At 42.2% G+C, this 60,948-nt stretch overlaps 3 protein-coding genes across 4 annotated transcripts; all 3 read right to left on the bottom strand.

Annotated features, from left to right (window-relative positions):
- Positions 1 to 3,613: 3,613 nt before the first annotated feature.
- On the bottom strand, positions 3,614 to 28,929 carry trim36 (tripartite motif containing 36). Of its 2 annotated transcripts, none has more exons than XM_036527040.1 (10): positions 28,822 to 28,929; positions 23,572 to 23,812; positions 17,924 to 18,267; positions 17,318 to 17,464; positions 16,688 to 16,783; positions 13,348 to 13,601; positions 12,472 to 12,593; positions 8,502 to 8,795; positions 4,472 to 4,769; positions 3,614 to 4,021 (listed from the first exon to the last, which is right to left on the bottom strand). In XM_036527040.1, exons 1-10 carry the CDS (start codon positions 28,882 to 28,884, stop codon positions 3,655 to 3,657), a joined length of 2,226 nt encoding a protein of 741 aa, XP_036382933.1. In that variant the 5' UTR covers positions 28,885 to 28,929; the 3' UTR covers positions 3,614 to 3,654. The 2 variants fall into 2 exon arrangements, with proteins under 2 accessions (XP_036382933.1, XP_036382934.1); XM_036527041.1 differs by lacking the exon at positions 28,822 to 28,929 and adding an exon at positions 24,478 to 24,639.
- Positions 28,930 to 34,323: 5,394 nt separating this feature from the next.
- Positions 34,324 to 52,752, bottom strand: pggt1b (protein geranylgeranyltransferase type I, beta subunit). Its single transcript, XM_036527483.1, has 9 exons — positions 52,625 to 52,752; positions 47,825 to 47,943; positions 44,029 to 44,096; positions 43,102 to 43,253; positions 42,073 to 42,205; positions 38,569 to 38,614; positions 37,373 to 37,557; positions 36,354 to 36,462; positions 34,324 to 34,799 (listed from the first exon to the last, which is right to left on the bottom strand). Exons 1-9 carry the CDS (start codon positions 52,750 to 52,752, stop codon positions 34,651 to 34,653), a joined length of 1,089 nt encoding a protein of 362 aa, XP_036383376.1. The 3' UTR covers positions 34,324 to 34,650.
- Positions 52,753 to 53,849: 1,097 nt separating this feature from the next.
- Positions 53,850 to 60,169, bottom strand: LOC118776490 (coiled-coil domain-containing protein 112). Its single transcript, XM_036526851.1, has 10 exons — positions 60,125 to 60,169; positions 59,413 to 59,525; positions 58,983 to 59,101; positions 56,896 to 56,985; positions 56,510 to 56,585; positions 55,880 to 56,276; positions 54,756 to 55,172; positions 54,273 to 54,374; positions 53,992 to 54,104; positions 53,850 to 53,907 (listed from the first exon to the last, which is right to left on the bottom strand). The coding sequence occupies exons 1-10, from the start codon at positions 60,167 to 60,169 to the stop codon at positions 53,877 to 53,879; spliced, it is 1,503 nt and encodes a 500-aa protein (XP_036382744.1). The 3' UTR covers positions 53,850 to 53,876.
- Positions 60,170 to 60,948: the final 779 nt, after the last annotated feature.

The following is a 60,948-nucleotide window of genomic DNA, read 5'->3' as shown; positions in this document are numbered from 1 at the left end:
AGGAAGGCTTCATTTGCATTAGTTTGATCGTGTAGGTGGCAGCTTCCCCCTTTGAACAATACACAGCAACAAAGCCCTCGCACAGCAACCTGTATTTCTAATTTTGACCACTCTCCATCTTTTTGGTTCAATGAATGAAACCTTGACAACCTGTATTTGAATGACTTCATTATGCAGTTGTTGTTTTGCCCTGTAAGGGTTTAGCAAGTCTGAGTGGAAAATACGTAAACACTGGACAGTACTGTATAGCATGAGTATGATAATATTATGAGAGCTTGAAGTTTGTCTTAAATCCATTAGTATTGGACAAAAATACAGACACACTGTATAAAAAGCCACACTGAAATATATTTGTAGTTTATTTTATATAAAAACCCCAAACAGCAAATTAAAAAAGCTTAGTATTACAAGAAACAGATTACTGAGACAGCCCATTTTCAATTAAAACATTACACTCACAGAAAGCCATGTTACATCCCATTTCCATTTTCAAAATACAGTACTTCTTGTAGTCTAAGTTATATTGCACACCAATCCACACAGTACTGCACAGCGCAAAGTGTACATGCTATAAAGTGCTAGCTTGAAAAAAATGTAACAGAGAGAAAGTCCTTAAATATTTGGTTTGAAATTACTGCCCGGACACAAACCATTTTAACCAGCCAAAGTACTGCAACTAAGAAAAGCATCTACAGCACCCATGTCTACCCAGTGTTTACTACAAAAGATGCTTCCCAGCCCATGACCTGAAGTGGCGTCATGAGTACGTATACCAGACAAATTAAACATTCTACCATTTATACCCCAAAATTATTTTACATTCAATGAAACCTATGTGTAAGATGAAGTAACAGGCTTGATGAAGCAACACTACCTGTAAAGCTGCATATCTCATGCATGGACTCTAAGAATCCAAGCCAAAATATAGCTTGACATCAGACAAATATACGCAGGTCTCTCTAAGGAAGTGTTATATCCAAGTAACAGAATGGTGTAGAGTATTACTCTGTTTAGTTTTATTCACCCATCAGGAACAAAAATATCCATTACTTTCAACCCAAATACCATTAATGATTATTTCAATATTCACAGAACAAAAAATAAAAAAACACCACAAAAAAGGAACTTGAGACACACAAAACTGAGACACTCAAAACATACCTAGGACACAGAGGTGATGAACCTATTTTGAAAAGGTCACTGATAACAGCAGTCTCATACAATTAGATCTCATGTTCTCATTGGTCTTGTTTCAGAATTTGTTTCAAAATGAATATAACATTTCTTATAGGTGTTGACTGAAAAGGGCCATTTTCAAACAAAGCAAAAGCAAATGATGGTTTAAGTCTTGTGTCAGCATTTTTGTGTTTTGTAAAAGAATAGCACCAGGAACAGCAGATAACTATTGGTTTGATCGAGTTCAACTCTTTCTTGGTCAATTCTCCAACAGATGCATTCAAGAGGGATCAAGTGTTGTTATTATTTTTTTTTTTTTTTGGAAAATAATGTCTCCCTTATTTTGCTGCATGCCAATTAAATATATTTATTCTTTAGATATGCACACTGAAAAGGCTAAAATACAAAAATAATAGAAGTCTTGCTCAATATTAAAAGAGGTGCATCTTTTCACTCCAGTGATTTTTTTTTTATTATTCATGTATAACCAGAGAGGCTCCTGATTGTACACAAGAAAAAAGAAACCATTTGGCCTCGTCTTACCGCCTCTGTTGAACTGACATGTGGAAATAAGATATGCACACACTAGAAGTCACACAAAGCAACTTTTCTTTTTTGTCAAGTGAAGACCTGTTCAGCCGAGAATATTACATGACATATGCCAGGGAACATAGTAAGGAGGTAGGTAGCAAGAGGCCAACAGGGCCAGAACCTGAGGTAACACGCACAGTTATTACACTACTACACCCTGACCAGACCGACAAATATTCCATTCTCTGTAAAATACATCCCTTTGGGGGTGTGACAAAAGTGACCTGCTTGCTGTGTAGCCCCAAAATTTCGGCCCTGTTCCACAAGGGCCAATCGACATTTGACTGGTCTGAACCTGTTCTGCTGAAACACCCTCACTCTCCATGGTTCACTACATTCGTTACACTACATTGCTTCCTAAGATGGACTACAATAAGAGACAAGTCCAGCTTGAGGCTTAAGTAGCAGCACTTGTGTAGTTAAAACCTGCTTTATGGACCAGCTTTGTCTTACAGAAACACATTCGTGGTGTAAGAGACCCATCAAAAGAAGTAGAGGAGTAGTTTCCACTAAACACATTTCAAGATTTCCAAGATCATACAAGACAGTTACAAAATTACAGCTCATCATCACTCTCTACATCCTCCAGATAGGCAAAGACACCAGATGATTAAAGTGTATTCCTACAATCAGATCCTCAGTACTGACATTACATTTTAATTTCATGATCAACATCAACATAGTGCAACTGAATTTAATCGAGTGGAACAGTTAATGAACGAATCTCTGCATACCTCCTGTTGACTTAGTGAAAATGTGTTTCTATCTATGTGATATTCAATTCAGAATTCTTAAATAATTATCATGTGACAAAGTGAATGGGAAAGGTGATCAGTTATAAATTAGTGTTTGGTGCAGGTAAGTGCCGTTGTGGATGTGAATTTTGTGCAAGGTGCTTGGAGTCCCAGATCGCCATTTACTTTGAACTGAACGTACTTATGTTATCCATGGATATCATTACGAGACATCACACTAACAGATTATATTACAATCTTAGTGACCATAATTACAGACAATGTGCAAGATGGTGCATTTTTATAAGAAATAACTGTCAAAAGCACTATTGCACTGAACATGTAACTTGTGATTACTGTACATAACTACTGTAAACAACACTTACTTTTCAAAAGGTAATATTTTGCTTTAATAATTTCCATGTAATCAGTTCAATCTGTGACATCTGCTGTGAAGAAATTTCCCTATATTTTGTACTGAATCAGCAAGCAGCAGTACTGCTATCTGTATAGAGTGACATGTAATTTTTTTAATAACTCTGGTGAGTAGGTGATTATTTTTAGATTAGTCTGATAGTGTTCCTGTCAAACCTCCTCTTAACCACGTTATTATTCTTTAAGGGACTTAGAGACTACATCTGACACACATTTGTGCAGGTCACTCATACGTGTGTGGACATTGGCTGTGACACCTTGTGTGGATGTTGGTCATGAATTTCTGCGTCTTCCACCAATTTCGGGAATGAGCTCTTATGCCCCTGTGTGGATGAGGGCCATAAGGCTCATTTCGTAACGCCAGTTGTACTGCAAGCTAGAGCATCCGCAAAATGGAATCATTACCATAACCATGATTATTAGAACCATAATCATCGCAATCCATCTTAAAAGGGTCAAAGGCACACCAGTGGTCATATGCAAGGTTTCCCAGGTATCACTTGGCTTAGTAGTACTGGACTTGTAGTGCTACATAAAAAGGTATTCGTAAAAACCCGCGAGCAACATGATTCGAGCCAACTGAAATGTGGAGCAGGGACAGAGAGCATTGCTAATTGCTAGGACAGAGATCCCCTTAGACCAGAGACCAGACAGACGGACAGACAGACAGGCCAGCTGGAGGGCAGGGCGCCGAGAGCGTACGGACGCGGGCGGGCGCCTACTGCTCATCAGGCGGGTACGCCAGCCGCTTGGCGGTGATGCGCTCCTCCAGGTGCACCCCGCCGCTGCCCATCAGCCCGAAGGCGGGGTACATGGTACCCGAGCAGTCCACTGGCCGCTCGTAAAGGCACCGCATGGTGTCGGCGTCGTAGAAGTAGACCCGGCCTCCCTCGTAGTCCAGGCAGACGCCGATGCGCTGGGGCATGGGCAGCACGCGGCCGCCCTGGTCGCCCGCCGCGGCAGCCGCCGCGGAGCCCTTGGGGATGAACAGCTTGCCCATCCCCACGGTGACCAGGGTGAAGGGCTGGGACAGCTCGTAGCAGGTGTCCTCGCTGCCGCTGTCATGGCCGCTGTCATGGTCGTACCTGTGCGTTGGGGGAGCCAGCAAAGCGTGTGTTATCAGCACCTGTTGTAGTGTAAATCACATTCAGCATCTGTCCACTTCATCTCGTTAGTGTAATTTAAACACGTTGTCTTTCCTGCCGCTGTGCATGTTCACATCTGTCTCTGTGGCTACAAACAATGCAGGCTTCGCACCTTTGCACACATCGCCTCGAATGGATCTTTCCGGTCCTTCAGCTCTAGCTAATCAGGCAAACGCATTTAATGCTTTCTGACGCGCTCAAAGTCTCTCCTTCCCTTTCCTTGCTCTCTACACAACCATCCACCTGCCTTGCGTTTGCCCTAGAGATACGTCACAGTGCAATCTCGCTGCGGTGCCATTCATCCCTCTCAAACCTGGCACTGCGTCAGCCCGCGACGCGAACGTGACAGCCCGTCGCCAAGACTGCAGAAACGGCCAGAGTCAGCCTTACCTGGGGCTGCTGGTGTCGCGGGGGTTGTGGAACCACTCCTGCAGCTTGGAGTCGGAGGCCACGCCCACTTTCACCATGTAGGAGTGCGAGTCCACGTGGAAGGCCCAGAAGTGCCTGCCCTGGGAGATGCCCGTGTCGCCGATGATGTAGTCCAGGCAGACGTAGCTGCCGGTCTGCACGCGCTCGGAGGCCAGCAGGAAGGGCAGGCCGGCCACGCTCTCCACCGAGTCGCGCTGCTTGCTCAGGATCAGCCGCTCGGGGCTGAAACCGCACTTGTCGTTGAACAGGAAGCTGAAAACTGAAAAGAACACAGACGCAAACGGGTGTGCTCAGACGACGTCCCTCTTCGCAGGCCCTGTGGCGTTTGAAGAAAACGCAAACTGATGTTGTGTAACGGGCCAAGCAGTCAGTGTGTCAGAACAATATTCCGGCCTTTGACTGATTGATTTCGACAAGCAGCTATCCCTTCAACCAACGACACAAGCAAATCCTATACAGCTCTACTAAAAAAACTTCCAGCCTAGAGGTTAGTTTTAGAATTTTTCAAAAAAAAAAAAAAAAAAACTTAAGCATTAAGGGGGCATCTACTGAACTGAGACTATCACAATCTATGTTCAAAGACCTTGAAGTTCAGACTTCCATGAGCTGTATAATCTAGGAGCAAAGAAGTAATGATGAAGTCAGCTGAAAATTAATTCAACTGAAATACACTTTTCACTGGATTACCTGATAGCCACTACTATTCAACTGAATCATCCACTTTCACATTTGCAGTAGTTTACATTGTACAATATTCAGCAGATATTCACTTTCACATATTCACAGCATCAGCACATCAATACATATGTTGATTCTCTGTACATTTGGTTTGCCCTTACCTTACTTCTCAGGCTTAGAATCTGTCAGACTCTAAAATAGAGTTCCTTCTTGCTTATGTAAGACAGTTCTACATACCAAAGCCATGTAGAAATAGCAACTCTTAAATCGCTATCGTTAATCCCATTTTTAAACGTTGTTTCCCCGTTTAGTCAGATGAGGGCGCTGTTGTCAAAAAAGCAAAAGGACAGGCTCATAACCTCAACGGTAATAATATTGCAGTTTTTGATTATGTGTAAAAGGGTATAAATTTGGATCAGGGGAATTGTATTTGAAACGTTGTGACATTTGATTTGAAGATAATTTGAACTTCTTCAGATTCACCTCACCTACTCAACAATTACTAGAAGCTCTAAACTACTCAACTCTAGTACATTACTAATCCCCGTTTTAATTTGGACTAATAATTGATCATGAAATTATGAAACAGTATTTTATGAAACTGATTCAGAGCTACTTGATTTGAAAAAGTTCTTTAATTAAATATGTTGTAACCTCAGCATCCTCAATCAAGAACTCCACAACACAAAAATACTGCTGGAAAATCGGTAAATATTACCATAATTCTATATTTTAAAAATCTCATTTACCTGGGCAAAACTACATGGAAATAAACAACCACAAAACATTTTGCTGATATTTTGCAAATGTTTAAAAAAAACAGGGCAAACAACTAACTGGTAAATTGACTCTGACCAGATTAAACTACTGCCGTCTGGGATGTTACAAAAACGGTGAGAGGTACAAATGAAGTAACCTTCTTATAACATGTCAACATAGTTTTTGGCCACTCTCACAAAACAGTTCAGTGGTCGACCATGAATTTCTTTTTTCTTCTAGCTGTGATCACCATTATCACATCACCCACAAAAAAACCTGAGTGTTTAGTAAGACTAAAAAAATGTGCAATACATTCCGGCTCTTAAACCTTCTTAATGTGTCCCATTTTGTATGGTATTTGGGTCCGAGTGTATTCACCCATGACCTGGTCATGGCAGTTTGTGGCCCTTGGAGCTGACGCAGTCTTGGGGGGTGGAGAAGGGGGGGGGGGGGGCAGTGGGACGACGAAGGTCCAGATCACCCATTTGCCGCTGCTTTGTGGAGATTGGGAATTCCGGCTCATTAATAACGCACAGCTCAATCGCTCCTACACGTCCCAAAGAGCAGAGGAATGTGGATTCGCTTCTGTATTAATTTACACTGGGCTGGACGCCAGCTGGGGTTTTGGTGAGAGAGACCAGCGAGGCATGCAGATGAGACAAAAATACATCAAATCGCACCAAAGGGCCCCGTTTTCTCATTTCCTGTATGCTAAGAGACCTGTGATTTTATTCATTTCGGAGCTCTTCCATGACATTCGGAGCGTTCCGTCGGGCCAGTCAGATGATCTCTGCCCTTGAGATCTGATTCAGGGCCAGATCACTTAACCCTAATGCACACCCTAACAGTATGTGGGGAGGGGGCATAACTGATCCAGGGTCAGTGGTTGAGGGCAGACCTTCTACACCACACACGGTGTGAATGACAGTGGTGTCCACATGCACCAGTTCTGCAGTGCCTATTCTCTCATTGCAGTCAAGACTAAAACATTAAGGCCACTCATGGAAAAAAGACAATACAGGGAAACAAACACTCACTCACAGTCTGTGTTTAATCCAAAATATGAGCCTGCTGGCTTAATCTCCCAATCTCTGCTCTAAATACCCAAACAGCTTTTCAAAGGGGCGACATACTACCTTCACTTTCACCTACAAACTCATGGCTTGTATTTTCACAACAATAGAAAATATTAATGTTGTGATCCTTATCCGGTTTGATTATCTGTGCTTATAGTGCCATATCAGCACAGAGAACAGAAGGTAATTAGGAAAAACCTTTTACAAACTTTTACTTTCACAAACCATCTGCCAAATACTATAGCCCTGCAGGTCCCCTTGAGTCACACACACATACAGTCAATAGTAATACCTTGCAAATGGGCTGTGGTTTCACTATAAAAGGAAATTATGGTATATATTGGCCTTTTAAGAAACCTTAAGCAGAGAGATGCCTTCTCCTTTTCACGCCTGCTGTTCTACACCACTTGCTCCTCATTGTTCATGTTTCGATGGGCCAACTGAATCACCACTGTGGACGTTTTACCAAATAATGGCCCATGTAGGCAGCTGTGAGCTCGTTCACGAAAGATCAACAGTAAACAATGACTATGTGCTATTAACCCACTTAATCTGCTCTGAACCCACTTGCCACTGATTTCCACCAGTAACTGACAAACAAATCAGGAACTGATTCAATAATAGCAATCTCTACTTCAGCCCTGCAGTAGTGTTAATGTATGCCAATATAAACTGGTTGCACAAAAACATAAAGTAAGTAAAACACTAATTATGCATGCTGCCGTTAGTGCCGGCTTGCCCTGAATGTGCACAAAGGCAGCATGAATAGAGGGGTCAAAGGTCATCTGGGGGGGAGCTCTCTATGACGTCAGTTTTTGTATGACTAAAATATCTATGATAAATCATGTAAAGGAAAACTGAAGGACCCCACTGTGAGTTCAAGTACACAGTCAAAAGCAGAAAGAGCTTAAGGTAACAACAAAAAAAATGAGAAAATATTGAACTGAGGCCCAGAGATTCCATACAATTATGGCAATTGATTCAGCGTTCTCCCATTCCTGATGGATGGTTGTTTTGAAAAGGCCTTGAAATCCTTGCCTTTCCCAAATCAGGACTTTGCCAGAGTTGGAATGTTAATTTTAGAAATACCAGGCTTTTATGGGCCTAAGAATGCTTGATTTCTATAAAAAGCACACTGTAGACTTTTTTTAGCCTTATGTCATAACTACATAATATGTAAGGAAACAAAGGGCATACAAGAGTAACTGTTGTGAACCAATATGCTGTCATTAATTTTGTCACCTGACATTAAATGGAACATGTTTTGCAGTGATCCCAAATGACCAGAGATCACCTTGCTACTCACCTTGGGTCCCAAAAGCCTCAAGTCACCTGTCATTTGATCTAAAATGTCAGTAAAGTTATCACTGTGTCCAACAGGGCTGGCAATCAAAGGAGGGGATGGGGTTAGCAGCTGTATGGAGGTATGGAGCTGTATGAAGTCCCCCCTTCCCTCGAGCATTGGCCTGCGTACGTACCTGGAGCTGGGGGCGTGTAAAAGGTCACCTCCGGGCTGTAGCAGCTGAACAAGGAGTTGCGGCAGGTCCGCACCCGGAAGGAGTAGACGCTGTCGCTGTCGAGGTCGCACACCACTGTGCTGGAGCCGAACACCTTGTCCCGCACCTCCCAGCCGCTCTCCTCCTCCGCCCCGTGCTTCCTGTACTCCAGCACCTGCTGGTCTGTGGGGCAGCTGTCCTCCGGAAGCTCCCACCAGATCAGCCCCTCGTTGTAGATCCGGCTTCGGAACTTATCGATGATGGGCGGGTCTGGCACTGGTGGGGGGAGAGAAGAAACGGACCGTGGTACGCGTCTGTCTGAAGGGAAGGGTGAGGGGAAGCCGACCCCACTCCTCTGTGTGGCAGAAAGAGCTGACGCATATGGGCAAGATGAACACGACTGACACTGTCAGGGCGAACAGGCTATAAAGTATTTCTGTGTCCACAGTGAGGGCTGAGCACGAGGGAGTGAGCAGAGGCTGTGGAGGAGAACTTCACTTCTGACCTTCCACCTCATCACTCCAGAACTAGATCACGCTATGGCACGTGACACAGTCTGACTGTTAATACAACTGGCAACTCTAAGAAAACTCTAAGAAAAACTGTAATTGTACTCTTTGTTAAACATCATATACTTTTATGAGGGCATGATCGGGGGTAGGCAATGAATGGACATCATTTTTTAGACTTTAACTACAGTATCAATGTGTCACAATATTTTTACACTGAATGACATTAAGGCTGAGTACATGAATCAATTAGTGAAATTACTGGAATATATAAAATAATTTTAAATGTCCGCTGTGCTTGAGAAAAGCTGAAATATAGAAAAATAAGGATACAATTCAACATCACATAATACCTGTAATATGGAGGTTTGATACAAAATTTGAAGTTTTGAAACATTGTTGGTTTATTAAAACACTGCTGCAATGAATTAAAAACAAGCATTAGCTGCCAAACTTTATTTTGCTTCTCAAATGTGTTTTTGTCAAAATAATGGCAAAAGCAAAAGGGATTATGACATTGGTGAAATGATGCAATACCAGATATAGTTCAATAATAGGGTTGACGTTATTTTTAAAATAAAATGTTTTTCCATGGCAAAGCCACAATATGTAATGGCTGCAAATAAACCTTCATAAACACTCCTCTAATATCACCAGGAGACAAACACTTGGGAGAGACATGACGTGACTATGTTTGTGTAAATGCTGGAAACCCTTTTTTCCCCCCCATCTCCCTATGGGCAGGGTCATACCGCAGTGGGAGTTCACAAGCCTTTGCAGGCAATAAAGACTTTCTCAAATGACGTGCTAACGGTTTTATAGGGAGGGATGGGTGGGAGAAAGTACATCACTCACAAAAATCAATGCTTCCTCTGGCAATGGGAGGAAAGGGCCAATTTGCATTTTGCAATTGCATTAATGGAACGTTTTGGGAACTCGGGCCGGAGCTTTTTGTCCAACTCCCGGCAAAAGCACTCAGTGCATACCCATTTCCTTCCCTTCTGTTAGGGAGATACAACAGTTCCCATAACGAGTGGACCGGGCCCGGGACGATGCACGGCCTCGCTGAGGAGACAGGAAGGCTGCCAAGGCGCCGGGCACGGAGCCTAAGAGCTCCGCTCCGCATCGCAAACTATCGATCGGCCTGAGAGACGCATTAAGAAGCACCTTCTCTGCAGCAGCCCCGCGGCAGCGAGATGACACAGCGTGGGGAGAAAGCCGGAGGTTTCTGCACGCGTCCGGAATGCGAAAGCTCCCGTTCGTCATTTGCCGCGAGACGTTTTGAGTAATCAAAGGTAGGCACACACAACACGAAAGCGAGGACTGGAATGACATCAGTGCGGCGTAAGCAGCAGAGCTGCTGTGATCCGCCACGCATCACCGAGGTCAATTTATAAAGCGGGCGGGAGACAGATTTGCAGCGTTCCGTTTTCTCTCGTAATCAATTCGATTAATTCTGGACATTAATCCAGACGGGTTCCTCTCCCAGGACTGAATGCGGCACTTCCCTGCTCGGCCATTAAGGCCATGCGCATCAATCCTCGGCGTCTGCTTTAAGTAGGGCTGTTTGGAGTTTTTTCCATTTTCGTCAAGTGAAGTAACAGGATTGGAACGGATTTAAGCCATGCTTAAATGTGAGGGAGCAGTTGTACAAGTAACAGAAATGCCTTGGCTGCTCTGTGCTAAAAGTGGAAATTGCTCAAGTGCAGGTGCATCTTGGACAACAGCAAAGTTTTGTTGAAATTCCCAGCAGGTCATTATTATCATTAAACATATACACATTAGGTGTAGTGTATTAAAAAAAAACAAAGCTTTCAACAAAGTACTATAAAGGCAACTAAACGTTTCTCTGGGTTTTACTTCACTATAGAAGAGCACAATGTGCTCTTTAAAATGATCCTGTATAAAGGATGTGGACAGTTGCAGTCTGTATATTTCCTTCAGTACACACATTGAGAGAATCAGGAAATAGATCTTCAAGCAGTACCAAGAAAAGCACTGGAATGCAATGTAGGCAGTAAATAAGGCTGAAGTTTTCCTCCTATTCATATGCACAAACACACACACACACACACCCACACCCACCATCACCTCTATGAAAGCATGATCTTCCTCGCATGCTTCAAAGTGGTTAGTAAGATGACTAACCGGTTTGGTTTTGTTGAATTTCTCCATCTGAACTGCTCAGCCTTGCTGAGAATTAAACAAGGCACAGAGCAGAAGAAAGAACAACCTGGAACATTTGCGGCTCACCATCAGAGCAAAACAATTTATTGTCTTAAATAAAAGAGTTTTCCTCTCTTTTCTCCAGAAGTTCAGAGAAGCGGAGGAGAGGTGAAATAAAGGACAGAGAGCAAGCGAGACTCGCTCATGGGAAAGTGTCGATAAATTTTCCCCCGGATTTATGAGCCACGTCTAAAAGTAGAGGGGAGGCAGAAGTGAACCCAAATTTATTTTGGAGGTCCTTTGAAATGACAACAGCTAAACTTAAATCTGGAGAGAATTTTTCTGTTTTCTGAACAGAGTGCTCAAGCAAAAAATTCCAGTAATACAAACTGGGACTTTAAATTCATTTCCTGTTTGCTAGAAACAAAATATCAAAGAGCATTTACATTTGCATACTATGCAAACACACTGTCAGAGTACTATGTACTATGTAAACTCAATGAGCTGATTCATACATGCTCGGTACTACTGACCAAACACTTTCCCTGGGTTTGCTCTCTGACAGAGCCACTGGAGATGACTATGTACCGTTTATGGCCACTCTGAAAAGCTTCTCAGCCTTGTGCCACTCTTATGCGGTCAGTTTTTAACAGGGATAAAAACCTTATGGTTCTTGTCATTGGACAGCTGAACTGTTCCTTCCAACAGCCCAGACCCCTGTCTTTTAGCAGGGCAACCCACAAATGCAGATCATCCCATCTCAGGGTGGGACTCGTAGGAATGACGCCACTTGGTGCCAGTAATAGTGTGAGAACAAGCCCGTTTATTAAGCTGATTAAATGTCCACTGCATGGCATTAGCATTTAGGAGAGGTTTGGTATATGTAACTGATCATTACTTCAAAACAACTATTCTGTTTGCTCCCTTAAATTACGAACAGTTCCGTTTACGGCTTTCTACTAATCTATTTATTTATTTTGGGAAGTTTATTTAGGTGGCCAGCTTGGTCAAAGTGAAGGTGACAGAGAATTACCTTGGGAAGCACTTAATAGAATGTTTTTTTTGCTGCCCATATTCCCATTATTATCAAAACAGATGCCAGAAACAGCGCTTTGCAGTGCTGTGAACGGAGAACACTTCGTGTTCTCAGTGCCACAGTCCCACAGGCATCCAGGGGGTAAACAGCTTATGCAATTAAGCAGCCTCCGGGAAGAGCCGCGCAGCCGAAAGCGTCTTCATGCAAGCGAGAGTGACTGTCGGGGATTAGTGACCCTCACCTCCTCCGAAGCTAAGCTCCTTCAGGAGGGTCTCCTCTCTGGACACGTCCAAAGTGAACTCGTCAAAGGTGGGGACAGCTGCTGGGTGGAAGGTCCTCAGAGACTCTGTGGCTTTCTGGATCCTGGACCAGACAGATATTTAAAATAAAAAAATAAATTAAAAAAACCTTTGGGCGGGTTATCTTTATGTGGACATGAGGCATTATAAGGACAATGATGACATGGGACATGGAGGCAATATCAGTGATACACATACATTTTAAAAGTCTTTGGAAATTAATATTTGTTTAGAAGATACCTCAGAGAGTGAATCACCCAGATTACATTTTTACATCTTATCAAAGTATGGCATTGAATATTGTACTATAGAAAGTCTGGTTAAACACCATGCAAAGTCTGGTTAAACATCAAGCATACAACAGCAGAGACACCAAGACAACACTGCTGTGCGAATGTAAGTAATGCGTGCAGGCTGGTCACTGTAACGGTAAAAAGGGCAAAGCAGCCGCTACAGCTAAAAGTATCCTGACATTTTTGTGAATGTCTTAAGCTGCTTTGTATCTAATGGAGATCAATTATCAGGATTAAGGGGAAGAACGTGAGGGCTGTTAAATAGAATCTCCCCCACAAATCCACCCACACGTGTCACTTTAAAAGGCTCAAAGCCTAAAAGCACATGGTCAGACACTCGCCAAAACACTAACAGGAATGTACTTCCCTGAGACAGAGGCCTGTGTAAGCAGATTGATTCTAACTTTTACCGCAAGAAATAACTTGAACCTGATCCCCATTAAGCTCAAAGAATAGCCTTCTGCTGGAGGTGGGAGGTGGTGCTCGACTGGGGAAAGGTTATAGGTCAAAGGAGGAGGCCCGCACCTGGTGTGCAGCTGCTTGGCAGTCTGGACGAAGCAGGACTGGTCGGTCTCCTTCAGCACTTCCTGGGCGTAGCCCACCAGCCCGCTGTTCTCCAGCATGCCCTGGTACTCCTCCACCTGCCCCCGGAGCTTCTCCAGGCGGCGGGTCTTCGACTGCTCGATGGACCTCAGCATCTCCACCTTCTTCTCCTGCAGGATCTCGAAGAGGTGGTCGAAATGGTCGTGGGCCTGCCTCTCCGCCAGCTCTCCGTTTTCCTGTCGCCAGGCAACAGAGAGCACACGCTCATTCAGGGAGACGTCACGCAGAGAAGTATATTAGACTGGACTCTAACATTCCGGAGTCTCCAGGCAATTGACTCGTATTGTGGGGCTCCCTAAGAGTCTATGACAGCAACGCCAGATGAACCTCACCATTTTTAAGTGAACGTAACATAAGTAATCAAAAAGAATATTGAATGCCATTGGAAGTGTGTTGGTTCATGGCATTTTTCTGGTGAATTTCAGGTCAGTCTAGCCAACTTTGATATGAGTCGCAACATTTTGGCCGGCTTGGATTTTGTCTCATATGACATCAAAGTGGCATACAGACTACTTCAACGATACAGCCAACAGTCTGCCATTCTCAAGAGTCCACACCAAGGAGGCTAACACAGGCTAGCAGTAATGTTCCACTCAAATAAAATCTGCATTTTATCCAAAGGTCAAATCTGACCAATTATTTTCCATACCCATTATGTATAACCTCTTAACAGGATGTCCTATAAATCCCCTGTTGGGGAGATTCACACTGTAACAAAAAAGGGGTAATATGTAATCACTTGCAATGGTTAAGGTGAGTGAAGTTACACCCACTGGAAAAAAAAACATAATTTAATCTTTTGTTTACTTATGGTCTCACCCAAAGACAGAGAGCTTAAGAATTTCACCGCTGTCATCTCAATAAACCATACCCTCATCAGCGATCAGTTACTCAAATGCTTTTGGTCTTCGGAATGTGATTATTTAACTCTGGAATATCAACAAGGGCCAACATGTCTTAATATGTTACTTTAATGAATTTCAATTAAAATCGATATACTCCTGACACCAAACTTATAGGACAACTCGTAGACAGAAAATGTCTGCCTACACTTTAGATTACATTTACAAACCTTTCACCTAAACAATCTTACAATTTACAACCTCTTACGATTTTCATGAGATAAAGCTGTTTTGAATCATCATCTTACTGTTCTGTTTGTCCCCATGAACACTTTTAACTGGAGATGTTCTCAGACGAAGGGAACAGTAGCAGTTCTTTCAACAGCACTGAAGTTATTGATAGTTAGCCAACTCCAACCAACTCTATTTACATCACAAAGTGAGCAATGCAAGAGAGCACATTCCTTGTATTTAAAGTGAGTGAAAGCTGAAGTCTATTTATAGAGATGAAGCATGGCATTGGTATTGTAGATGTTACGTTCAGATAGAAGCTTGTTTTTTTTTCATACATTCATGTAACTTTTCTAGTTAATAAACACTAAATAACAATAAATTCCATATTTATTGACATTAGTCATTAATATGATTCCTTTTGAGTGTCGTGTTTCTAGAAAATATGCTAAAATCCTTATGTTTTCCATAAATTTAACTCAATTTACATATAGGGTTGGGCTACATACTGTATGTGGGTACAACATGTAAGGGTGTTAGGCCTCATTCTTTCCCCCCATAGGAAGACTGTTATAACATAACCACCATATTGTGTACTATCTGAATCCTGAACCCTGGTTGTCTTGTTTTTATACTGAAGTTGATCAGCAGTGAGCTGAGCAGAATTAGAGTCAGTTGCACACACCGGAGGGCCGCTAGCATGGACAAATGGCTTTGTTTAGCTAGCTGTTGTTTTGTCGTTGGCTCTTCCCACACCTCTTGCTGTGACATTGCACATTCCAGGCAGTATTGCCAAATATAGCAAAGACAAAATCTTAACATGAACAGGTTAAGATGAAGAGGTTTTATTTTTTGTCACTTAACCCAAAATTAAATCTGCCTGAGGACAAATGACTTGTACTCTCCTGAACATCACCCACTGGGCTGAGATTAACGAGCACTGTGTTAGAATGCCACTGCAACCCAGTTTTATGTCATCATATTTCAAGGTTACTGGATGTAGCCAAGCTGCCCTTGAAAGACTACTGTCCCTCACTCACTCAGAGGGAGTAGCTCCCCCAAAAGTAACCACAGTAACTTTGTTTACCACTAGATGGCAAAAAACTAGCAAAGGGATCTACCAAAGTAGACACAGCCCCTGAAGAGTGCCTGTTCTTGTATCTTCTTTGTTTATATCAACTGAGCAAGAAAATATAGTTACATTAGCAGTTCACATGACAATATTCCAAATTATGGGAAAACAAACAGAAACAGAGAGACTTCAGTATTATTTTACATGGTTTCTACCAATAACAGCCAAACATAATCGGGTACCCTTAGAGGATAATGTTACTTCATCATGCAGTGTGCTCTCATATTCTAACCTCAAGAAATGATGCAGTCACCTCAACAACCAATCAATACAGACAACTAAAAATATGCAGGCTGGATTTTTCTGCTGCCAGCATGTGAACCTAATGTCCTTGTCAGAGAACTCTCCTTTCAAGGCTTTTTACAGCCTTATATTATCAATTTCCATACACAAAGGCAGTACATGGGCAAGACACACTGTTACAAAATCGAGCAACAAGGTTTTATTCACATGGCCATTTGGATTATTATCAGGGTCCAAATACAATGTACCAGTCTCTCTATGAAAATAATTTAAGACAGCAAACTTTCCCCGGGATGTGTTTATAGAAATAAAACCCACAGATTTTAATGTATGCAAATGTGCCTGGGGAAGATACAATAAAGGGCAAGGGACAAAGAGTAAAGAGAAAGCACTGCTGTGTGCCAAGGCCATAATGATTCATAGGTTACACCATGCACACTAAAAACAAACAGGCTCATTTTTCTATGCTTGAATTATTTAAATAATATGCTGCTCCTTTATGGACAAACAAGGCCTGCCGTGTTGTTCTGCAAACCAGTACCTGGGTTTACATACATTTGATTAACAGAGCTTCCTCTGCTAAGATTAAGTCTTATTACAAAGGTTGGGGTTTACATTGTACTTTGAATATGACAACATCCCTATATACATAGCTTGAACAGCCCACCTTTGAAAAGATTTGCACACCGCAAAGTTATCGATTGAAATGAAAGATGATAAGATTTTCCATGCAAGCACAACACGTTCCTCTACATGCACACACGACAGAGAAAGTTACTCCTACTCTAGCGCTTGTATCAGACGAGATGCTTACCTCGGTTTGATTGATCAACACCTCAAGCTCAGAAATCTGAGTCCTCACTTGGTCCTCTTTGCTGATTAGGTAATGGATACTTTTTGAGAGCTTCTCCTGTTGGCATAATAATAAAGTGCATGAGGGCAGCAGTATCTGTGGGAGAAACCTGACCTCTTCCTGACAGATTCCGGTTATTTAGAACACCCAATATGCCTTGTTGTCCGAGCTCAAAGAGGGCAGAATGAAGTTTGATAGATTGCAATATAGCAACAAATGATTCCATTAAATATGGATGACCCAGCTGCCTGTGAGCAGGGTCGTCTTAAATTACTGACCAAGGGCAGAGTTCTCTGACCCTAATTTCACTGGGTGGCTGAACTCTCCCTGAAATTAGCTTCTTATTGCCCAGTCTAGCCCTAGACCACAGCTCTTGAGGACACCTGACACCTGTATATGTGCTAATAGATGCTATTCATCCATGGCGGCTTGCGTAAATTAATTTTTCAAAAGGAGTGATTACACCTGAGGCCTGGTCTTTAATGACCAGGTAAACATGAGAACAATGCACACATCATCACAATTTAACTTTCCCTTCAATGGTGAAATTACAACCATTAGCTCATGTTAAATAGTTCAAAGGTGGCATACCTTAAGAATCTTGTAAGCACTGCTCATAGATGTCACTTTGTGATTGGCGTGAGAGCCACCAAGCTTACAGAGGTGACAGACTGGACGTCTGCACACCTCACAGTACATGTTGACTTTCTCCATCTCGTGTTCTGGACACATCAGAACCTGAAACAAAACAGCATCAGCAGACAGTCAGCCCCCATCAGGGTCATTATCAGGGTCCAAACACCTTTTCATGGACCCTTTCACAGAAAACACAGCACAAGAGTTGCTTATACTCTATAGAGCTTTGCAAAGGCTGCTCAATCAGCTTTTCTCTATCAATTCAAGAATATGACACTTGAGTTACAGTGTCTCTGATTACTAAACACTAAGCTTACAAACCAGAGGTGCTTTCCCCTGTAAGCACAATATACCACTATGAGCTCCGGTGAGGAGTAGTCTTCACCAAAAAAGCCAGTGGAAAAATAATCACTCTTAGCAAGAAAGTGCACGTCTGAGGCCCTGACTCATCTGTGGCTTGGTCCTTTAAGCAACACCCACTGTGACTCAACACTGGCATTTCATGCAAAGACATCCCATATATGAAGAGCGATGGACCCCAGCTGGACCTAGGTACAGTACCTTTGGTCTGAAGTTGGTGGTGGGGCCCACATACTCGTGCTGGGCCTTGGGGGTGCCCCAGGGGTGGTAGAGCTTGAAGCACTCATTGCAGTAGCTGGCCTTGCAGTCCATGCAGCTCTTGGTGGCCTCCTGGATGGGCGGCTTGCACATGTTGCACATGATGGCCACGGCGGCGCGGGCCGCCTGCCGGTAGCGCTCCACGATGGACTCCAGGGTGAAGTTGCGGAAGAGCATGCTGATGCCCCGCTCGCCCAGGTCGATGTCGTGCTGGCAGCCCGGGCAGGGGAACGTCGTGATGCGGGGCGTGATCGAGCCTCGCCTCCACCCCGGCGAGGAGATCGACCCTGGCGTGGCACAACGGCAACAGGACAAAAAAAAAAAAAAAAAGTCAAAAGGAAGGGTGGAGGCCCACTGACAGTTCCAACACTGGGAGCGAACAGAGACTATACGCAAGTCATTCCCAGGCTGCTAAAGTTACAGGGTCATTCACACAAAGGATCACACACACAGACAGAAAAGAGAGTGTTTTAAGTGTTCACAATGATCTGGACACAACAATGAAAACAAGGCTTTACAGTGTTTTCAGAGAGTACCTTTTTTCAAGAAAGAGACGGTATGCATGTTATCTGAAACATTTAATGGCACTTCTAATATAATCGTTTAAATATCCGTTTTCATTTATCAGAGTAGAATCACTAACGGAACTGGTTCTCATTCAGAGCCTTCACCTCTTCATTTGCTACACTTGCATGGCTGTCTTAGTGTCCTTTACAAAACACATGTTCAGTCAGTAGACTACAAAGCTGACTCTCTACACAACCATGGTTTTGGGTTTCATTACCTCAATAACCAAATGAAAATTTTATGATTGACTTTTCAGGCTTTTTGGCCACCAGTAGCAAAGTTTCTGCACACCATGTTCAAAGACAAAGGTCAGAGATTTCAGAAGCAAGGCATGACTTCTCTTTAGGTGCCACAGATTGATATAGTCCCCTATGATTAAGTGGTGGCTGCATGCTGGTTAACAAAGTACCTGTGGAAACTGCTTTCCTGCTTTCAGGAACAGCATCTCAAATAGCTCTGAAAGCTACACCGCAAAAACCACGCAAGTGATGGACTTTAAGGGATCTAATCTGACTTGGCTGTTACAAGCATATGGAGCATGCTTCAGGGAAAATGTGCATATTCCATGCTTACATCCCCTTCACATGCAAGGATATCCACAAAAGACAAAAAGGACTGGGTTTAGTTTGCGCTGTTCTTATGTTGTATGTTTCAGCCATATAATGATGTGCATTAGACATATGGCAGGGGTTAGGGGAGCACAGCATTGCTGCCAATAGGACAGGAAATCTGATGAGAATCTTCCCGGAAATATGGATGACCTACATTCATACTATGCTCTCCCGCGACTGAAAGCTACACAGACGTTACAGCGGGATAGTGCCTTTGCATGGCTGACCGGTGAAGCGGAACTGCAGCGAGAGATTCGTTTCTTCTCCACCAGAGGATCACTGTAACATGCGGCGGCCATATTTGTCAACACTGGCACCTGCGACAATTAGGTCATTACGCACTTTATGCAATTGCGGAAGTATCGCGTAACGAGAACTCGAGAAACGCGTTCAGTTAACCAAGTCAGAAGAGATCCCTAAAGTGACACAGTAAAAAAGAAAAAAAAAAAAGAAACAGTTGGGTTTCAGCAATCCATCACCTGCAGATGTAATGCCTCACTTATTTGAAAGGAGTAGTCCAGTTCAATGTAAAAAACACTCGTTTACACAGATATTGGGCAACCATAGCTTGTTGCGCCTTCACAACCACACCATCTAGAGCTCTAGAGGGACAGAGAGAGAGTCATTACAGGTAACCAAATTAGTCACAGGAAAAGAGGGAGCATTCGTGACACTCGATGGCATGACAGGAGCAAGCTGAATATGAAAGTGGGCAGGCAAAAACAAAGCAAACGATGCATTTGCACAGGACAAACATACAGATGCAAAGACAAACAAGCATCTAACACACATGCTGTGAACACATAAAAACCACGCAAGTGACTGTGTGACAGAGTGTTGTGATGGGGAGCTAGAGTCATGGGCGTGTCAGTGACTAATGGATGGAGAGATGGCCTGTCTAAGAGTGACTGCTGTGATGGATGGGGGGGTACGGGGTTGGAGGGCAGCACCCTGACATTGGAGGGGGGATGCAGGGGGGGCATGTGTGATTTAAAGAGAACAAACGGTGTACTTAGACTCCGGGCGTTCGGCTCAGGGAAAGGATGTGGCAGGTGGGGCCTTCTGCAAGGCACGCTGGGGCTTGCCGCCTCAGCGAGGCTTGGGGGGGGAGGGGGGGGGGGGGTTTGTGATTGACAGTGCGGAGAGAGAGAGCTTGGATCAGAAACAGACGTGTCATCGCACGGCCACTCTGGGGCACGGCGTACCTTCCTTATGGAACCACACCACCAGCAACACGGATTCAAGTCATAACAACGCCACGGTATAGCCAATGGGGATTTCAGTGCCAAGAGCAATATCCACTCTTAATTACAATGGCTTTACATTTAATATTGGAACTGAAGACCAAAAAAATACCACATAAAAAGAGAGCAATATTAATTAATAAATGACACTGTCTGTCCATCTGGTTGGTTCAGATGTCATTTCAGCACAAATACATGTTATGCAACAACTCAAACTTTGCAGCTTTCATGAGGTTTTTTTGGACTGAATATCACTTGAAAATAGACAATATATTAATATCTGGCAAAAGAAAGAAACCCCATTGCAACCGGAGGTCTGAACTAATTAATTAGTAGGGAGGGGTAAGGAGTGGGTATAAGATGGAAGGGACTTTATAGAAATAATAAGGGGATAAACCTAGACTGACTCCAAAGTTTCCTTAAATGTCTACTGAGCAATATATAAATGTACACACTTAAATCAGCGGTAAGACCGCACTGTCCATTTAGCCATTCTGTTGCAAATACTTCATTCAAAATGTTAATAGACTTAAGTATCCTGCTTACTTGCTTTTAGTCAAAGTGGGACTGAGCAAACTTCTCCCAGAGAATCTCCATTAGCCCCCCCCCCCCCCCCCACACACACACACACACGCACATCACCTCCCCTAAAGCCCCAGTCTCACACATACATACACATACAAGCAAACACATACAAAAACACTCCCAGGCATCCATCTGCCCCAAAGCCCCAGACCTCCACACACAAACACACATATCACTCCAAGGCTTCCTCCACAGCTCTACCAGCACAGTGCACTGCCTTGTCCTCTCTGACTTCCACCATTAATCTGAGTCTCTGAGATAACAGTACAGTTGGTTCAGGAGAGATGTGAGCATATGCCCATAAGAATGATGTCACCCCATGAGGCAGCATTAACCTCAGTCTCGGTCAGCAAGCAGAATATGCCTATGTGTAATAGGTGGGCAACTTCCCTCCTTCTCTCACCAGTAAGAGCAACACCAGGACAGGAGGCAACAAAGAAGCACTTATGACTGACTAAAACATGGAGTGCTACACCAATAAAAGGTCTTGCTCAGCAGACATTTAATGTACCCTAAACATTTGAATCTTCCACCCATGGCTTCAACACTATTAGTTTTAAAACAGCTTGGTTTGACAGTTGTGTGGTGATATAAAAGAGTAGATATTTAAGTTATGTAGGTGTTCACAGGGGATCTAAGAACACTATACTCACTACAGCTATATAAAAAAAATGGAACCCACGTCTACCTCTCATTCCAAATGACCTTCTCAGAGAGGCTGCAAGCAATGGACAGAGAAGTGAAGTGAGACCAACACATCACACAGGCGGACTGAAGTGGAGTGAGACCTCGTTCACACTGACTAAGAGAAGTGGAGTGACAACAGTGTAATGATTAAAGAGGCTCCCCACTGCCACTTGAACACAGAACAAAGGTGAACAGCTGCTGTAATCACAGAGTACTGCTTACACGTCACTGGTCTTCTGCCTTCTAGCTTCATGTTGAGGAAAGAGGTCTGGACCCCTGGCCATTGCAAACACAGGCCTGTTTAATGTATGTTTTTCAAGCATTGTCTGCATACTGCTATGCACACAGAGACCTACCGCTCTGTGAATCGTTACTTTTTTTTTCGCTGTTCAAGTGTCACCCTCAAAATCAATGCGAACCTCCACGTAGGTTACATGGGAGTTTAACATAATATTGATTCATCTCGAGTCTATTTAGGAGCGCCGATAGTCTAAACGCAAAAGAAAGGGCTTGGTGGTGTGTTAATGCATGGCTGGTGATATATGGCCCCGGGTGCTCTGTGCAGTCACATTAATCGCCCTCACTGACTCCGGGTTCCACCATAGGCCCATCAGGAGACAAGTATGCGGAAGTATCACAACTGCTCAACTTCTATAAGATGCCCAGGAGTGATGAGCATTTTCTAAGGACTTAACCACAAACACAATCATTCATGACATGACCAACAATGATCAACTTCTAAGGATTCAAATTAAAGAACTGTGTTGCACCCTTTTAAATGTGTGTAGGTGAACCTGCTTAGACATTTTGCTGGAAACAACCCCATTGTCAGAGGACAATACACTTCCATACTTACTACTAGTCCCCGCTACCTTGCAATTTCTAATTTCAAAGAGCCCACTGTTTCCAGGATTTCCACTTCTTTCCAACACATTTCAGCCCTTTCACTTTGCTGTTGATATTTAGTTTCCATTTATGACAAAAATACCTCCGTGAGAAAAAAAACAAAGTAAGCCCCCAATGACTACTTTGCTTCTCTCCCAGCAAGCAAGAAGCCCGCCTGATTACCAGCATGTACGCAAATAATGGGCACATTCAGGCTGAGTAAACGTAGACCGATCTTTCCTGCGCGCTCCGCAGCTGTGGTTTGGAGTGGTGGAGGCAAACTCTCGGCTCACAGAAAGACTGCCTTGTCTAGCGCCATGCTGTTTCCAGCATGGATTTAGACGCTGAAATTTCAGCGCTAGGTACCGTTTGTTTGCTTTTCGACATCAAATGAATCAAATGATTGTACAGTTCCAACACATCCCCCCCAAGGTAACTTTATATGAGAATTTTTTAAATCATTTAATTGGGTGACAGACAGCTTTGTTCAGTCAAGTGCTGAAAAGTAAAATAATCTGAGACTTTTCCCAATCCAGCTGGTTTAAATGATAAATACTCATCATTCATTTTTTTTCACTTGTGGTTACCGAATTAAAACCTCATACACAATACATTTGATTAGAAGTCTCTGAGTTGGAAACCCTAAGGGCAAATGTGGAACAACCAATTATAACAGACTTGAAAGAGCTTGTTAGAGCTTCAAGGCTGTTTACTTTGCTTTAAAGTTGAGGTATGTGCTTCACAATGCCAGAAAACAATGAGAAAAACGAGGTTAGTAATGGCATTACTGTTGATGGCGTCCAGTGAGCAAAGATCTGAACACGGCACAATGGCATTAACCATACATCACACTTCACTTAAAAAGCATACTTTGGTTATCCGTGTAAACAGAAAATGTGCTACCTTAAGTACGTTAAATTAAATGCAAAATGCGTACAATGCACAAGTCACTGACAGACGAGCAATAAAAGTGGTTATTAATTATGAATGAACAGTCAAATCACAACCGCACCTGATCTCACGAGCCGGTCGAGTCTTTCCATACTAGGAGAGGGAACTCTGGAGCGAGGACTCCCGGGTAAGGACGACTCGGACCCCGCATCGGTACTGAGGGAATCTTCATGGTTCAGCAGGAGCAGCTCTTTGACACACTTGTGACAAACGCTGTGCTGGCAAGGTAGAATGAGGGGGTGCGTGAACAGTTCTTTGCAGATTGGGCAGAGGAGCTCCCGCTCGATGTTCTTGATTGGCACCTGCAAACAAAACAATAACTGATTGTGTGGACATTATACGACTGCGCTATGAACTAACCGAAACAAAAAGCGCAAACGGCTATGCCATCTGCTGCGTTACAGCAACTTGAGCGTACTCTGTATACACGGATTGTCAACTTGAGGAAATAATTGCTGATCAATGGACTGAAAACCAACTCACGGTAAAATGTGACACAGACAACCTGCAAACACGTCACGGGTCAAATTCCTACACATAAAAACATACCAAACTATGGATATATATTTGTACAAACACCTTAATGGAAACTGATGAATTCTGAAGTTGCGGTAAATTAACTATTCCAACAAGTTGGTTGAAAAGGGAAGTAACGTTAGCTGGCTAACGTTTTAACGGGAACAATAGACTAATGGCTAACTTCCAGTTCTACCCGAAACGCACAGAAAGAATGTTTGTAAAACAACAAATGTTTTCACGAAAATACTCTTAGCTTGCCAGCCATCGCAGGTTTTCTCCGCAGTATACGACGTAACTGACACGTCTCAAACAAGGATGAGACTGGTTAGGTCACCAGCGAGCTAGCATGCCATTTTGGAATAATTAATTCACTTCCCGGTTAGGGAGACTATTTAACATTTTTACCACCATAAAACCTAGAATCGTGTCTGTAGTTTTCTTCACTTACCAAGATTGAGCTGCGTCGTGAAACCGCCGACATTCTGAATAGGGGTAATCTGTAACTTTTACTAGCGTTAGCTAAAGATGCCGTGTGCAATCATTCGCTGTGCGACTTCACAATGAATTAAATACCGTGACCTGACGCTGCGGATGAAATCGCGGCGTGATTCAGCAGCTGCCGAGTGGCTACAGCTTTCTGCAAACTCAACGCCGGGGAGGCTCCTGCAGTATGTGGGGCTGGGTGGAGACAGTGCAATCTCCATAGAAACCAATCTGCAGCAGTCGAGCCTTCAAAAAAGGAGGGGGAGGGGGGTGTCGGATTCCAACGACAGCTAAACTTTGATTAAGCGTTATCTTCACTTCGTGGTACGTTATGTGTCAAACGTCTATCTGAGTGTCAATCTAATTGTTGTTGTTGTCGTCGTCATTATAGTAATAATTATTACTAGCAGTAGTAGTAGGCCTCGTAGAAGTAGTACTAGAAACTAATAGTGTAAACAGTAGTTGTCGTGATAGCATGGTAGTTCGAGGAACAACAGCATCAGTTGTTACATTGACATAATAATAACAAGAACAAGAATGCATGTTCAATAACTTTTATCAATTAGTAGATAGAATGAAAGCATTTAGCTTTCATGAACTGTATCAAAGGGAATTGTTACAGCTAGGGAGTTTTGTTTTTAAAAACATCTACAATATAAGAGGATACAATGTCCCATAGTCAATTTTCATGAAATGTCAACAGATAAGTCTTCAAAAGGCAGTAGAAGGAGGTGAGGGACCCAGGCATTCTGATAATGTAAGTTAATAACCACACAGCATACTGGGGAGGAGTGGAGAGGTGAGGGGCAGATAGTTTGGGAAGAGGGAGGGGCTACAGTTAAGGAAGTCACATTGTAGGACTATGACTCTGAAATGAATCTTCACAAGTTCTCTTCACACACCAGAACTGATCTTGACGCCCCCAAGGTGTTTCTTGAGGTTTTACTCACCTTGGGAGGTGGTCAGGTGTAAATGTGGCAGTCAGGAAACATTTCTGACATTGCCCCATATTGCTGGCCTTCTTACTGTTTTCAGTGCATCTTGGGATATTCCCTGGGGCATTTTTGTGCCGTTTCCTACGATTTATGACAATTCCCTCCCTAACATCCATTCTGAACCTGTTTACTGGGGAAACATCCTCAGTATTTCTTATGGAAAAAGTAATAACCCCACATGTTAACATATATACATTTTAAAAATGCTAATAGATAAAAACAAGATATGAAAACAGTGCAATATAACTGTGCAGAATTGGAGTTGCAACAGCCATATTAGTTCATTTGTGTTAATGAATGTATAAATGCATGACTGAACATTAAATAGCTCTGGAGCTCCTGAGTCACTCAGTTGGTGAAGGCACTCATTTGGAGTGTAGTCCTGCAGTTCAGACCCACAGGTTTAAATCTGCATTGTGCCTTTTGTCAACAATGGCTAGGAGTTCATAATAACATAACAGAATTGGCTTGGAGTTCCCCCAGGTGTTGGGTGGGTTTGAATGGCCAAGATTCCCTTGTCACACTACTCTCAGCCCCCTTACTACTACTACTACTACTACTACTACTACAACTAATAATAATAATTTTCATTATTATTATGTATATAGCACCATTCAGCATGCTCAAAGTGATTTACAGTGAGGTGGGGGTGGGGGTATGACTCCTTTAATGTGTAGCACCCACCTGGGTATCCTTTTAACCAATTAAACTGGGGGTTTATTAGACAGGCAGATTTAAAGAGCCTGATTAGGAATTCAGCCCTGACACTGGGGGAGCCCCTTTCTCTTTGCAAGAAGTGTCATGGGACCTATAATGATCACAGAGAGTCAGGACGTTGGTTTAGTGTGTCATGCTAAAGACCCTTTGATTTGTCAAGCACACATGGTTTGCTCTGATGACATCTGGGAAATGCAACTATCCTCCGTTCAGCATTTGCTATCCTGGTGCACTCTGGGATTTGTAGTGTGAAAAAAAAAAGCTATTGTCATACAAGAGGACTGCATTCATTACCCTCAAGTGTACCCTGCAGCCGATGTCATGGAGAGATGAGCCTAAAATACAATTTCCCATTCCAAATTTAGGGGCAAAAAAGGAGAGGAAGATGCAAAAAACCTATCCAAATGTGTAACCCTGTGAATAGTGGACAAACAGCCATGACACCTGGGTGAGCCATCCATGGAGTGCCAGCAATGATATTCCCTTCCCCAAAGGCCCCCCCCTAAGGGTTCTGTATGCAACCAGGTGTGTTACCTAGGTCACAACTTCAAGTTAAACACCCTGGGGATGCTGGGAAAATAGTCCAATGTGGATAGTGTTTCAGCCACACATGATTAGAGATCACCAATGCTGGGAAGGTTAACAAAGAGGGGAGGGGCTAGGAGTGGTAGGAAAGGGAGTCTGTCAGGTAGGCAGCAGGATTTTTAAGATGAACAGCAGCTAGCAGAGCTATGAGGAAGCTAACCCACAGGCTATGACATGCTTTAGTATTTTGCAGTGTAATAACTGCACCATAGATCTGATATGTTTTAAGCTTCCAAGTGATGTTTACTCTCAGCATTTATTGTTAGTACACCAGTTCATAAATTTGCGTAGGTAGACTTATTAGTTCTCATGCAACCATGCAGCTGGTGCAAAAATGCATCATTATTTTATATATATAATGTAGATAGAAAGATAGATAGATACATAGACACATAGATACATAGATAGGTAGACAGACAGATAGGTGTTTAGGTATATAGTATACAATTTGGTTTGTTTACTTTTCCCCTCCCATGTATGTGACCTTTTGACCTATATGTAAGGATTCCATCATAGAATGCGGCCAGATTCCTGAATACCTCCAGCTCATTATACCATTGGAAGAAAAGTGCACTAATACATGTTAATGTATGTCTGAATGAACATAGGGTTAGTTGAAACAGCTCGTATGATCAATGGCTGTGTTCTAAATTTCCACACTGTCCATCTAAAGTACATCAGGTTTGATGCTGTATATGTTCATACATCTGCGCGACTCTCGCGTTGTGCTTTTCTGTACACATTGAGGTAATGACTCATATTTATGGTGTGTTGAAACATAAAAAAAATTCTTGCATGTTAAGTTTAATATAAGAGCGTTCAAACTTTAGCCCTACGCTCCAGCTTGATCTCACAAACTTATCATGTTCTTGCTCATAAATTGCAGCTGGGGAAAGGTTAGAAAAAAGAAGCTGTCTTTGTAAATTGTCGTGAATGGAATCGACCACATTAAATTTGGATGTATGTATATAGATCCGTTGCATATAGATCCGTCGTTTGTGACCGTGCTCGCTTTAGCCCCACCTAACCCTACCTCTCTTTATCAAGTTAATGCTTAAATGGTAGGGTGTTACGAGGTGAACATACAGGTATTTAGGAAACACTGACCCCGTCCGACTGCACCAATCACAAAACATAGTAAAATGACTTTTTCCGCGATTGCTGTACAAGTCAATGTGTTTTAAGCTAAATAAGCTAGATAAACATAGCCTAAACAGTATTCCGCGGTACGCAACACAAGGAATGTCCGTTAAATTAGTGATAAGACGCAGAATCACAAGATAATAACGTCATAAGATCGCCATTGTGATAGTACTGAGCAAACCGCAAAGAGAGCGGATTTCTTCCTATAGGGCTATTTGCTTTACGGCGGATATGTCACCGACTAACTTATCTCAGTGAGCCGCTTACGTTACATCACTTTCCCCCCTGACATCAAAACTGACAGCTTCAGTTAAAAATGATTCCGCATCCTAAGAATAAACCATCGTTCCACAGCGATCTAAAACGTTGGTAGCATGTCGTTTTTAACTGCAACAGACCTTTTTTTTTCCTACGCAAATGACTGATAAACGAAATCCTGACCGAAAAACATGTGGCTGTATCGGCATTGTTTCAGTTAGGGAAAGGTTCTCTGCCAGGTTGTATAAAAATGTGATGCGCTGACAACACCCATGTTTGAACTGTATAGCCAACCAAACGCGGGTTTTGAAAATCTGGGATCTACTGTAGCGTAATGACATATTTCTGAAAATGCGGGGAAGCGTCTGCACAATATTTCACCGCTGTAATGTAACTGCTATAAAAAAATCTCAAGAGGTTCTTGTATTTCTCCTAAGTGCAAGGGTTGAGATGTTGCAATCAGCCGCCCTAGTAACGGAACCTCTTTCCTCTCTATGGAAGGGATGGTAACTGTTACAGTCCTATAATAGAGATGAGTCTAAGAGCATCTCAGCCTAGACCCAGCATCTGAGGTAGGCTATTTAACTGAATCAGAACCGCGACACACTTACCTCTCCTTTTGTTATCCTCTCAACTATGGAGCCAAACTCTGTCATGTCCTCTGAGTCAGACATCTTTAAAAATCAAAGCTTGAATATATAAGACGTTGACGAATCAAAAAGAACAGTACTTTCATAAATCGCAGTTAAAGGTGTAGCTCCACCCGCCTTCCGCGCGTTTCGTTATCAATGGCTTTAGCACGCACTGTGGATGTCACATCAAACCCAATGTGCCCGCATCGTCATCCCGTGGACCCGAGATCATGCCCAACGGCAAATTGTACCCTGCAGCCCGCGGAGAAAATTTGATCAAAGAAGGATTCATCTTAGACAGGCAAACCCCGCCCTCGCTGTCCATTCATGGGCGTGAACTCAGCCGTTCACCCAATGCTTGTTTTGTCTCAAGACGGACTGTCACTGTCGCGCGTAACTGTATTCACTTCTTTTCACTTGAGCGTAGGGAAATATTATTTTAGATTTGTAAAAAGGTAGATTCATGTTTGTAAGATACGATGCATAGGATACTCATGAAATAAACTTGTGTCATTATTTACCGTATTAACCCTTCAATTTATAATCGGGTCGTAAATGTGAGCTATACTTGGGGAAAGAACACCTGCTTGCCACAGGAGTTTTCTGAAATGCATACATCATTGGCCTGGCTATTCATATCGCAACGAAACACTAAGATGGTCAATTCCCACGGTTATTTCCTTTTGGTTAAGGAATACTTTTTATTATGTTCTGATATTGGTCTGAAAATCAAAATGGTCAAACTACAAAAAGCCGACTTGATAAAGCAATTGAAATGAGTTGCTTGTCTTTTCTTAAATTACACAAAGACAACCACAATAGCAAATAAGAATGCAAAAATGATTTCAGTTGCTTCCGTTACAAATAAAAAAAAATAAATCTGTTTACGGTCGGGTGAGGGGATTTCAAAAGGACGGATTATGTCGTGCGTATACGAGATGGCTCTGACACTTGTTCCAGTCATGGCGTCACCAGATGGCATCTCCACGCGGATTTCATTTCATTCCTCCCAGTTTTACCATGGAGGGAAAAAAACAAAGGCACATAGCCGAAGGACTGAGTGGCAATCAAAATCTCTGCCAACACTGATGAAGCGAATGCGAGGCGCGCTATACAGATATATCATACATTCATTCATGACAAAACCAGCGCAATAACGGTTTAACGAATAGAAACGTCGTTGCGAACAGTGCCTTTACAAACATATTGATTAACTGCTTTCTAGACTGGTACCGCAGTGAAAATGAAATGAAATAAATTATTGCAGAGCACTCCTATAAGAGACCAGCAGTACCACCATTGAAAATTGAAGTGCCTGTTGCAAAGAGTTGATGATTGGTCACATAGCGCAGCAACATTGGGCCCCTTGTGCTTGTAATGAATATTTTTGCTTTTGATCCTGTCAATGGGGATTTGTTGAGTATGTGTGCAAGTATATACGGCCTTCAGAAAGCTTGCCTTGTAAGGGCAATCTCGCACGTTTCTTCTTTGAACCTAAACCTTTCCTTTCAGCGCTGAAGTTGGCTGAATCCCTTGGCTAAGTTCCAACACCATCAAACCTCTGGAGACCCACCCATTGGCTTCTTTCCCCTGAAACACAGATTTTGGCTTTAAGACCAAGCTGAGGACTTGTTTGTCCGGCACACCTGGGTAATACAGCAAACCCACTGTAAAGATTCAAGGCTTTCAGGTGACATCTCACCTTTGAATTTGTCACAAGTTAATTTCTGTTCCTTTCCACACCATAAGACACTCTCATTGTTGGCACACATTCTGGAGGGACAAATGAAAGGTTAATGAATATGTTCTTGACAGCAGCTCCTAACTGTAATTACAGTGGCAACACAGTGGCAAGGAGACAGGCAGAAGCACATTCATATCAGATCTTCCACCTGCCCCTGAGGCATGTCAAATAAACCACTCTAATTGGTTTTCAAAGTTTGATGAAATTTGGCTGATGTGTACCAATGGTGTCAGAAAGGCTTTGAAAGACATACATGCTTATCCATACCGACACAAAAAAAAGCTATTGGTATGTTCATCAAAAGAGAAAGCTACAATGCAGTGCAATGCTCTAACATTATAATTTCAACACATCTCAGAACATGCTCTTGTGGTAACTGTAAAACCTATTATCAACAATCTGAAACATCTAAGTTAAACTTACTCCGTCACTCCAGAGCTATTTAGTGACCATATATTTGTTTGGATTTGGAGCGGTTACGGAAATAACTATTCTATATGGTTTTGTCTTCCGATATGACTCTTAATTTCAAATCATTCCACCAGCAATGGTATTTGAGAAATCCATCATTAAATAAGGTGCAATGGTCCTAACCATAAAACAAAGAAGACATGACACAGCATGTCATAAAGAATTTTCACTCAACAGACTACTGCGAGACCAATGAAGAGGCCACATCAATGGGATCCTTCCATGAACAAGATGAAAATGATACATTTTCACAGATTTCACCTGGTGGTCACATCAAAGCAGCCATTTGGCACACTCTCACATGTAGAGAGTTTGTGGAGAGCAAAATGTTGATTTGGTAGCAGAGAGGCCACATCACATAGATGAAACTATAACCCAAACCTTTATGGCAAAACCCCTCCCTCACTTGATGCTTTTTACACAGCATTACAGTACATTATTGTCATTTGGCAGATGCACTTATCTAGAGTAACTTACATAGCTTACATTTAAACAGCTGGATATTTTACTGAGGCAGTTGTAGGTTAAGAACCTTGCCCAAGGGTACAACAGAAGCACCCCAGTGGGGAACTGAATCAGCAACCTTCCAATTACAAGCCCTGCTGTCCCGTTTTCTAGTGCTGCTACCTCGCTGCCCTGCCCATCAAAGCCAACTGCGTTCCAAGAACCGGACATCCTAGGAGAGTGATTCTTATAATCACTCTGCTGTTAACTATTATTGTCAATCAATCATAAATGTCTTAAAGTACATTGCATAACTTGTCTTTAACTCTATCTGCTCAGTGCCAGCCAGAAGCAGATGGGCCCCCCCTCTGAGCCCGGTTCTGCTCAAGGTTTCTTCCTGGTAGGGAGTTTTTCCTTGCCACTGTTGCCTTAGGCTTGCTCTCAGGGGGTCTCAGGCCTGGGAACAATGTAAAGCTGCTTTGTGGCAACTTGTGTTGTAAAAAGCACTATACAAATAAAAATGAATGAATGAATGAATGCTCCCTACCACTAAATTATACTGCTGCCCTGCACTTTGGTGGAGCATGTCAGTGAAACAGAACCAATAGAGCTTCTTATTAAACTCAATCAAATATTAAATATGCATAATATAAAATAATCCTAAATTGTGAGGATTCTTAATACAGAATTCTTGTTGAAGAAATATGCACCAAGGTAAGCTCGTATTTTACGGTGAATAAGTCTTTCAGTAGCCAGCAGTCAACACCATAATAAAATGACAGAGGAGTTTAAATGAGCCGTGCGACATGCAACTCTCACAACAAAACAGATTCTGAAACCCGTTGCTGAGTGCCTTTCTGATCAGTTCCAACGGGTCACGTTCGTTCATATTTTATGACAAAACAGCTTTTTCTTTGACCACTGCAATTCACAGAGTGAAATCAACCGTGATACCAGTGCAGAAGAATCTTGGCATAAGAAACCAGGTCTCTCTAGTTCATTCTGACCCTGGCTTTCTCTCCCATAAAAAACCCCCATGAGCCCAGGAATCTCACTTATTTACCGTACATAAGCCACACTGTTTTGGTTTTTTCCTCTCACTTGAACTCGTTAGTTACAGGGGAAATCTCCTTCACTATCTTTGCAGACCTCTTCAAAATATACATCTGCCAATCATAATATATATGATGCCAAGACATTTCGCAGGTAACTGCTACCATTATATTCATATTTCTGTTCACTACAAAGTGGTGAAAAAACAGTCTTCCCAATATTTGCTAATGGAGAATGGTCCCGAAAGGGGTGGTCCAATCAACAAAAAGTTTGTAGTCAACAACTACAGCTTAAGATTAAGAATCATTAGGAGGTTTGACTTTCTGACTGCTTACCTAACTTCTGTCAAGCCCAAAGTAATAGCATCAGATCAGATGTATCACTGTGGTGGGTGCTGAGCAAGGAGTAAAGAATCAAAAAGAAAGTCAAGTCTGCACACTTCCAATTTGCTCCCAGATAACTAATATGTTTATTTCACAACAAAATGTATTCCCCACATACATGTGCAATAGGAAATAAAATGTATTATTCTGAAGTTACTTCCCAACTGAAAAGCTCTTGAAAGTATGAGGTACATTGAACCATGTACAGAGCATTTTAGCAATGTAAAGTTAGAATACTTGAAATCTTGATTGGTGTATTGAGGAAATGTTAAATGTGACACATTCTTTGTTAAGCAGAGTAATTCTCATTGAACAGTCAACTGATGTCATAGTTTCAGATTTTTAATGCACTTCAAGGGGTGGGGACTATCTTTAAGAACAGATTTTACTTAAATATAACCTAAATTAAAAAAATCTACCTGTGATGTATTTCCACTGAGATACACCTGAATGTAAGATACGATGTATAGATGCGTTTAAATGCATGTAATCCAATTTTAGGGACTTAATTGTGCATATTTACAAATGTTACAGAGAAATAAAGTTAAGTATTTTATTGTTTGCATTAAATATGCACTATAATATCTGTATTGTCTGGCAATTCTCTGATTTTGACATAAAATACAGGACTTGTAACAGTTTCAGTATAAATACTATATTTCAAACATCTACTACATTCTTCAAATCTCACTGTTACAGAAAAGTTAATTCAGCATTTCTGTGATAAGGCTATTTCACATCAGCCTTTTTATTATCTATAGATAAATATATAAACATTAAATCATTTTATATATTGTAATCTTTATGTCATATGGATCAACTGACATTGAACGCACATTTTTCCGTCAGATGGCGCTTTGTGTATTGGTATGTACACAAAGCAAACATTCATTTTCAATTAAGGCTGAACTGCAGCAACACAGGCCAGCCCTGAGAAGTGTGTGTGCACAGTGTCTGCTGTCTGAGGCACATTGTACAGTAAGTGGAAAAGGGAAACTGCCCTTTCGACTGGCCTCGTTACAAGGGTCAAGCTGAAATAAAAAGGACACCTGGCTCTCCATTCTGGACCCTCCCCTCCATGTTTTCTTTTTTTTTTTTTTCCATTTCCCCACTCGTTTTAAACAAACACAAGAGAAGTTCAATTGGTAAAGCAACGTTGTTGTTTTGTTTGTTCATTTTTTTTTTTTACAGAAACGTTTTGTAACAAAAAGAAAAAATACATGATATATCCAAGGCAAAAAAAGGTCTGAAAATTGACTCAAATGAAACTGTAAGGAAAAAAATGTAAGCATGTGACTAGTGAGATTTCCGCTTCACTTTCATTCAAAGACCACCCCCAAAGTGTGTGTGTGTGTGTGTGTGTGTGTGTGTGTGGTGGGGGGGGGGTGTAAACAGTGAGGGTTTATCAAAGAAAAGAAAGCGGAAATACTGAGTCTTTTTTTCCAGTGAAGCTAAACAGTATCAGCCTTTGTCGGGGCCAAGAACCTAGTCCGCCTGTCCGTGTTCAATTATTGATTTGAGTCTACACCCCGATCATTTATTCATCACTCCCCCTCTTTTGGGAGCGGGGCAGACTCCTCCACGGGCTACCCGCTATCGTTTCTATTGCTAAGGTTAGTGAGAGAAGAAGAAGGTTTGGTAGGTGGGCTTTTCTCATGGCTTGGCGGCGGCAGCGGCGGCGGGGCAGAGGGGAGGGGGCGGCCCGGCCAGCCGTCATGTGCAGGCCTCTCTCCACGCCCGGTGCAGCTGCTGCAGGTGCTCGAAGGCCCTCTCGCTCACGTTCAGGGCGGGGTGCACCCGCCGCAGGTTGGACTCGCCGATCAGGGACAGGCCGCAGATCCCGAAGTAGGCATGGAGCGCGTCTGGAGTGGACATAGGGCGGAAGGGGGGTGGGGGGTGGTTAGCCAGAGGGGGGGAAAGAGAGAAACTAGGTCAGCTGGGGAGGAACGCTGCAGCACCTGCCGCTGACGGCTCCGCACGGCGGTTTTCTGACAGCCAGTGAAGACCAGGTGCAGAGTTTTCTACTTCACAAGATCCCTACGTGCTATTTTTTCAGGACACTTTTAGCTAATTAACAAATCAAATCAGCCAAAGCACCCGACCAGCAATGGTCTTCAAGACTTACAGAGATGGAAACCCTTATGGGCAATGCTGTTACACAAGTGATACTGAAGAGCTAAAACGCAGCTCTCTCAGAAACAGAACAGAAAAATAAAACCTAATAAAATAATGGGATGTACATGGAAAAAAAATCTCAAAATGTACAAACTAGACACCTTGACTAAACTCAAGGGAAGAGAGTCACCCCACCAAAACTCTGCACTGTTATATTTCTATACAGAAACAATATCTTTCTGTATCTTCTAATAAACTGTATCCTTTATATCAGCCTTTGAATCCATCCCACCTCTTCTAAAATAAATCATGCCATGAATGTGTTGAGATGAGGGTGTGGTCTTTCGCATTTTCATTCCCGGAAAATCCGTCTTTGCTTCTCAATGAGCTCAATGAGACGCCAGCTGCAGAGGCACTGAAAGACCTCGCCAGCGTTTTAGAGCAATCGATTCTGAGCAGAATCGCAGCCAGCTTGTCCAAGGACGGCCTCTCAGTATTTTACTTCTGCACTTGGTTGACACGGACTGCCCAGTGAAATTATCTGCTCTGACACGTTCATGACGAAGTTCATTCCGGAGAAACCAGGGATCGATTAAAAGCACAGGAGGAAGGCTCAACTACTTTGTATGTACAGTACCAGCAACACAAAATGATTTTTTGGTGAAGTGTCCCTTTAAGGAAACATTAATAATGTATTGTGGCCCCCTTTTTGACAGTCCTGTTCCCATGGGAGGGCACTAAAAGGCTTTCAGACAGTGGGTGCACCAAATTGAATTATAATGAAAAGGGTAATGGATTAAAAACAAGCAGCAGACACCAGTAAGATCAGAGCCATTTCAAAATGGCTCATCATATTTACTTTGAAATTTCCTTGACGAAAGATCAGTGTAGAGATCTCACTCAGTTGAGAAAGACCATTCGGTTTCTTACATTTACTATTATCACTGCAAAAATCTGAATTTTATGCAATTATGTAAAACGGTGTTATCACCGAATCTGACCTAAATCCAATTTGAGGCCTTCGAAAACCAGCCTTTCGGCAGCATGGCGGAAATAGTCCAAGGCTCTCCTTACATCGGTTTTCTGTTCAGTCCTCTGCAGCGGACAGAACAACAAACAGTTCTGGTAACCTAAAGCGGCCCTTCTCCTGTGTCCTTGGGCCCATTTTGTACAATGACCTTATGAATTAAACATACACCTCCACCCCCCCCTCCTCCGAGGTGTTGATTGCCTTGCGGTCTCAGTTAACAAAGGCAAATCCACACAGATAAAGCCACGCGGAGCGCACTGTGTAACCGTACCTGGGTGACTGTCCGGCCATTTAGCAAATCCCCCCACCAAGCGGTCCTGGGTCGACAGGATGTAGTTCCGGTTCTTTTCAAAGTTAGTGTACTGGAAGACATCTAGGAGCTAGGACACGAGGCAGGGTTAGAATGAAGACACGTTTGAGTGAAACCACTGTGGTACACTATCGGACACACAACAGAACATATAAAAATTGGCCGAGTTAAAAAAATGTATTTTCTAAAATATATCCTCAGTATATTATTTTTTTGTATGGAACTGAGTGAATGGCAATTGCACATCACATCTTACAACGATCTGTTCCATTGTCCAACATATCAACAGCAATACTTCTTCATAACTTACACATGCGCCAAAACAATATAATCAACAAACACTGAGTGATCCTCTACAATTGAAATTACTACGCTACACCATCAAGATTTCATTTCAAGGACTAGATAAAGTCAGCTATTAGCAAAAGTTAATGAAAGTACTTGTTTGTAAAGTCCAGTGCGTCACTAACATCAGTGTTCAGTTTGTGCTATAATGTCAAGTGAGCATGGTGACTACAGTGAAATATGCACATCTGCACTCATCTGGCAGAAATGGCGAGCTTAGTTGGGCCGAATGGCCTGTTCTCGTCATCATATGTTCTTATGTTCTTATGTTCTTATGATCTGAGCTGGCATTCATTCCACCTTTGAGCAGACTTCAGCTCCTGATGAAAGCAACCCTTTTGTTGTTGCTTTCCAGAAGGATTTGTTTTGTGGCAACTTATCAGCCCCTTCTCTACGCTAATCTGCAATTTCTTGTGATGAAACACATTTAACAAGTCAGCACGCCGCAGTAATGATAGCTCGCTTTGATTTATTTAACAAAGTAAACTGTCTGAGATCCCCAAACGCCCCCTCACCCCCTCTCGCATAACACCACCCCCCCCCACACACACACAGAAATCCCGGGACGACCCTCAGCTTGAATGGAGGGGGTATTAGGGGGGGGAGCGAAGAAAGGACGGCGGCCCGCACGCTACCTCGAGGGTGGCGCCCACCCAGAAGGAGTAGCAGGTGTCGACGGGCTTGTTGGGGCGGCCGTGGAAGCCGTTCTGCTGCCGCATAATGCACCACCGCCGTATCCTGTTCAGCTCGCGCTCGGTGAACATCTCCCCCAGCTTTCCCATCAGGCACAGCGAGGCGATGGCACAGAACGTGGAGCCGCCTGCGGGGGGGGGAAGGGACAAAGGCTCACCTTTAAACTCCGGCCCGCAAATGCTTGCCCATACAAGCGACACCCTGCCCTTTTAACCTCCACAGCAAGGCATCAGCGCCTGGTTATCAAACTCCACTCAGAGAGGTATAATTGGTATACAGCATGCGAGGAGGCTCGTAAATCCACCACTGAGGCAGCTTGATAGAGGCCACATACAATAGGGGCGGGCCTGGCAATCTCAACGATATGGGGCGTGTGCTGCATTTCGTTTAATATTTATAATTAGCCAGAAAGGTGGGCAAACTGCAAGTTATAATTTCCCCACATTTTTTCCTCGGAATGAACCTGAAAAACATTAGATGAAAGGCCTTCCATAACGTGCCAGGGACCTATCAATGCACCCCAGTTCTCTCCCTTGGGCACTCCAGTGTCCGCTGTATTCGGGAAGGTTTCGTCTGTGACCCGTTCGAACGGGACACGATGAGGACGAACCTTCAAAAAGGGGACCGTGTTTAGGCTGGGACACAATAAGAAGTCATTCTGAGGATGAAAACAAACATAAGGCGCACGTCCAAACAGATTAAGTGCTGATCTCGTAATCTTCTGAAGTATAATCTTGTCTGATTTATAGAGTCTGAATAAAAGAACAGCGACGGGGACAAGCGGAACTCCTCAGGTATAATCCCAAGACTTAATTTGTAAGTGCTGCAAACTGGCTCCGGGAATGTCTGACTTAGAGCCTCGGGTTTCTCTTCAGATGAAGCGATACAAGTGTTTTTTTTATCAAAAGCCCTGGCAGGTTCTTAAACTGAGCTTGCCTCTATTATTACCGATTCATTCCACTATTATGGATTTCTCCTGACAGTGAGGTGCCTTATGTATTCTAAATAAACATGACTTTGCGTTTGCGACCTCAGTCCAGCGTTTCCCTGTTCTCACGTTTGGCTTGTGCTCTCTCTGGCACTGAGCAGAACGCTGTCATTGAGCCTCAGTGACAATGACAGAGCCCTCCGCACTCACCGTGTGATTCCAGGCCAGCTCCCTGTCCGATGCCGTTGTCATATGACTGCAGGAAAGGAAAGAGACATCGGTCACCCACTTCATCTCAGCATACTACTGAAGAAGCAAGCAATGTGGTGTAGTGCATACTGAGAGCTAGTTGTGTATAGCACGTTAAAAAGATGATGATTTCCGATCTGGGATTACTCGCATACAATTAAAACAAGCTTTGGTGGTGCGACATGGGCACGGCGGGGGCGGGGGGCGTTTTGGACGGGCGGGACGAGGCCGCGGCGGTCGCGCCTTCGTCCCCGAAATGCCAGAGCGCAGGTGCCGGGCAGTGACATCTGTGTGTCCTGCCTCCCATGCCGTGTCCCGTCGGGGGGGGCTGTCACAGGGCCAGAAGCCGCTCCCGTATTCACCAGGGCGAATACCAGGAAACCATAACAACGCAGCGGGGGCCTGCCTCTCGGCAAACGCCGCCGCCAGCAGCTCTGCTACAGTGCTGTTAATAAGCACCTGAAACCCCTTCACCGCCTAAGGAGGGGGAGGCAATCCTCAGCCTTACAATGCAGCAGATTCACGTTTTCTTCTAGCCATTAGTTTCCGGTCTCTGTACCTGCCAAGCCGTTCACTCTGACACAGATGTTGTGCAAATGTTATAACGACAAAGACTGGGACAAAAACAATCCAATTTAGGCTGATCAAGGGAAATGAAACGCTGACAGGCTACATCTCATAAAGCTGAGGATATTAGAGGCCTTTATTAACACCGAGCCTTCACCTCAGAGAGCAAACAGTACCCCACGCTCTGAGCAGACACCCTCGGAAATGATTGGATCAAAGGAAAAGACTTGACCGGGGGGGTGGGGGGGCTGGGGTACCAACAGAGCGGTGCTATACGTGTGTTCGAGCAGCGTTTCATGGCTGTGGCTACGTCCGCCCCGGGAGTTTAGAGCCCACCAAAACTGAATCAGTAAGAGGATTACAATCCCCGTGGGGCCTTCCTGACTGGATCATAATGTTTATTTATAGCCCCCTGAGAGTAACCGGGGGCTTAGGACCTCGCTGGCCCGCCTCCAGGCCCACGTCACCGAGGAGTCACCAGCGTCCCCCAAAACACGGCACGCTTCGGACGCTAATCCACTGAAACGCCCAGACTGGAACGTCGGGCCCTGGGGGGAGTGGATTATATAATCTGTTGCGGGATTAGATTTTATGGCAGCGGGGACATGCAGCCGACGAGCAGGGCCTGTTCTCATAACCATGGCCCGCTCTTGCCCTTGTTTCTGCATTCCGGTCGCACGTTCACTGGAGTGAAACGCCAACGGAATCCTGCCGATTTTGAGCATCTGATACTGGGTGAGTTCTTTTGCGAAAAGGCCAGGCGAGCATGTGTTGCCACTGGCTCGACTAACGGTCAAAGGGCCTGGATTTGAATCGATTATGACTGCGCTCGATCGCATCCCCCCCCCCAACCCCAAAAAAAATCTCTAATCAAATTGCTCGCTTCCGTCCACTTTCCTAATTCCCTGCTGTCAATTTAAATAGCTTTCATTGCAATATGAGCTATGAGGCTATCCAACGACACGCATAACAAGCTCCTTGATCTCCCCGCATTTCATCCTTACAGACGTCTCCCCGTTCACAAAGCAAGACAAATTTAATCAAATCAGAGCTGCTTTCACGGATATGATCAGTTAATGCATGCGATGCCAGAGGCCAAAGAGCTGTGTCATTCACCTTCCCTCACATCTACTTTCTGCCAAATGGCAAACAAGAAGAGACAACGGCCCCTCATAAATAATAACCATAATTTGGTACACAATTGCTCTCATCACCTGAGTTACCCTGAATATTTTTTTACAACATCCCAAAAGGGCATACATTATCCAAAAGGGTTTTTTTTTTACCTGCTCTGAATAGCTTGCAAACAATATCATTTCAATTGACTAGGCAGTAGTATTCTTCCTCACCACTTTTAGGAAATCTACAGTGAAACAACAAGCGATAAGAAATGGCATTTTAGATACAAGTGCCATTGATCCTGGTAAATATGTGATCAGCCTGGATGGAAAATCAATTTAGCCTACAATCACTCCCATCTACAATCTTTAGCTAAACAAAACAGTGTTTGACCAACCACTGCTTAGCCCAATGGGCAAAGTGTCTTCAGCCAAATGACCCATTGCCCAATTCTGACGAAATGAGAGTGAAGAGGGCAAATGAGCAATTTTGTTTGGGAAGTCGTCTCTCAATCTCTATTATCTACCAGTTAAGCACAAATTATCTTTTCGCTGTTGCACTGTGTTGCATTGTATTGATCATGTGACCTGTACTGTGGTCATTATGACATCATTGGCTAGATAGAACACAGCAAGGTAACTCAGTATGTAAAAAAGACATACCACAGCATACAGTTTTGGGACAGGTTTCCTTTGAAACGATCTCAGACCATGAACTACTGATCCACAGAGTTTTCAAACTGACACAGCAGTGACATTGCAAGTGCTTAAGAGAGAATGCTCTGGAAGGACGCTATTCCACATGGCAGCCGCGGTGTATCAGAGGTCAGGGTACTGGACTTGTGACCTGGTTTCAGGTCTGTATCCTGGGCAGGACACTGCTATTGTTCCTCTAATCTAGGCACTTAACCTGAATTGGCCCAGTAAATACACAGCTTTTTTTGCGCTGGGTGGTGTCAAAGAACAGAAGCTAGGCCTACTTACTATAAGTCGCCTGGGATAAAAGAGTACACTCAGCAAAAACATAATAGAGTATATAAGGATATTCCCAAGATTTGTACTATGTTAGTATGAGCTCAAACGCAGGGACACACACCCATGAGAAAATAACCTGAATTCTTCACCAGGCATGGAACAAGTAAGTAAGTAAGCTGGCCCTTTTGAATTAAGGGTTTTATGGTAACTGGCGTGATCCTTGGGACTACGAGAGGCATCACAGGGGTGTCTTTCTCAGCGGGGCTTAACTGTGCCTCCTTAGTTCAGCAGTGCTGACCTGAACATTACAGCAGGCAGGATGGAATTTAACCAGCAAAGCACGCGTAGTCTGAATTTTTTTGTCAAGTTGCAGTATTTCTTTACACCACAATCTCTGCTGACACAGCTTGACAGGTGTTCCCATTCTGCATGGTACACGCATGCGCGTGCTTTCAGCGTGTTACCGCTTTCAGAGTTTTTGGATAGCTGAAAATTTGTGGCCGTGCAGCACTACTGCTCACACTTTTTTTTGCGTGTCAGTAAGACTCTGAGCTGAGCCGTACCGTTTCAGGCTGGTGGTGGAAACGGCATAAGTCTTACGGGCAGTAAAGCAGCTCGAAACCTTAAGGATCAGCATTTCATTTTTACGTACAATAGACATTTATTAACAGCAATCTCTGCATGTAATCCTGCTAATTGAAAGTAGATGTAAAAGATGGTCTGTGATGTCACAAAGAGGCAATCCACCTCCATTCGGAATATATATCGCTTTCGGACAGGAAAACTGCGATGAGAACACTCTTACCATACTTCTGCGGATGTAATCTATGGCTTTCTTGATGTCCATGCCGGACCAGTCGTTGAGCATGTAGCAGATACATGAGGCACAGTACACAAACCTCATGTCATTTTCACTTCCTTCTGGGACAGCATAGAAACTGAAAACACACAAACAGCATTTAGAGGAATTGAACATCCTTCCCCATAGACTCAGAGAGTTCAAACAGACACAATGATTTTACCCTTTCCTCTCTCCAGTGTGCTGTATAATCATCTAAAATTTAACTTATTTCAATGTGAACACATATAAGATACATAATCTGACAGTCTGATTTGTGTGCCCTCAAATGTACATGTACTGTCAAGCGAAATAAACCAACTAATGGGCTAAATACACAAAAAATAGCTTGATGTCATACTCACTATGACACCATACTCTCCACAGCAGAAACAAAGAGACTTTACAAAAATACCATTTTTGTTATAATCATTACATTTAACCCTTTAGAAGGCAATAATATATTTCATGCCAACTACATGTAGCTGTACTGAGTTACAGCTTCACCAGAATTATCTAATTTTACCATTAAAATCTAGTTATACCAGAAGTATGCAGCTGCGCCTTATGTGTGTATATGCAGATACATTAGCGCTTTTTAAATTATTTTAGTGACACTAATAGTGCAATAATATTAAACTCCAGAACTAAAGTGTATCTAGGAAAACATCTTCACATGACCTTTGAAAAGAGTGCATCTAATGTGTTTTTCCTTAAGCCATGAGTCATACAGATATATATTTAGAAATGCAAACTAAAGCTCTCTTGGTAGGCCTCTAAAGGACAGGCTTTGCTGTCATAACACATTATTTGAACTCTGTCCAGTCAGCCCCCTTCCTTGGCTTTGAAGCTATGGACCGTGCCACATATTTCAAGCCGCAAGCGCCAGCTGAGTTCAGATACTGAGGAACGAAGGACAAACTAATGTTTGATTTCGATAATGGGGTGCGGCCAATTAGTGAGACGCCGTGCAGCCGGCACCAGGGCGCCCCCTACCTGCCATCCTCCAGCTGCAGGGCCTTCAGCCCCGCTAGGCACGCCTCCTTATTGACTCGGCCCAGGTCATCTCCCAGGATGATCAGGCAGGCCAGGCCGGTGTAGGTCATCGCCACATGGCCGCTGTCATACGGATGAGGTAAGCCCGGGCCCTGCGTGAGAGAGGCTTACTTATGTAACAGAAAAGGAAGCACTGCGTTTAACTACGAGCCCTCTGCGAATCTGGATACACAAACTCCTAACAAAATCAGTCCTTTTCGGAAGCAGCAGCCAACTACAACACCAATTACATTTGGCATGGCACAGATACGCCGTCAAGACTCAGAATCCCAAGAATTTTGAGGTGCGCGTTCAGACAGGTTTTACAATGTATAATTTAGGTATTACAATAATACATCCGCAATTAAACACGCATAAATTTCTCAAATTCTCTGTTGAGAGCCTGTTTCAATTCGGTCCTTCCAGGTAATTTTATTTAATTATATCTTCACTGCACAGAAATCATTTTTGCTGTCTGTTTTACAAAATGTGATAAAAAGTAGGCCCAGCAGCTGTTCAAGTCTTGCTTGTCGAAAAACAGGAACACCGCAATACACAGCCGCATTTGGCTGTAAAGCAGCAGATGATGAAACAAGCGGCCCATTGACACTAGACAAGAATTAGGGACGACGATCAGATGATGCTGCTGACAGAAAACAAAACACAATAGTTTTCCTAGAGAAGGATCATTTACCGAAGACACTGGTGAAAATGACCGAGGCTGCAAGCTCACACTGAACTGAGCATATCTCAGTAAAAACTCTCGGGGATTTTAAACAACTGGAAATACCTCCTCAGTCCAATCATAACGGCTGGAGTCCATATATATATAAAAAAAAATACAGACTTAAGTAAAGACAGCTTCATGTGTAAAAATGAGATCGCTACCTTCGAGGGATTGTACGGAACTCCTAAATGCGATGACCCTCGGAACCCGCAACGGCTAATATTTGATTCTGGAGAGGGAGGGAAAAAAGAAAACAAAACAATGTTAAATTAATTGGAACATATATCCAACCACACTACTGCAAAATACAGAAACAGAGGGACTTCAGATAGAACAAAGTGAGAAAGGACACTGAGGAATAAAGCAAAGTCAATTGTCTTCATGACAAAAATAAAGCAGTAAAATGAAAGAAAATCACAAAACCTCCCACACTTATTTACATTTAAAATATACTCAAAGAGTAAATTTTGTTATGGCAATGTATTCCATGTGTTTGATTTGTCAATTATATCAACCGCTAAGATGATTGTAAAGTTTAACTCCTTACTACAATCAAAATACATAAAACTGAAATGTTGCCTGTGTTTAGCCTTTCTAATGAAAAAATCAGATGTCAATCCTAGGTGAATGCAAGTAAAATTTAACACATGATGACAAATATAAAAATCGTGCCACAAATATCCTTCACAAAGATATTTTAAAGAAACTGAAATTATGTATTTGGCATATTCAGGTACAAAATTACATCTCAGAAGAATCTCATAACATTTGGCAGAAATGTTCACAGGTGCTGCCACCTTGTGGCAACATCATGGAAACTTTCTACAGCATCTTCCGTATTGACGGCTCAATTGCGACTATGAAGTATGTACATGTTCATTCACGTGTTAGGTCATACATTTTGATATGTGCAAACCCATAATAGAAAAAACAATGCATAGCAACAATAAAAGACAACAGAGGAGAACATTTCAGACAAACTGGAACATATCAGCGTTAGAGCGGAAGATATCGCAACAGGCTGTGGCACGTGTACGTTATTTGTAACAACGTCAAACAACCTCGATGGATGTCAGAAATGTCATGAGATTGGTTTAATCTATCCTATTACATGTTCTGGATCAGTAGCAGTATAAGCTACAGCGATTGGTAGAGTGGTGAATGGAACATCGGGCAGCTTTTCTGAGCTTCGAAGTACATATGGACATGGCTTTGCTCATTGAAGTGTTGAGATAAACAGTCAGACCTAAGGCAAGGGATGAGAGAGGGCCCCCACACCATGGCCTAAGATATGATACACATGACTGCTTCGCTAAGCTGAAGAAATAAAGGGGCAGTCCAGCACAATGTGGAAGCAAGTGTAAGCACTGTATCACAGAGTGTGTGCAACTGTAGACCGTTTCTGCTTGGTGGCGTGACCTCTGTGACTGACCTCTCCTCTCCTGCTTTAGTTGTAGTCATGCGATTAATGTGTTGCCAAAGTGTTGCCAACCATTGCTATATATGGGTTTTCAAAACTATTTGACCAGAAGCCCAAATGCCTTGAACAAAGACACCCAATGCCTCTGGCATTAATACGAAAGCAGACAGCGACAACGGACACTACAACAAACTGCAAAAATATCTCACTTGATCCCTCATATCAACTTAAATATCAACTCTAAAACTGAATGAAAATGCACCCCCCCATTAAAAAAAAAAATCTGTAAGTAGCTCAGTGATGAACTGTGCACAAGGAACCAACTGACGTTTGACAACAACACAAACAATCCAAGGCAGCATAAGAGTGACATTTACCATTGTGTTGTGAATTCTGTTCCAAACACCAGATCCCATAGAAACACACTAAACAACACACTGTAAGTAACTACACACTGTTGACCCTTTTCCAATACAGGACATTCCAGAAAATCTGGTCAGAAAGGATGCTGTTGTGAATTTAATCTTATCCTTACACAGATCCAAAATTACAAATGGACATTACAGTCCTGAGCATTACATTACATTACATTATTTCAGGCTATAATTCAAAGTTTAAACGAAACTGGTTACACACATTAGGTACCGAGATGCATAATTTCTAAGATACCAATACATTTTTGCATATTTAAATATTGTGTTTAGTCTGCATATATAAAGTACAGTACTGATATGACATGAGAGGAAGCCATAAATCAGGTTGTGAGCACACACACAAAGGACAAAATTAAATCTTAAGATACCTCTCAGAAGAAAGAGAACTAAAACAGATGGAGAAATGAATGTCACTTTGCTGGTCTCACCGGTTCTTTTTCTCAGTCTTAAACATAACTGAATATAACACTTTAGTTCATTTGGAAAACAAGTGAAATGAAATGCACTAGCCTACAGCTCTGTGACATCAAGGTCAAGTTCAAAATAAACGGAGTCATTGTAAATCTGCTCAGGCCGGTTAAGTGACACGCCAAAAAGTAGCTTCCTCCAGTCTTAACATTTGGATATTGTTATTCACAGTCCTTGGCACTGACGTGGTGCGTGTCCATGAGAAAAACGGCAGGTCAGAATACCAATTACCCAGCAGAAGAGAAGCAGAAAATAGGAAATGTTTGTAACTGGCGGGTGGCACTAAATGTTACAGAAAATGACAATCAACCAGCCAGTGTTTTCTTAATGCTGTAGCACTATAGCAAAATACAGCCTGTCATTTTCTGAGGGATTATGCAGTAATATTGCAGAAATTCTCAAACTTTGCAGATTCTGCTGTGATCGCCACTTCACTGAATTCTGGGGGCAATGGTAAATGTGTCAAATTCATAGCATAGTTAAAATGTTAAGACAATAAATTGAAATATTAAAAAAAAAAAAAATTTGCATGAATGATACATTGTGCATCTTTCACAGATCTCTATGATATTTGCACTGAGGAGGATGTCTCAACTCAACCACCACCAATGTGCACCATAAATCACCACAGATGGAGTGCTATCGATTCATTCGCCCACATACACAGAGGGATGGTTCATAGGCCAAAATGAGAGAACCAGAGCAAGGAGTTCACCCAACACTCTGTTCCGTGCCAGAAGTGCCATGTGATCTTGGGTCACGACAGTAAGTCAGGAAAGTAGGCTTATGCCAAAGATAACATCTTCTTTCACACAGTGTCCCCATCACTACAATGGGACAATTTAGAGTCATGACTCTAAAGGGAAGACTGTCCCCCACTGGTCTATCAACACCACTTGCAAAGCAGCTTAGCTTAGCTTCATCAGCCAGGAGAAAGTTATGTAGATGCAATGCTGCTGGTGCAGCTCTAGCAGAGCTGAAGTGTGTAGCTCGTGTGAGCCCTGCATAATGCCTGTAGGGTAGCGGATAGCAGGTAGCTGAGTGGTTACGTCACTCCCTGAGACTTGGCTAGCTAGCGTTGCTGCCGGTAGGCTACAGGCAAATTGCCTTTAGCTCAACTGGTAACGACACTGGCCATAAGGGGTTGGCAGTGAGCAGTGAGAACCCCGGTTCGAAACTTACTCGCTCGCTGACCCACGTAACATCTAGTCAAATACACAACACAGTTACACAGCTAAACTGTGAGCATGTCTGTGCCAGCAGCTAACATGCATGAGCATACTGGAGTCAAACTATGTGTTATTCGTTGTTATTTCATAAGTTGTTATTTAATTATGAATGTACAGTTATTTTAAGTTATATTAAGTTATTTAAGTAATTTTTTATCACTAGGCACAATGAACATGTTACTATTGTAATAAAAGTGTTATCGAATATTTTTTATGAATGATCCCTCGCTTAACAGCTGATAGATCTTCTTGGTATTACCTACCTCCTGGATGAAGAGATATTTAATTCACCGTTTTTGATGGGTGTTCCTAACTGCCTGAACCAGTGAGGGATATCCTTTAATATTTCCCATAAAAGAGATAACAGCTGTATAATGGATGCAGGTCAAAGGTGTCACACACTTACGGTCTTCTGTGGGAAGGACTTGAAGTGAGTAAACCCACTCAATCAAGCTGGGCTTGTCTACGACATCCATGGCGTCAAGGACGTCAAGACCAGAGAGGGCAAAGAACACAATGGTCAACCTGAAAAATGACAGGTCAAAGCCATTAACATTCTGAATACCTGCCTCCACTTAGCAATGTCAGTGTGTAATGATGAGACTATAGCGTATGGACATGCACAGATCTACCCAGGTGCAGGTAAGAAAACAGAATCGACAAGAAAATAAGAAGAACATATTCCTTCCCACTGTTTTGACAATCAAAAGTGAAATTTAGGACCATATAGAGCATTTATTACAGTCTTCTAATAAGCCATGAAATAATGTCCAGGAATATGTCCTTATTACACAATTACATTAAATTACACAGAACAAACACATTGTATGTTACAAATTAACATGCTTGTCTGCATGGAACGTGCTACAAAAACGAAAGGGTCTCTGATTTATGAGTTATATGGCCAAAATAACACAGAATTAATTTAAAGTGAGAATTTCGAGTTTAGCATCTCAGGGGCAATAGAAACAGGAAGTGGGTTGGTCTTTATAATTAATTGTATATCAATTCCAGACAAGAGTAAATATATGCTTTGGGTCATTCCGTGTGAAATGGGACCATGTTTAGATTTTAACACTGGAAAAAACTTTATTCATACCATGGACATTTTTTGTATGGATAACTGAAGTGGTCACTTTCTGACATTTTTATGTCCATCTAAGCACCCATTAAGAAACCGCAATTTTTAGCCTGCGCAATACACATGCACTAACACATGTTCGGCCTATTCAACAAATTACCAATGTACTGTACAATTACTCCTATTAGATGTCTTTGTATTCCTCTTGCTGTCCTAATGCACAACACGTGATGCTTTAACCATTTTCTTTTTAGACATATGATACATACACCCCATCAATGTCAAGGTCTGCATTTGTACACTTGGTACCCAGATGTCCCAAGAATATCATCAGTGCTTGTTAATAAACATGCCCCGGTCAAGAAGTTTAGAGTAAAAGATAGATCCAGTCCGTGGTTTACATCTGAACTATGACATATTTTTAAATTAAAGAGCAAAGTCTTGGCTCTTGCTAGACGTACTAGGGACCCATCTCACTGGCTCAACTATAAGCAGCTTAGAAATAAGTGCACCTCCTCTGTGAGGAAAGCTAAATCTGATTATTATTTAGGTTTAATTTCTAGTTCTTACACAAACCCAACTAAAATTTGGAAGGCAATGAATATTGCTACAAACAAAAATACTACTTTCCTACCTACGCGTATTAAATCGGATTACTGTTTACTAGCTGAAAATAAGGAGATTTGCTGCAGCTGGCCATATTTTCGAGAATGAGCATACAGGGCCTTCTCATATTAATGATGACCATATGCATTTTGAGTTTCATGCTCCTCAGTTTACCCTACATCCCCTTTCTTCTGGTGTAGTCTCTGATGCACTCCAAAAAATTGATCCCAGGAAGTCAACTGGAGAGGATAAATTAGATCCTTTCTTTCTTCGACTGTCCTCTCCATTAATCACAGAGCAAATAACACATATTTTTAACCTTTCTGTTTTACCTGGTATAGCTCCTAGTGTATGGAAATCTGCTCGTTTTTTCATTGTATAAGGGTGAAGACAGAAGTAATATCAACAATTATTGTCCTATCTCCAAACTGAGTTGTCTGGCCAAAATCCTAGAATCTCTGGTGAATAATCAATTAAAGGAATTTCTTTCTAGGTACGCTGTCCTAAACCCGTACCAGTCTGGCTTCTGGGCTGAGCATAGCACCATCACAGCTACTACTTTGGTTGTGAACGATACTGTGTCTGGCATAGACAGGAGAAAACAGTGTGCTGCTCTTTTTGTTGATGTGTCGAAGGCATTCGATACAGTCGATCACTCCCTATTATTACAAAGATTACACAGTACTGGCTTTGACTCTAAAGCTTCTGAATGGTTTCAGAATTACTTATCTGGGAGACATCAATGTGTAAAAATGGGGAATGTCCAATCTGAGTTTTTGCCAATAACAAAAGGCGTGCCACAAGGCTCCATATTGGGATAATTTTATTTTCTATCTATATTAATGACATTACCTCATCACTAACTGGCTGTCATGTCCACCTTTATGCGGATGATAATATTGTTTATTGTTTTGCAGACACTTTTCAAGCAGCTGTTATGAACCTGCAAATTTCCTTTAATGCTTTGCAAGATGTGCTTATAGATAAAATTAGTTCTGAATGCTCATAAAACAAAGTTTATGTTGTTTTCTAGAGCCAGTAATATAGACAACGGTAGCCTACATATTTCCATTGTAGATGGATTCAGAATTTAGAGAGTCACAGAATACAAATATCTTGGCATCTGGCTAGATGGACAGCTTACATTTAAATATCATCTAGACAATCTTGTGTCTAAACTATGCCAGAAGATCGGGTCCCTGTGCAGAAATAGAGCCAACTTCCCTCTGTCTTACAGAAAAAGGATTATTGAAGCAGTATTCATGTCAGTTTTAGATTATGGGGACATGATTTATAGACATGCAGCTTCTTCTATCCTCAAACCTCTGAATTCAGTTTATCATTCTGCCCTCCGCTTTATGACTGGTGATGTTTATGGCACCCATCACTGCATTCTGCATGAGAAGGCTGGTTGGTCCTCTCTTTCAGAGAGACATGACAGGCATTGGTATTTATTTATTTACAAAGCCCTTATTGGCAAATTACCGTCTTATATTACATCTCCTCTGGTCAGATCAGTAGGGACTTACCAAACTTGGGCACATGATTGGCGCACACTCCAGGCACCTAAAGTGAATTCTGAATTTGGAAAGACTGCATTTAGATTTTATGCTCCATACACATGGAATAAGCTACAGAGCATTTTAAAAATAGATAGTCTCACAAGTTACCAACAATTTAGAAGTAAGATTTTAATCCTTCCCATAACAGAATGCAATTATTTTTTAATTGATGAGGTTTTATGTTCTCATTTTCATTAGATAAATGGCTGATGCTTTTAATTTGGTATTTTATGCGTTTTAAATTTCTTTTATGTGTTACTTTATTACAATATTGTATTTTTTCTATTGTAATTTATTAACTAAATTGCATTGTAAATTCTTTTTTAGATTATTTGTTCATGAATGTTTTTATTTTGTTTCAATCGTAATTTATGTACATCAGGTCTCTCCTGAAAATGAGATCTCTCTCTCAATGGGATTACCTGAATAAATAAATAAAGGTTAATGCTTGGATGCGTAAATGAATGAGCTGGACCAGCTGGTTAAAGAGAATCTCACTTTTCCATCAGAAGTGCTCTGGAAAACCTCAAAGCAGACCTTTCAGGACCAACAGAGGCAGGCCAAACTATTTTAAATTACAAGCTATTACATTAGGCCTTCACTTGCAGCTTCGTTTTAGAACTTTGGATACATGCATATAAGTTTTGGGTCACTGCGATTGTTTTCACATCATTAAATCTTTCTGTCAACTTGCTGAATTCCTCTTCTCATTCACTGAATTACATATGTATGTACAACACTTTGTGACAAACTTGACTGTAAAAATGCCTTATAACAAATGAATTTTGATTTACTGAATACGGGCATGTCTAGAAAACAAATTTACAAAGGCAGGGTTGTTTTAATGTCATCTTATTTACTGCAAGGTTTTTGCTACAGATCTCCGTATGGTTCCCATTACATGCATTTTTGTCATAAAATGTGGCCAAGAAAAACTGCCTGCATGCCACATTCCTCCGTGTGGTGACACAAATTCAGTTTACAAGCTGTGGATGAAGGCCCAGTGAAACAACTTGGAAATGGAGTTTACCAGGCTGGCTAGTGTTGCTCCAGAAAATCAATTGTTGAGGACATGACAGGTTTTGTAATGTCTAAATATGAGTGAATATGAGCAGATATGAGTGAAGCCTCACATGAGCTGTGCATTAGACTAGGACTACAACCTGGGCTCTCATGCAGCCTTTAAAATTACATAATGTTAATGCATTTACTGTATACATTGGATAAATTAGAATTTAAATCTTTTCGACGTGACGTTTGCCACTGCCATTAGGCTCGAAAGATGGCAGCTGCCGAGGTGCTTCGCATGGAAATGACACACTAAGAATTCCTAGCTAAAGCTGGCTTGTTTAAAATTGTTTCCTTGTTTAAAATAGTTTAATTTCTGGTTAATTACTATCCCAAACGTATTTTACTTTTTACTGCTCGCTAGAAAGACAATTTAACAATAAAAAGTCATCGTTAGCTTCCCACAAATAAAACATGGCGTTTTCAATGACTAAAAATTGAAGCTGGCACCAAACCCAGAGGTTCAGTGTCTCCAGGAGAGAGAGTTTTCACAGTACTTATTTTCAGCTAGCTAACCATAGTAAATTTAGCACAACGAATAAAGGTGGACGGGATAACAGTGACTAGCTAACTAGCTTAGCTGGGTTCTTCTTTTTCTTGTCAATTTCCTGGCTTGACAGGTAGCTGGGTAGCTAACTAGTAAGCCAGTTACTGACATATTCGACTTTTACAAACTAATTCTGAAGCGAAAAACAGAAACAGGAAAGCCTAGCTAGCAAGTTAGCCATCTTTCATAGAAGTTACAATTGCTGTGGTGTGGAGCACGCATCTACCGGGGGATACCGTCGCGTACTCGCAGGAAGATGAGAAGGGTGATGAGCTAGGGGGGTCAGCGATCACACACCTAGTGTGCTTTTCGGACATGTTCATTAGCTACGAAGCATCGTACCTGCTCGTCTCCAATGAGGAATACCTCTCCGGTAACACTTCAAGGCATCTCTGAAAAAACCGTATATGCCGATCTCTAAGAAAGTCAATTTGTTCATATTCGGCAAGTGGGTTCTCTTCTTCCGCCATCTTTGAGTTTGAAAAAACTTCCGCAGACGTCACTTCCCTTGTAAACAGGGACATGCCCCAAAGTTTGCCCAAAAGGTCCCAAGGATAATGTTTTCCAGTGATGACGAGCATTTTGATAGAAAAAATGGATTCTGTCACAGATGCTGTGGTGTATTTTTCAGTACCGTTCAGCATTCATGAAGACCTAGTAACAGTATTTCAACAACGGTCCACCTGTCATCCCTAGCGCAGACTGGTGACCTGATGACCACGTAAAAAGGGCACTGCTCCGGTCAAATGTCTTTGGAACAAAGCTTCATAAATCATACGGGTGATGGAGGAGATATGTGTTTTTATAATATATAAAATGTCAATGTTGTAAATAATATAATGAGCAGTAAGGCAAAAATGTATTCTGAGAATAAATGTATGTGGAGTAATTAGTATTTGGAGAGATTAGATTAGATATGAATATTTTCTATACAGTGTCCTTCATAGTTGTTCATACCTCTAATTAAAGGTTATACATTATTCTCAACAGCATCATACAAACCAGAATCATAGTTAATGATATTTGTTACTATATTCCAGATGCAGCAGATTTAAGAAGGTACTGGTAAAGATTGATGTTGATTTAATAGTGATTCCTGTGACTGTTGCAAAGACAGAGGTGTTGAAAAGTGGGATGCAACTAGAATTTGTGCCTCACATAAAAGACATGCTAAGAAAATCAGCTGTGGTTATTTATGCAGTGTTTTGAAAGGATCAATATTGAAAAGATGGTAAAGTCAGATTTGAGCAGACATCTAGGAGTTAAGGTGGACAACAACCTAAACATCACCAAGGTAACGAAAAGGAAGGTTGCTCAGCTGCTGAGAAAAAAGAAATAAAAAAAAACTCTCAACACGTGTTGACAACTTTAAACATTTAATGACCCTTCTAAGACACCTAAAAACATCACAGTGAAATATAAAAAAAGAAATTGTATACTATCAAAAATAATAACTTCCAAAAGCAAATAAAACAGCAGCTTAGCAAAAAGTTAGGCATAACCTAAAATTAACATTCATACAATATATAAATACTGTATATAAATACACATGTGCATAAAAGTACAGTGCTGCCCTTGAAAATGGAAGTCCCAGTCACAATCCTTGTCTCCAGCTTGGCACGGCTCTGTAAGAGATGATTTTGAAACTATGTAGGTTACACAGAGCAAATGTAATTGAGTGGAGCCTGTGTGCATTATATGAGAGGTACCTGTGAAACATCTGCAATACAGGTCCTCCCCCCGTTGGTCCGATCTGTTTGGTACGTTCCTCCCATCCTTTGGTGGGCTTCCACACTCTGGTAGGGTCTCGGTGCACTTCCACCTGAGTTATTGCATCACACAGACCATGGCCAGGGACACATTATATACTGAAATCTTGTTATGGATGCTGGCTTCATATATATTTGAAATTAATAATTTCAAATGAAACTATCACATAAGCAAAAAGGTCTTTATGAAACATACAGAACATTGTGCTTCTTCAGAGAGCACTCACTTTCTCCTTCAGCTTGGCCAGCCTCTTCTGTTTCTCCTCCTCTTCCTCCTCCTTGGTCTGCTTCTCCTGTAGCTTTGTCTCCAGCTTGTATAGATCCTAGAGAAATACATTATCTTTCCCTCATCAAAACTCGGTGTTTAGTCAGTTGAGGATCAGAGAAGGTTCCACTCAATCACAACTAAACACACCAAGTTATGAGAAACACATCCTATCTTTTAAATCTGTAAGATGTTACGTTCATATTTCTTAAAAAAATCCCTTATGCTCCTTATACTCCTGATGCTTTCTGTAACCTTAACTAATATCCCTGATCCCTTTTCTCAACGCTACATGTAACTGTGACCTTGTCCTAGTAAATATCACTTGGGGAAATTGTAACTGAAAAGCAGTGGGTGCTGCATCACTAGTTTTCTTGGTCTATAAATAAAAATCCATCTTTCCTAAGGGAGTTTCAGCAGGTGTGCACCTGAGACCCACCCTTTCCTGGAAGTGTCTGATCTGCCTGGCTGCGGACCTGGCTCTCTCCCGTATCTCCTCCTGTTCAAAGAGCTCCCTCTCGAGGAGGAGGAACTGCTCCTGCTGCTTCCTCTCGCGGACGCGGGCCTCCACGACCAGCTTCACCTCCAGCTGCTGCCGCCGCTTCTCCTTGGCCCTCTTCCTCTCAAGCACCTCCACTTGGAGCCTCCTCTGCTTCTCCTGTGCCACCTGCAGCCTCCGCTGGGCCTTCCAGACCTGTAGCTGGGCCTCCGCCTCCCTCCGCTCCTCCTCCTCCCTCCGCTGCTGCGCCTCCACCAGCCAGGCCTCCTCTTGCCTCGCCATGTCCTCTTTCTCCTCCTGCTGTCTCAGCTCCACCTCTTTCTTCTGCTGCCTCTCAGTCTTCCATCTCTGGATTGCCTGGTGTGCCCATGTGGTTGCAGAGATTAAAAGATGCATTAGGGGAAAAAGTGCTTTACTGAGGAGGAGAACACACATTAGACATTTCAGTAGTAGTGATGGAAAGGTGAGGGCTGGGAACTAGAGGGCTGAGGATTGAGAGTATACATAAAAAGCACAATTACATCAGGGAGTTACATCGCTGATTATTTAGGCTGAGAGGTTCTGCGTCTTAAATCCCAGTGAAATTCCTAATTGCTTGTTTGCCTAATTGCCTAAGTGGTTGCACTGAATAAGTCTGATCCCCTGCCTTGTTCTTAATACTTAATAAGATGCAGTCGTACAGACACCAATGAAAACATCCTGGGTAGCAGCTGTCAAGAGCCATAACTGTGTACATCTTAATTATATCATTTTTTTAAATCAGTTACAGACACTGTGAGATATTAGACTGCTGCAGAAAATAGCACAGGTCTATAACAAAGTTGAAGGATTAAGGTCTTTCTTGCTATCCTAATAAAATTACATGGAGAATAATAATATTTGGATATAAAGTAATAAAACTTTCAGAAGCAGCTAAAGCCTATTCCCATCTTTGAAATAATAACTCTTATCACTATACAGTCGCATGACAAAAACACCAATCCAGATGTGCTGGACTCAAATGTCCAGTTGAGGATGTTCGCCCCTGGGGGCAGGAGAGGCTCATTTGGACGGGAGTGCCTCACCTCCCTCTTCTTCTCCTCAAGGAGCAGCAGCGTCTGGTACCAGTCCTCGTGCTGTATGACCTCCTCTTCCGTCTTGCCTGGCAGGTGCAGCAGGGCCTCCTTCCTGTGCGCCGGCCTCCCGCCGTGCTTGGTCCACACTTTGAGGAAGCTCTGGTGGTCATACTGGTCCCAGCCGCCCTGCCTGCCCCCCGTGCGCTGAAGGAACCTCTCCAGCTCCGTCACCTCTGGGGGCAGCTCTCCGTCCGGGGCTCCCGCCAGGCCCGCTTTGGCCAGGGGGGCTGGGGGCGCCTTCGGCACCGCGGACACGGCCGCGGCCGAGGACCACATCCCGATCTTCTTTTCAAAGGCACATATCTCCTGCCAGTAGGTCTTCTCCTCCTTCAGCAGCTCCTCAAAACTACATAAATCAAAGTCACTTTAGCACTGAAAATAGCAGACCATGTCAATTCAAAGACATTATTATCCTTGTTAATGAAAAGTAATGTAATGATTTAGGATTTTCTAAAAATTGTATATCCTGTGATCTTTAAAAATGAGAACTTCCAATTAAGTAGCAGATCAAAGTGAAATATTATGTTAATTTTACTATCTTATTCAAAGGTTATATGAAACTACATTCCATTTACATGCCTTTGACGCTGATCTTCTTTGAAAGTGCTGATGGAATTCTCGACCTCGGTCATTATGTCTCTCAGTTTCTCAATTACTGAAAAAATATAATTTGCAGCATTAATTTTGTGAGTTATCTTGTAAGCACTGAAAGAAAAATTCATCTTCAGTTCAAGTCTAAGTGGAGTTGCCAATTTCAAGACATAAAAATATATATACCTGCCTCTCTGTTCAGAAGAATTAATGCATATCCTTAGTACATATCCTTGCTAAAAAGATCCGGTCCCCAAAATATAAACAAAACCACAACAATATTTCAGATTGCATGCCGCTGAGGCACTTATCATTACTGGACACACAGTTGTGACACAGGCATTTAAGCCGTTCTTCTCAATGGCAGCTCTTACATTCTGGGGTCGGCTTCACATCCATGAGCTGTCTCTGGAATCTGTTCACACCATTGTTGAGCTTCCTCAGCTGCTGCTGCAGTTTCATTACTGGCAGAGAGAAAATAAATTAAAATAAATTTTAGAATCATTTTCGAAAAAATTGACTTTTTTTGTCCCATCGCTTACCATTAATTGTCAGAAATTAAAATGGCTGGAGATACTGGCTCATTTAACAACAGTTTATCAGCCAATCAACAGCTAACCTAAAAAGGCTTTTACAGTGAAGAGCAGATCATCCAAGCTGCATGGGATACCCGCTGTGAGCTATTTGGGGAAATGGCAGGTTGCAAAGCAGGACAATTTCCTCTTTCTACTAATAGTGCTTTTAGGAGGACTGACAAAATGGCTTAAGAGAAGTTACTGGAGAGGTTAAAGAGGTCACTTTGGTTTCTGGTTCAGCTGGAACAATCACCTGTTATTTTAAATGAGACAAAGTTGTTATTCCATCCGTGTTAAGTTTTTTGAGGAAACACAGGATGAAGATTCCCTTAGTATTCTTTCACTGCCTTTGTACCGAGGACAGAAATGTGCATAGTTTTTGGCAGGACAATTCATCCATTACATGTCTCTACAATAAGTGCTTCCAGGCACAAACTATGCAGCATGCCATGATGTTCAAAACATCTCGTGGACTTCCTCTGAACTACCAACCCCTTCATACAACACACTTATCTTAGGCAAAGAGGCCCAATCCTCCAATGTATCCTATCGAGAAGGTAGTGCTGGTAAGTCACACATTTTCATCTAACTAGCTAACTGGCTAGTGAAGTTTATGTACCATTAGCAAGCCAAGTCCTTAATATGTCATATGCTTTTAGAAGGGCAAACAGTATCATGCAGCTTTAAAAAGAGGCATCCCAAAAATCAAGTGCAACTAAAAATAGTTTTTGTGACTTTGATCACAATTATAACAAATGCTTTTTACTGATTTTAAATAAAAATGTGCCTTAGTAATAAGCACACACACACTGGTATATGTACATCTTTGCAGTCTGGAAGAGAATTAACTTGTTTAATATAACTGACCATAAGGCACAACAGTGGAAGCACACGCTCAGCGCATTCCATAAATGGAATGGAAACTGCATTCCATAAATGTAACGTAACATGCTGCATCAGCTGGCACCTCTCAGTAATGGCAGCCGTTCAAATCCTAAAACCCTTTTTTTTTAATTGACAAAGACTGTAAATGCCAACCATCTTCCTCTGTCATTATTTCTGGGACACAGAGCTTCATTTCTGACACACGCTTTTTTTTACAGGCGGCCTCTTTTAGATGGATCTGCTTTCCTAGATGCAGTCGCATTTTAAATTGAATGACATTTTTACATGCATGCGTATTTTTACTTTTTTAGATGCGTGTCTCTCGAGTTCGCTCTGGTAAATGATGCACGCTCCTTTTTAGATGCTGCACTACCTTCAGAAATATCTCAGTGAAATGGTTTTCTACGCTGTCACTGGGCCCGACAGCATTTACGTGCTGCAGTAGTGCTGCAAACAACTGAATAACTGAACACAGAATATGGAATTTTACTGAATACTCGAGTAATGTGAACTTTTCACATTTAACATTTTATAATGTGAGTGGCTGTGGAAACTGGGAGCAGGCCATCCACAGTGCTGCACCCCGTGTGTGAATATTAGGGATGCTATGCAGCACAAAACCCCTCATGTATGGCTTGAGGCTTCTCTGTGTCAGTGCATACAATTAAGAAGGCACCAAGAAACCAAATGTAGCAGGAAGTGCTGTACTGAAAGCTGTTGATTTATAGTGCTTCCTGAAGCTCAGGGAAATGTTATATACCCCCAGAAAAGATGCCTCACATGTTTGCATTCTCTTTCTAACCATGTTAGGGACTGTTTCAATGGAGCCATAAATGTCCGAGTGAGTTTGATGGTTTGCCGCAGAAAAGGTAGGGAGCTACTGCCACCGTTATTGGTGAGGTAAATTAAGTCCTTTCAGAAATGGTTTACTATGGCACGTTGCAGTGATACCTCATAATTATTCTCAAATGTTAACATCTATATAAAAGATCATTACTTACGATCTGTCTTACGGTCATCCTTGAGTCTGTTATCAAATTCTTCCAAAGTTCCAGAGTCATCTCTGAAGAAATTCTTGCTCTGATTACTCAGGGCCTTCTCTTTTTCAAGTTTGTCAACTCTGAGGTCATTTGAAAAATAAAATAATGCATGTTACTTACTCCTTCCTTTTTTTCAGAAGCTCTCTCTTTTTAGAACAGCAGCTATAGATTTCAAAAAAATTATACTAAATTCTTGTTCTGATGGTTCAATTAACTCAAAAAATACAGCAACCCTAACATTCTCATCACTCTGAAGATGGAAGCGAAAAATTAATCTTGACGATGACGTTAAGCATGTCTGACGAAAACTCAGCAAACACTGAAGCGGCACTATGAATGCATCCTGAAGCATACATTTAAAGCCTTAATTTCTGAACAAACATTTACATACTGTTTTCTCAGTTTCTCCACATTTCGAAGGAACTCTGACTTTTTTGTCTGGGCAGCTTTCTCCCTCCTGTTAAGGTTTTGATGGTGGGTGGCAATCCTGAAGTCATCTTCATTCTGTGAGGGACCCTAATATATAATGTGGGGCAGAGGCTAACAATATATTACACTATTTTTGTTATATTCTGAAAACTAATTACAAAACAATCACTACCAAAGAGACAATTTCAGACTCATGGTAAGCAAGAATTCTGGCAAAAGACATTGACCTTCTGGCAATTGCCCTTACCAAGAAGTCTACTAAGAAAATAGTTGGTTATCTGATAGTTTGCTGGCTTGCTGGCTAGCTGGCTCATTCATACTCAACCTCGCACATATAGTTACACAGTGTGCAGGCTGGAAAACGTACATTTTCGTTGTTAATTGGTTGATTATATTTTAATGTGTTTAACTTTAAATTAAAACCTGCTGTAGATACTGTAACCATCCAAGATAGCTGCCTGCACTGGTAACGTTAACTGCAACGTAAACGACAGTATGTTACCTAGCTAGCTAGCAAACCTGGAAAGTTCATACTTATACTGCACTCTTTTTAAAAGACCTTAAATGACCAAATTTAGCAAACTAACAAATTTATTTTTAGTACATGAACAAACGCCAGTTAGCTACCTCAGAAAACTCTTAAATCCACAAAATAACGTTCATAAATTACTTACCTCCGGCAGTGTTTCCGCAGACGCCGTGGTTGCTAGGGCAGCCATTTTATATTTTGAATAATGAAACTTTAGCGACGTAGGAGACTACCTGTTGAATTTGGATAGCAGGAAGATGCCGTTTGCGTTTCACACCAGCAGGGGGAGCCCATCAATCATGTCATTCAGATGTGGCGCTCATCGCTGACCAATGTCCACAACTGAAGGAGGTTCAAAATAAGGGGGTTGTCCTCCACCGAACTGAATTTTTTGTTACTTTAGAATTTGACGTATAGAAAACAATGTTTTCATTGTTATATTGCCCTCCTAAATAATATGTGATTAGCACACTAACATGTATCTTTATTGATTTTATACCAAATCGCTAATAACGTAAGCTAACTAAAAAAAATATTACTATATTTAATAATAAAAATCTTGCTGGCTGATTAAATTTGTATGCAGTGAACTCAAATGTCTCACATGGTGATTAACAAAAAATAGACTCTACCAGTGATGGATTCTGCAGGCTACTAAATACTTGTTATACCCTGCTCTCACCAGGAGTAATTTACTGTAAGTAGGCCTATAGCAGCCAGCCACAGAGAAAATCCTCAGTTCAGTTAGTGTACATTTGAAGGAGTGATGGGACATTGGTATTTGTCTGTGTGGTGCAAAGCCTTCAAATAATGTACAGTTTTTTGCAATTGCTAAGACACAAAAAGTGGTACTTGTGGCACAATTATTGAAACCACTAACTCATAGCCCATCTATTGACCTGGTATGCTAAACCATGAGCACATTCTCTGCTTTGCACTCATTTACAATTCTAAAACACACTTTTTGCA

The sequence above is a fragment of the Megalops cyprinoides genome, chromosome 4, assembly GCF_013368585.1.
Source record: "Megalops cyprinoides isolate fMegCyp1 chromosome 4, fMegCyp1.pri, whole genome shotgun sequence".
In the NCBI taxonomy this organism is placed as follows: domain Eukaryota; kingdom Metazoa; phylum Chordata; class Actinopteri; order Elopiformes; family Megalopidae; genus Megalops; species Megalops cyprinoides.
This window is presented reverse-complemented; position numbering and strand designations above follow the sequence as displayed.

Coding starts and splice junctions, on each gene's coding strand:
- LOC118776490 (XM_036526851.1), bottom strand. CDS start 60,169: ATGGCTGCCCTAGCAACCACGGCGTCTGCGGAAACACTGCCGGAG. Junction 56,586..56,895: donor TGTGAAGCCGACCCCAGAAT/GTAAGAGCTGCC, acceptor ATATTTTTTCAG/TAATTGAGAAACTGAGAGAC. Junction 54,375..54,755: donor TCAGACACTTCCAGGAAAGG/GTGGGTCTCAGG, acceptor GTATTTCTCTAG/GATCTATACAAGCTGGAGAC.
- trim36 (XM_036527040.1), bottom strand. CDS start 28,884: ATGTCTGACTCAGAGGACATGACAGAGTTTGGCTCCATAGTTGAGAGG. Junction 13,602..16,687: donor TGTTGATCAATCAAACCGAG/GTAAGCATCTCG, acceptor GCCTGGCGACAG/GAAAACGGAGAGCTGGCGGA. Junction 4,022..4,471: donor CGCGACACCAGCAGCCCCAG/GTAAGGCTGACT, acceptor CCCAACGCACAG/GTACGACCATGACAGCGGCC.
- pggt1b (XM_036527483.1), bottom strand. CDS start 52,752: ATGGCGGAAGAAGAGAACCCACTTGCCGAATATGAACAAATTGACTTT. Junction 44,097..47,824: donor AGTCCTTCCCACAGAAGACC/GTAAGTGTGTGA, acceptor CTCCCTCTCCAG/AATCAAATATTAGCCGTTGC. Junction 42,206..43,101: donor CTGCAGCTGGAGGATGGCAG/GTAGGGGGCGCC, acceptor GTGTGTTTTCAG/TTTCTATGCTGTCCCAGAAG.